The sequence below is a fragment of the Nicotiana sylvestris genome, chromosome 12 (assembly GCF_000393655.2).
Source record: "Nicotiana sylvestris chromosome 12, ASM39365v2, whole genome shotgun sequence".
Lineage (NCBI taxonomy): Eukaryota > Viridiplantae > Streptophyta > Magnoliopsida > Solanales > Solanaceae > Nicotiana > Nicotiana sylvestris.
In genome coordinates, this window is record NC_091068.1 from 162302349 (window position 1) to 162374437 (window position 72089).

Here is a 72089-nt window from a genome sequence, read left to right on the forward strand (position 1 = left end):
AATCTTGGAGGCAAAAGAGAAAGAAGTATTTAGTTCCTTACAAAAGAGAACTCGTGTATCATTTGGATGGACAGACAACTGAACCCTTGGGACAATCTTTAGGATGTGATGAGTTGACATCAAGGTCAAAGCAGAAGCGGACCCAGGATTTGAAGGTCGGATTGTACTTTTGCTTTCAACCAAAATGTATTTTGTATATAGGGTGTGACTACTAATACATCAATATTTTCTAAAAATATAAACATGTATTCATGAAAATTTTACCGAACTTTCCGAGTGCCGATGACCCCTCACTTGATAATATAGGTCCGTCTCTGGGTCAAAGCCTTATGTAGTTTTGCTGCAGATTACTGTAGGATCTGGTTACCATAAAATATATACCATTTTTTTCTCTCACATATTGTCATGTCACACTTTGTTTTCTTTTTTCACAAAGTGCTTTCTATGTGGAAAAGAAAGGAGTATTTAATTCTTTTACGGTCTTCCATTCCGCTATTCTGATCGAATTAATTGCTCTTCCAAACGACCAAGTCATAATGAGATTAAAATCCGATGCTTCCTTGGCCTTGCCTGACCGCTTCCGCTCTTACTGAGCTGACCGTCGCACCTGACTTCTATATCCCATTATCCATAGATCTCCTTCCTTAACGTTGCCGGTCTAAGCAGAAGGTTGCTAAGTTAGATGTCTGGTGAATACATTCGTAATAAGTATGAGTCTAGTAGGTGTACAGTGCACTAGTAAGGAAGCGAGGCACTCTAGTGGACTGATCCCGTTGATCATATAGCTGGGAGGGAACATGTCACATTAGAGGTGAACGATCAGAGGTGTCCTCTAATCACCACAACAAGGCTGGTCCTTGTTTTAGTAAGACTCAGCTATGAGCCTAGTTAGAGATATAAGTTTGATCAATCTTTGGGATGGGTAGTTGTAGAAACCTCTGCTTAATGATTTGTAAGGTAGCGTATTATAGCCGTTCTTGAAGTTTTTGTACTTGAAATCACTAGGAGCGCTGGTTTCTCAACATGGGCTAGTGAAAAGTATCTACTACTAAGTTTTCTGAGCTTGATGCTTTGCCCTGTATGGTTCACAAAATGATTTCCGGATTAATCATACAACTATTTTCATTTAACACTTATGTGCTACTGAAGCAAACCGAGATAAATTCCATGATCCCATTCTTATTTTCAATCTCACATTACATTACATATATATAAACTTTTGCATGTTTATAAAGATTGTAAAGATATTCAATATATTGGCAGAGCCGACGTTGTTGCCTCTCCATTGATGAACTTCTTCCTTCTATGTTGTTTAAGAAGGTCATTCATAGAACTATCACGTAGCTGTTGAGCTTGTTGAGATAGAACAGAAATCTGTCAATCTGCTTTGTAATGCAGTTGTAGTCTGTTGCAATGTTGAAAATCATATCAGTGAGATTAGTTTCCCATTTTAGTTTGGCGATTCTAATAAGTAATTCATCAATGATTCGCAATAGAGAATTTACCCGAGCTTCATTGCATTTAGTGATGTATCATTCCTCTGTCCTTGTGGCCGGCTTAGCTGGAGATTGATAAAATTATATCCAGGAGTCTCATTTGCTTCATTTCTGCCTCTCGTGCCATAAACCTGAAACCAATGTTTCTCCTTTAGTATTTTTGTATTATAGACAGAGGCAATGTTCTTGAAGTTTGTACCTTTTTCTGCAATCCTATATTCTCTTGATAAACGAGATTCGCCCTCTCAGTTAGTTCTATATTTTCTTGACGAATGATATTGCCCTGCAGTAGGAATGTTAAAAGTCATCTCTATATCGAAACTTAAAACACAAGACATAGGGACTTATGATAGTTTTCTGGTAAGACCTTCCGGTTCAGTTCTTTGATTTCATCAGTTAAAATTTGTTCCTGCCACAGAAGGATTATTACATTTAGGATCACTGTGAACTTGATAGAGCGAATACTCAGCAACCACCAAACTTTGAATGGTTTAGACTTTACCTTTTTCATTCGGATGCTTCTCAAACTCATGTCAAGCTGGTTTTCCAGATCTGTAAGACCTTTGATGCTGATTCCAGAGAGTTTTTCTCCCAAAAGCTGCCTGTGGTCATTATCAGATAAGGATAATTAACATTTGTATCCTTTTCATTCGCTCAACTTATAGCTACTTTTGTGGACTTTTCTTTTTTTTTTTGGGGGGGGGGGGAGGGGAAGTGCTTTTTGCTGTAAATATCTTTCAGCATCTTCTTGTGCAGGTAGGTGAAACAAGTTATCTTATTAAAAAAAGGTGAAATTATTTCATTAAATCCTTAATCACCTCGGTCTGAGGATAGAAAACATGACTACTCTTATGAATAGTTGAGTCGATCTTAGCAAACCAGAAGAGAAGGAAAGAGAAAATGCATTCTCTGCTGTGACACGCCATGTTGCATTAGAGCAATATTTCAGCATGTGTCTTGAGTATATACATGTTCATCCTTTGAATTGAATGATGTAGTAGATATGGAGGAAAAAGTGTCACATGTATTCTCATTAATTATTACATTGTACGGAGAGGCAAAGATCACAATTATAGTTCGATTAGGATGGTGCCAATCGATCAATTTGCTATATTCTTAGCGCCTTCAAAGATTTTAAGTTATGGTGGATGTTGAGCTTGACCGCTAAACAGGATTAAAAGGGCTTACTAAAGAAGGCATAAAATAGCCTCTTGCATAAATACAGGGTAAGACTACGTACAATAGACCCTTGTGGTCCGACCATTTCCCAGACCCCGCACATAACGGGAGCTTAGTGCATCGGACTGCCTACTTTAACACGTATGCTAATATATCCTGTACTTTGTTTCCCCACTTAAAAGTAGGTTTGAAGTTCTCAGAATCTCTAGTCGGTCTGCATTCATATGAAAAGGTTTTTCGCTGTAAAAGCAAGTATCAACAGTGGCTGCAATACTAAGGTACTCAATGGCTATAAATGAACTACCATATCTCATCGATTTACCTGTGGCTTTCTTGCAAGTAATTCAGCTGTTGCCTTAAGTTTGCTACTTCCCCTTGCCAAAACTAGCAACAAAGAAATGGAAGTTTAGTTTAACTTGACAACTACTATATTAGTTATATAATGACAAAATTTATAACAGAACTTGATTCTTGACAGTCTTAAGGTCTATCAACAAGCAGATACAAATTCCATTCATCTTTCCCGTAATATAACCCATAGCGAATTATCGCAAACCATAATTAATTCAAGGAAAAAATATGTGCATTGGTTATATCTTCACTATAAAGCAATGGCCTTTCTTGAGAACATTTTGAACCTTGTTAAATTACAGAAAGCGAATAAATGCACATGTTGGAAATTGTGGTTTCAACCATCAATCTCAGGTCCTCTACATATTTTCTTTTGAAGGTGCAGGATCTAATTTTCTTTTGAAAAGTCACAAGAAGAAGTTTTAGAAAGAAAAGATTTTTGGGAGTATCCTCTATTCTGAGAAGGGGTCATCGTTCAGGCCGAAGATCCTGACCGAGACGTTGACTTCCTGAAACTACTTCTGCCAAAGTAGGGAGTACACGAGTCAAGGGTCTCATTGCTGAGAATTTGCCTAGCCAGTAAGGTATGATATAGGAGCGCTTAGAATCATGAAGCGAGTGGCACCTCGTAGATTGGGCCTATTCGATCAGGTTGGGATCGAACCCGTACCGATCATACGGTGACTAAGATAGAAATAAGTTAGGATAGTTAGAACTCTCAAAGCATAAAGTGAAGTATTTTTTTTAGATAAGAAAGAAAAAGAAAAGAATTTCTTTTAGAATATTCATAAACTATTGTTATGCAATTATATTTTTAGAATTGTTCGCAGAAGCTTTATGTTTTTCATGTATTTAGAATCTTTGCTTGTAATGCAAATTTTATTAAAATTTCATCCCCTGTCGTTGAGACTCACTGAGTACAATGGATGGTACTAATGTTCTCTTTTGGGAACCTGCGTTGGTCTGCAGTACAACGTAGGAACCGGTTTTGCAGGCTAGCAGATTACCGGTTAGGACTTCCCTCACTTCAAGTGCTATTGGTGAGCTTCGTTTTGTTTGTGGAGTACTCCTTTGAGTCGTCATTATAGTTATTTTTTTTGTTTACTTAGAGAACTGGCCAAGAAATCTCATGTCCTGAATAATGCGTCAGTTTATCAATAGAGGCTTCATAAACATAGTCAGTGGGTTAAAATTCAGGTGTTTTTGATAATAACTTTGTAGTATTTTAGTAGTTACTACGAATAATGTTTTGGAGTTGGTTTATTTAAGATATTCAAATTAATTAAAAGTATTTGATTAAAGTATTGCCTTGTTGCATATAAAGTTTGAAGTTATAATAGTTTTGATAAGCGCAGATGGATCGTTCAGTCGGATTTAGCGATCGGGTGCCGGTCACGGTTTGTTTAGAAAATGGATCGTGACAAACTTGGTATCAGAGCATCAGGTTTATGGAGTCCTAGGGGTCTATGAAGTCGTGTCAGTAGAGTCTTATTTATGGGCATGAAGTGTGCCATACTTATAAATAGGAGGCTACCAGCATTTAGGAAAAGTCTTTTTTTTTCATACTTTAGATCGTGCAGTAGAGCCTACCTCTAAGAAATTATCTAATATATTCATTTCTCCAAAACTCGCAGAAATGGCTCTTACTCGTAACTCTGACACTAACAATCAGGATGCTACACAAGAAACTATTGCTATTATTGTGATTCAAGGTAGAACTAAGAAGGCTTCAACTCGGAAGGGTAAATCCACAAAGGGGGTTCAAGAACCCCAGGTTGAACATGAAGAAGGGGTGGATCATGATGAGCAAGTACCTCAGGATCTAGTGCCTCCCTCCCCAACAGTAGTTCCAGCTCAGACAGTTATATCTCCAGAGGTGGGTCAGATGTTTAATGCTGTCAACAATGCTATGGAGATGTTTAAAGCCTTCATGGCCAACTAGAACGCGAGAAGAGATGAGATTCTACCTCAACCAAATAGACAGAACAGTTATGAGTCCTCAAGAGTGAATGAATTTCTGAAGTTGAGTCCTCCATTGTTTCGTGGTAATATAGTTGATGAATATCCAATGTTATGGCTGGAGGGTGTCAAGAAAGCCCTCCGAGATATGAAGATATTTGATGATGAAGCTGTGGAGCTGGCTGCTTACCAGTTTAGAGATGTGTCTAGCGCTTGGTTTGAGATGTGGAAAAAGGAAAAGGATAAAGATGATGGTCCACCTATTGGGGAAGAATTTTAAGAGGCCTTCATGGCTAATGTCATACCATAAGAGGATAGGGAAGCTAAGGCTACAGAGTTTGAGCAACTCAAGCAAAGGAATAAAAGTGTGCAAGAGTACTACATGGAATTCATAAGTTTGGCTAAGCATGCTCCTCACATGGTTAAGATAGAAAAAATAAGGATCCGCAGGTTTGTTGGCGATTTGGCTTACCACATTAAGGATACGACATCAGCTGCAGTGGTAGGAATGACAACTTTCTCCTCTGTTGTGGGTTTTGCCAAGCACTTAGAAAAGACATACAACAAAGGAGAGAAGAAAAAAAGCATAACAAGAAAGCCCCAATAGCGGGCGGGTTTAGTGGTACATCCAGCGGAGGAGGAAGGGGTTCCTTCAATAAGGGGTCATTAGCACCAGCTTAGTACGATCATCAGTCAGGTGGTAGGTCTTCCTTTAGACGTACTCAGAGTTATGAAAATCAGTCTCGCCATAATTATAATTTTAAGACACCATTCCCATATAGCCAGAGTCATGTTGAGCAACATTCACAACAACAAGTTCTTTGTGGTACATGTAAGCAGCAACATTAAGGTCACTGCAAGCTCGGGTTCCACGGTGCTATCATTGTGGAGACAGTAGTCATATAAAGGCAAACTGCCCAAGTTGCAATGTAATTTCAGTGGGGGGATCAACTCGTCCTTCTAGTTCCTCAGCTACTGCAGCTGCATAGAGCAGACAGAGGTGTAGATCGAGTTACTCAGGGAGGAGGATAACCCCGTTTGTTTGCTACACTTGATCGTCAGAGTGCAAAGGCATCTGCATGAGTTATTACAGGTATTCCTCTAGGCTACTCACATAATGATCATTCCATAATTGATCAAGGTTCAACGTTTTCGTACGTGACTCCATACTTTGTAATTAACCTCGGGCTAGAACCTGAACAACTTATTGATTCTTTCCTAGTATCTACTCTAGTTGGCGAGTCAATGAAAGCCACAAGAGTCTATAGAGGTTGTATAGTTTCAGTCCAAGGTCGCAGCACTGAGTCCTAATCTCATAGAGTTAGAAATGGTGGATTTCGATGTGATCATGGGTATGGATTGGTTGTCTTCCTGCTGTGCCATGTTAAATTGTTGTGCCAAGATAGTCAAGTTCCAATTTTCAAATGAAGAAGTCTTAGAGTGGAATAGTAGTTCAGCATCGCTTGTAGGTAAGTATTTATTTCTTACTTTAAGGCACAACGAATGATCAATAAGGGGTGTATCGCCTATTTGGCTCACATCATTAATCCAGAATCAGAACCACCAGATCTTCAATCTGTGCCAGTTGTTAGAGAATTTCTAGAAGTTTTTCCAATATGACCTTCTTGGATTTCCTTCTGAAAGAATCATAGACTTTGGCATCAATTTCATGTCAGGCACTCAATCAATATCTATACTTCCTTATAAGATGGATCCAGTAGAACTTAATGAGTTGAGGGAATAGTTGAAAGACCTTCTTGACAAGGCCTTCATCAGGCCGAGTGTTTCACCGTGGGGTGCCCCCGTCCTGTTTGTCAGGAAGAAATATGGGTCTCTCAGAATGTGTGTCGACTATCGGCAGTTGAACAAAGTTACCATTAAGAACAAGTACTCACTGCCAAGAATTGATGATTTATTTGATCAATTTCAAGGTTCAAAGTACCTTTCAAAGATAGACTTGAGGTCGGGGTACCATCAGTTGAGAATCAGAGAAGAGGATATATCTAAAACAGCCTTTATAACTCGCTACGAGCACTATGAATTTCTAGTAATGTCCTTCGGGTTGACAACTACTCCAGCTGCATTCATGGACCTCATGAACAAAGTTTTGAAGCCATTCCTCGATACCTTTATTATCATGTTTATAGACGATATTCTGGATTTTTAAGCCATTCCTCGATACCTTTATTATCATGTTTATAGACGACATTCTGGTATACTCAAAAGGCAAGGAAGAGCATGTAGAACACCTCAAGATAGCCTTGCAGACCTTGAAGGAGAATGAGCTTTATGCCAGGTTTTCAAAATGTGAGTTCTGGTTGCAGTCAGTGGCATTTTTAGGCCACGTGATATTTAGCGAAGGCATAAAAGTAGACCCTCAGAAGATAGAAGCAGTGAAGAACTGGCCAAGGCCGACAATGGCAACCGAAATCAGGAGTTTCTTGAGGTTAACTGGCTACTATAGAAGGTTTGTAAAGGGATTTTCCTCACTTACAACTCCATTAACTAAGTTGACTTAGAAAGCAATTAAGTTCCAGTGGTCAGACGCTTGCGAGCAGAGTTTTCAAGAGTTAAAGAAGAGGTTGACCACTGCACCTGTGTTAACCTTGCCGACAGGTTCGGGTGGGTTCACCGTGTATTGCGATGCCTTCAGAGTTGGTCTTGGTTGTGTTCTTATGCAAGATCGAAAAGTTATTGCTTATGCTTCCAGGCAGTTAAAGAATCATGAGAAGAACTACCTCACACACGACTTGGTGCTTTCAGCAGTGGTGTTTGCATTAAAGATATGGCGGCACTACCTTTATGGCGAGTATTCTGAAGTGTTTGCAGATCACAAAAGCCTCCAGTACACTTTCAAGCAAAAAGAATTAAATTTGAGATAGAGAAGGTGGCTCGAGCTATTGAAGGATTATGACATCAATATCATTTATTACCCGGGCAAAGCTAATGTGGTAACAGATGCACTTAGTAGGAAGTCAACAAGGTGTCTCGGCCCATCTTGCAGTACAAAGGCGATCTTTGGGTTGAGAAATTCAAAAACTGGCAAATGATGGAGTTAGATTGGATGAGACCTAAGAAGGAGGTATAACTGCTTATGCCTTAGTGCAATCCTCTCTTATTGCGTATGTTAAAGCAAAGCAAGACGAAGATTCGTACTTAATGAAGTTAAAAGAAGGAGTCAGAAACAAAGAAATCACTGCTTTCACTCTAGGAAATAATGGAGTTTTAAAGTTGAATGATTGGTCATGTGTGCCTGATGTAGATGGTCTTAGGAAGGCCATAATAAAAGAAGCTCACAGCTCGAGGTACTCTATCCACCCAGGTGCTACCAAAATGTTTCTGGACTTGAAAGAGTTGTATTGGTGGAAAAACATGAAGAAGAAAGTAGCATATCATGTGGCTAAATGTTTGAATTGCCAATAAGTCAATGCCGAGCATTAGAGGCCTAGTAGCCTAGCTCAGGATATAGAGATACCACAGTGAAAATGGGAGATGATTAATATGGATTTCGTAGTAGGTCTGCCTCCACATACCGTAAGCATGATTCAATTTGGTTTATCGTAGACCGACTCACAAAGTCCGTTCATTTCCTACTAGTAAAGACAACAGATTCCGCAGAGCAGTATGTGCAGTTGTACATCAAAGAAATAGTTTGATTGCATGGTACTCCAGTTTCAATCATATCTGACAGAGGCCCTCAGTTCACGACGCATTTTTGGCAGTCATTTTAGAAAAGATTAGGTACCAAGGTCAATTTGAGCACCGCTTTCCATCCACGGACCGATGGTCAGGTAGAAAGGACTAGGGGTGTGCATTCGAATCGGTTTATTGATAAATCGAATCAATTATTTGTTATCGGTTTATCGATTTATCGATTTTGAAATTTTCCTTACCGAGTTATCGATTTCGATTTTGATTTTGTCCTTTTCGGTTATCGGTTTATCGATAAACCGATAAGATATACTAAAAAGATAATTTTTAACCGATAAGATATACTAAAAAGATAATTTTTTTACCCTTATTCTATAATACCATTTCCTTTACCCTAAGTCCCTAACCCTATTATTTTCTCTACCACATTTAAGGAATGATCATATTTAAAGCTCAAGGGAATGAAGTTCAAATTAATGGAAAACAAAATTAGCCATGATGATGTATTTTTTTATATCGTTGGAGTGTTGGTAGCATATATTTGATCCCTTACTTTAGTTTCGTTGCATGTGCTTGTTGACACAATTTTTATGTTATAAACGGTGTTCGTCTAATTTTAGCTTCTTTTTGTCCATATTAGTTAGGTGTGTTTATAGCGATATACTTTTCGTAGCCTGCAAATTTTCTTATTGGTGTGATCGATAACCAAATCGATAAGCCCCAAAAATCGATAAATCGAAATCGAAAAAATCGAATCCTTATTGAAACGATAACGATAAGCATATGTACAAATCGATAATCGATAAGTAATTATCGATAAGGATCAAAATCGAATCGATAAATCGAATGCACACCCCTAGAAATGACCATTCAGACTCTCAAAGATATGTTGCGAGCATGTGTTATGGATTTTGGAGGTAATTGGGATGATCACTTGCCACTTATAGAATTTGCTTACAATAACAGCTATCAAGCCAGCATTGATATGGCTCCTTATGAAGCATTGTATAGGCGAAGATGTAGGTATCCAGTGGGTTGTTTTGAACCAGTAGAGGTGCCATTGATTGGTCCAGAGTTTGTTTGTGAGGCCTTAGAGAAAATCCAGTTAATCAAAGAAAGATTAAATGCGGCTCAGAATTGTCAAAAGTCCTATTCTGATAAGAGGCATCATGACTTAGAGTTCATGGTTGGTGATAAGGTGTTTTTGAAAGTTTCACCAATGAAAGGAGTTATAAAGTTCGTTAAGAAAGGGAAACTTAGTCCTAGGTTTATCGGGCCTCATGAGATTAAAGAAAAGAAGGGAAACGTGGCTTATGAACTAGTGTTGCCCGTTGAATTGTCCTTTGTTCATCCTGTCTTTCATGTGTCTATGCTTAGAAAGTACATTCATGATGAGTCGCATATAATACCTGCCGATACCATAGAAATTAAAGAAGCTTTGACTTATGAAGAGACACCTATAGAAATTATCGATAGGCAAGTAAGAAAGTTGAGAGCAAAAGATATAGCATCGGTAAAATTTTTGTGGAGTAATCATGATTCAAAAGAGGCTACGTGGGAGGTCGAGGAAGATATGAGGAAGAAGTATCCATATTTATTTGAGAAACAAGGTATGTGAACCTATGTTTGGTTTGGCATTTATATTTCATTTGTTAAATACAAGTTAGCAAGCGTTTTATGTCCTAGCTAGATTATACTTAGTTATTGAAGTAATTTAGTTTCTGTCAGAGTATATTTAGTTATTAAATAATTCAGTACCCTGCCAGAGTACATTTAATTCATTAAAATGATTTACTGTGCTGAAGTGTTGTGCTTTAGATTTTGGTTGGTTATCATGGTACCTCCTTGCGGAGTGTGAGTAATTAATTTATGAGCTGTGTATGGTGCCTATGAATGGAATGTTATGGTATATTTGGTTGTTGTTGGTGTAGTTGTGGTATTGGTCACAAAGATTTTTTTTGGATAATCCAATTTACAGTGGAGACTCTGCCGAAATTTTTGAAAATTTAGGGAGTTAGCCAAAATTTTGAGTCCCTTGGGAAAGTGAGTAGTGCTAAGAAAACTTAAGAAGTTCAAGGATTTAAGGAATGATTGTTAGCTTAAGAATAAGGCCCTAGCAACATTCGAGGACGAATGTTTTTAAGGAGAGAAAATTGTAACACTCCTCAAATCTATAAAAGTTTCAAGACGCGCTAAATATAGAATTTAATAAATTTTTTTATCTTGCCTGAGTGAATAAAAATTATACTTCTATTACGGATTTAAACCCTTGTAATTGACTTTTGAGTTACTTCTCTATTTATAAATAATTGGATATACAATTAGGGGAATATTAATAATTTTAATATTATTAATGATTAAAAATAGGTATTATTAATTATTAGCTAAGTAAAAAAAAAAAAAAGAAAGGGGGGGGGGGGGGATGATGGGATAAGCCTAAAAGCCCATAAAGTGAATGTTGCAAGCAAAGGCTTAAAGCTTTGGAATGTCAAGAAACGTACTTTACATTTAAAAGGGCAAAAGGCTTATAAAGCCTTGTTCGAAAAAAAGCAAACAGAACGCTTCTTTACAAATAACTAGCCTTGTACGAAACAGAGGCAGGTTGCTGCTTACACATGCGGGCAACGAAAAATTCTACGCTTCTTTACAAATAACCAGTTCTTGAATGCAGGTATATAAAATTTTCTATTCTCAATTATCCTACAATATAAGAATTGAATAGTTAATTCTCTTCTTACTCAGTGAAACTTTGAAATTAATTAAAATGCACTGGTTGTTGTAGAATGGATTGTTTAACGGGTATAAATTGGACTGGAGCTTACATATTGGCTTGAGGAGTTTTGAGATGAGTGGATACAACCCTTTATTAAAGTGGTTCTACTCACAAAAGCATGCCTATAAAGTGTTTGATAAAATGCTTTAAAGAGTCAACATGTGCTTATTTGGAATGAGTGAGTATATGTTGACTAAGTATATTCTAGTTAAAGCATAAATATTTTACTCGAGAAGTATAAGCATCTATTTTTCATATTTTGATGCATTATTACACGATCTTACATGTTAAAATTTCAAGAGTTAGATATAACTTTTAAAAATACTTTGAGTGATTTTATTTCATGCTTATGCTATGTATACACTCCAGAATATTATTATGAATATTGGTAGATCACTTTCAAACAAGATTTAGACTTGAAAAGTCACAAGAAGAAGTTTTAGAAAGAAAAGATTTATCTTCTATTCTGATAAGGGGTCATCGTCCAGGCCGAGGGTCCTGACCGAGGCGTTGACTTCCTGAAACTACTTGTGCCAAAGTAGGGAGCACATGAGCCGAGGGTCTCGTTGCTGAGAATTTACCTAGCCAGGCTAAGGTATGATACAGGAGCGCTAAGAACCATGAAGTGAGTGGCACCTCGTAGATTGGTCCTATTCGATCAGGTTGGGATCTAATATGTGCCGATCACACGGTGACTAAGACAGAAATAAGTCAGGATAGTTAGAACTCCCAAAGCATAAAGTGAAGTATTTTTTTTAGATAAGAAAGAAAAAGAAAAGAATTTCTTTTAGAATATTCTTTTTTTTTTAAACTCCGTGCCGAGTGAAACTACCTCATTTAATATGAAACGGAGGGAGTATTATGCAATTATATTTTTAGAATTGTTCGTAGAAGCTTTATGTTTTCTATGCATTTAGAATCTTTGCTTGTAATGTATATTTTATTGAAGTTTCATCCCCTGTCGTTGAGACTCACTAAGTAAAATGGATGGTACAAACGTTCTATTTTGGGAACCTGCGTTGGTCTGCGGTACAACGTAGGAACCGGTTTTGCAGGCGAGCAGACTATTGGTGAGCTCCGCTTTTGTTCGTGGAGTACTCCTTTAAGTCGTCATTATTTAGTTATTTTTTTTGTTTACTTGGAGAACTGGCCGGGAAATCTGAGCAGTGCGTCAGTTTATCAATAGAGGCTTCATAGACACAGTTGGTGGGCTAAGATTTAGGTATTTTTGATAATAAATTTCCAGTATTTCAGTAGTTACTACGAATAAAGTTTTGGAGTTGACTTATTTTAGATATTCAAATTAATTAAAAGTATTTGATTAAAGTATTGCCTTGTTGCATATAAAGTTTGAAGTTATAATAGTTTTGATAAGCGCGGATGGTTCGCTCAATCGAATTTAGCGATCGGGTGCCGGTCATGGCTTGTTCAGAAAATGGGTCGTGACATACCTTGTGCAGGTAGAGAGGTTGTTTCCTAGAGACACTCGGCTCAGAAGGAGAGAAAAGTAAGAATAGCAAAAATGACAAGAGAAATACAGAATAGGTAAAATTGTTGCAAGAATCTGAGGGCGATTAACAATGTTAGAGTGAGGGAAGGAATTGGTGCTGCGGGAGGCCATGGTTAAGTTTGGCTTTTGTGAAGAAAATGCACCTTGGTCCTAACTCATTCTTAAAGCTAGCACACGAGGTGAGCATTGCCCAAGATCTCTACAAGGAGACAACATCCTAATCTCTCAACCAATCTATTACACTAAACCACCCCAGCATGACCAGACCTGAACAACTGGAATGTGGACTACATAGGGGCCCAACATTTGAAACACAATAATAGGTATAGGTCTGACCTGATACCATAGGAAGAAAATGGACCTTGAGCTTAACTTAACCCCAAAAGTTAGCTCATGACGTGAGGACTGTCCAAGAGCATATAAGGAGACAACTATTGAATCCCTCAATCATCAGTATAAGATAATATAATTGGGTTTTTGATGGATGGTAGAGACAATGTTGGGGTGGGACGGGTAGGGGGAGAACCATAACATGAGTAGTATAGTGGGAAGGAGAGGGAAGATGAAGATGGTTGGGACGAAGGGAAGGATGCGGAAATATATCTTGTTGCCACTTTTCTTTAGGACTGCAATCCTGGATAAATCTTCATATCCTGGACTAGTGATGCTATCAATGGAGAATTAGGGAAGATAAACTTTATCGGGTTTACAATCCATGTACCAAATGGCCTCTAATTGTTGAAAATGTTGGATGTCTGTGGAGTCATTAGAAATTAAATTTAGCATAAAAATATGTTATGAGGCGCCAACGGTTTCAGGGAGCAAGAAATAATCCTTTATAATGAATACAGAACCTGGTTTAAAAATTGACCTCTTACCTCATATGTGGATCTGCATCCTTGTACTTCAGAAACTCTGACTTTTGGGATATCTTGAGTTTCAACCAAGCATCTCTTCTAACCTGAATTCCTAGAACTCAAATTTCTATTAGGACACCCTTTAATTTGCACTTATGGTAGATTCACAAACTATCTAGAATGAAAGACATAGCAGCCATCTTGCTGATAAGAATATGAATCAAAGCCTTAGAAGCTGACATCTCAAGATACCCTGCTCGTTGGTAGAAGTGATTTTTCCTTGAAGCCATTAGGACGCAAATAGTATATCTTTCCTGTTGTGAATGTTTCTGATGGATCCGCTAAGTAAGATTAAGTTCTTGGAAGAACAAAGAGAAGTTTCTGCGACATGATTTATTATGATCTTGATATGCATGTTAAGTATTTTCTTTCGCTTGTTGTTCATGTGCTTCTGCTTTCATATTTTTCAGCTGAGATTTCAGCTTGAGCTTTTCCCAACCACATTGAATGTCCGGGCTTGTTAGCATGTGGCCAGGGATGTTTGTGAAGAATTTCCCTACTCCCATGCTCGTTACCAGCCTTGGACAAAGAAGCCAGGTCTCTGGGGCCGAGCAAGTGTTAGAAAGCTGAACCTTGGTTCTTGTTGACATATATGATGTATTTTGCAGTTTGCATGAATTTAAGAGGTTATACTATTAAGTAATTTTAAGAGGCGTTTCATGAACTAGCTCGCTGCTTTTTCTTTAGAAATCAGATGCCTTAAATGCTATCCTCATGGCTGATCAGTAGAAAGAAAAGAAATGTGACCTGACCGCCTCCATTGGTTCTGCTGATAGATAGGTTCATATAAAAGACCATGATAGATGCTCGCCTGAGCGCGGAAGATCAAGGCTATATCACATGAATTTGACCTCTATGCTTATGTGTGAACAATAGCTGCTAGATATGTAAAAGCTGGTTGTTGTTGGAATGTTTTAAGGCATCCGTGCCATGCAAAGTCAAAATAAATTTTCTCAAGATCATCAACTGTCAATCTTTAAGCTCTTGAGCATGTTTAATCCAACTTAGTTTTTTTTTTTTCTATCGTTTGGTGAATGGCTATGTTAGTGATATGGGGGACATATGGATATTGCTTCATGATGTTCCCTCTTTTTCTAAATTTAGATATATGTATATTACTTACCTTTGATGACAGTTCCTTTATTAATTCAGGTGGGGTAAGACGTCCTCCATCCGCTTGTGGATTTCCTTTTCTACTGGAATCTGCAATGTCAAAGCAATTCTCTGCGAGACAGACGATCTATATTTTAATGGGATTGTACTGAGTCTTGTCTCCTCAGGAACTTCAACCTGGTAAGCAGAGTGGCTCTTTGAGAGTTGACTTCAGTTGTCTGCAAATGCAAATAAAATAGGCATTAATGCAGGAAGAAACCAGATTTCACTATTTTGGCTTATCCATCTCAGCAGAAGCAGATTCCCTATTTACTTATGAACCGAATCATATCATCTTGCAGGGAGTTTCCACAAGGTCATGTTCCCTATTCAGTGTGTTTTCAGGAATACAACTGAAAATTAAGGTGCGCCTTGCTGTCGTTTCATACCATCTCATTCTGACAATAAACATCCAGATTTCAGTCACAAGAACTGTTGCAGGCCAAATTTTTTGTCTCAAGACAAGTTGTGAATTGGACTTGTAAAAGGGACTCTTGTACTTGGTTCTTTCAGTAATATGATCAGAAAATTTTAACTAGGGACAGGAGACTAATAGTCTTTAATCATGAAACGGCCTCTTGCAGAAATGCAAGGTAAGGCTGCGTATAATAGACTCTTGTGGTTCGACCATTCCCCGGACCCTGTGCATAGCAGGAGCTTAGTGCACCGGGCTGCCCTTAGTTGGAGACTCCAACTCATGCTCTATAAGTTTGCCTCAGCATTCTTTTCCTGGCTAAAGATTCCGACTATTTTCCAAAACTTATCTGTTTTTGGATGGTACTTCTGTGGTTTATCTCGTTCTAGAACACTGAACTAATTGAGACAATTTATGCTGCACCAACCCTGCATCTTTAACTGTCCTTTAGACAAGATGACCAGAAGCAAAAATAAGTGATAAGTTAAGCTGCTGAACCAGTGAGCACTTGGTTCTGAGACTTAAAAAGAATTTTTGTACTTACTAATTGCAGCGGTGAAGGGGAAGCCTTGGAGCAACGGTAAAGTTGTCTCCGTATGACCTATAGATCATGGGTTTGAGCCGTAAAAGCAGCCACTAATGTTTGTATTAGGTAGGATGTCTACATCACACTCCTTGGGGTGCAGCCTTCCTCGGACCCTGCGTGAATGCGGGATGCTTTGTGCACCGATGTCCTTATTTTATTACTAATTGCCATGGAGGTTTGGAAGAAGGATGTTGAAACCAGCTAACTGTATGCAGACGAAACAAGAATAAAACACCTAGAACGATCAAGTAAAAGTATGGAGAGTGAAGTGTTGTGGGAACTGGAAAGATCAAGGCTGTTTACAATAGAGTCCAAGGATTGCTGTAAGTCAATATTGGAACATGAGGGCCAATATTGGTCTATATTTTGGGAAGAGATCAACATAGTCATTGTGGGCTGTGGAAAATTATATAGAATATTATTGAATTTATTTAGAACCCGTGAAAGGTAGCTCTTTTACCTGTCACATAATAGCTCAGGTATTGCAGTTCTTAAGGTAATGTTTCCCCATTTCTACTTGAATGTTAGAATGGATCAAATAGTGAGAGAAGTCAGCGGAAGAAGCTCCCAATTTTCAGATTGACCCTGCCTCCCAAATCTTGATGAGGCAGTCTTCATTACCATTTCAAATAGCTTGGAGACTCTAGCCGGTTTTCATTTCATTCATGAGAACTTGTTTAGCAATTAGATTACAAGCGACAAATAGAATATTACTTCAGGCCAGACCACTCCAGAATATATCTGTTTTTCTTGCTCATAAAATTTATGGAAACAGTCTCTTGAAATACAGGGTAAGACTGCGTACAATAGATCACTTGTGGTCCGGCCCTTCCCCGGACCCTACGCATAACGGGAGCTTAGTGCACCGGGCTGCCCTATTGCTCCTAAAGTTTCCCACAAAGTCTGAAAACATGGCCAGTTAGCTGTTGGCTGCATAGGAGAGTAGCTAGAATAGACCCTAAGGATAGAGAAGTTTATAATTTGCCTTTACCAACTTGGTATCCTGTTTGGTGTCTTCTGTTTGCAGCTGTTCCTTATCCTGCTCAAAGAGAATGGCAACTTCTCTAGGTGATTCTTCACAATTATCCGAGGGTTCAATAGATCAATAGTTGAATGATGATCTGGCATTTGATCCTACGATGAGATGTAGGAACATAAACCATAGTAGCAGCTTATGTAGGAGAGGAGTGAAGAGAAGGTGAATGAGAGAAAAGTGGATACTAAGGCAAAGCAGATGGTGCCATTTCATATGTCAATGACAACGCTTAATTAGGCCATAAACAAGGCAGACCAACCATATACGTTACTAACATACTTGGTTGAGGAGCTAGGATCGTTCTAAATTCATGCGATAGTTCTCTCCCTTGGACATCATCTCAGAGGAGGGAACCTGATGGTCTTAGTGCTGGTTTTAGAAATGTTCCAAAAGCAGCATCTATTGCTTATTATGACATCCAGTTTCAGTTGAATGATTGTTGTTACTATCTTTCTTGCCTATTTGTTGATATTACTTGTTTCCATTGTTTCTTTTCCCTTTCTTGAGCCCAGCGTCTGTGTATACACTACCCTCAGACTCCACTTGTGTTGTTGTTGTTGTTGTAGTTTCAGTTGAATGATTGCGACTTGAAATGCATATTAGATATTCTTTGCAAAGTCAACTTCTGTATTTGGATTTGTGATAGGAATAGTTTTATTTTTCAGGTTTCTAATCTCATCTATTATGGACGAAAACTTGTAGTTGGAGTATTCTTAGGTGATCATTGCTTTTTTAGGATTTGTATATAGAAGTTAAACTCTTCCTAAAAGAATTTAGCTTATATACGTACAAATAATGGAAAGAAATTTTACACATTTAACCTGTTGTACTGAATTATAGTAGCTTTATTTTCTAGGCTACCAATCTAACTTATTATAGACAACTTCTAATTATCTTTTTTGGGCCCTTAATATAGTACAAATTCTTCTACCATTCAGTGTACTGAGCTTAAACTCTTCCTAAAATATACCTTGAAATACTAACTAAATCAATTTTTTTCCTGAATTAACCTGATTATTCTTTGAGGGATTTGCACAAAATTAAAGCCCAACACACTACATTGTGCCTACGTAGCTATGCTTTTAAGTTTACAGCCACATATCCCATTATTTGCAACAATTTTATATACAACATTTAAAAAAAATTGGATTGTCTCCTACGAACTTCAACTCATGAAAAAAATTACCAAGTAACTCTAATCTTCACCAAATACCTTCAAATTTTACCCGACAACTTCAAAATGACATCCTCCAATGAACCCGATCATCAATTTGTCAACTAAAATTTCAAAAATCACATACACCAACAAAAATATTCACTTTAAATTCACCCGCCAATTGTTTAAATCAGTGGCGATTAACATGAATATCACTCTCAAATCATTTTCTTACATACATCTTAATACCATAATGCTAATAGGTGCAAAGAAGTTTCAAATAATTATATAAAATAGGTTAAATTAGGTAAGAAAAAAGAATATAGGCTAAAATTGGTTGGTAAAGTACCCCACCTATACTTCCCTGTATTATTTCTTATTCTTTTCGTGTTCCCTAATTAAACTGATTCAATAACAACCCAATAAAATCTCATTAGTGGGGTCTGGGGATGGTAATGTGTACGCTGACCTTATCTCCCCCCCCCCCCCTCCATCAAGGAGTAGAGAGGATGTTTCGAAAGGAGACAATATTAGTATCACCACAAAAATCATAGGAAAAATAAGAACGTGAAATCGAGAAGAAAGATGCAAAGCAAAAGTGATAGCTAGTAAATAGGCCCTGCACTGAAAAGCGAAATAGTAAGACACAACATTGTCACTAATTATTTTAAACAAAAATCCTACCAGACTAGTTTCACAAAGGTACGAAGTAAGGGAAGAATCAACTACCTCTTAAGCTACGACCCCAATACTCCTAATTAAACTGACTCGTTGATTAGAATTTAATACGTCTTTTGCGTTAAAAGATTGGTTTAAGTTTAGGACTCAGGAGGTCCATGGCTTTGCTCATTGCAAGTCTAACCATGGTTGATTTGGACAAATAGCCGCTTTTGTGGCGTTTAACAAATAATAAACTTAAGTAAAAATACCACGATCTAGCTAGTTTTCGGACTGGTCAATCAAAAATAGCCAGCGTTTATCTAGTCAATGAAAAATAGCCACTAATTTGCTGCAACAGAGACCGGTCCAACATAATATACTGGAGTTCGGTGCACCTGTGTATGAACTTCCGGCATATTATGTTGGACCGATATACTTTGCTGGCTCTAGTATAATATACTGGAGACTGGAGCACCGGTGCTCCAAACTCCAGTATATTATGCTGGACCGGTATATTATACTGGAACTCCAGTATATTATGCTGGAGTATTTTTTCCGGATTTTGAACAGTGTTTTCGTTCAGATTTATCTTTACATAAAAAGTGACTAAATTTCGATTACTTTTAAAACTGGGCTATTTTTGAACGACCACTTGTAAATCTGGCTATTTTTTAATTTCTCCCTAAACTTAAAGGAAAATTAATATGAAAAGAAATACATATACCTTAACCTCTGACATAGGGTTCATGAGCTTATGATCTTCCTCCTTCACTTTGTTGTATCTCTCTATTACAGATCTCATGCTGATAAATAGGAAAATTACAGCACTGTCACATATGTATTTGGAAATGCAATTATATTAAACTTCACGATAATATGATCATGGGTAGGGTTTTGGGTCAGGGCAATTTATTTGGGTTATACACCATTTTTTTTTTTGGTAAGTAAAATTTATATTACCAGGGAAAAAATATTTACATGATGTTCAAAAACCCCTAAAGTTTACAACCCCAACTTTAGTAAAGCAAACTCTACACCTTACTATCAAGTTCTACCAAACTACTACCAGTTACTAACAGAGATCTACAATCTATATTAGTTAGCACCGTACACCTACTTTTACTTTGAGTGACTTTTTGTGTAATTAACCCTAATATATAATACAAAAGTCCAAATTCTCTCTTATATTAGCGTAATATTTGTCTCCCAATATTCTTTAAAGGGGCTTGTGTGTCGGAGGCGGATCTAGGATTTTTAGTACATGGGTGCACTACTAAAAAAAGAGAAAAAAAAAATATATCAAGTGAGAATTGATCCCTCTTCCTCTTGGTAAATAACTCAACTTTCAACCAAGTGCACCATTCAACTTTCTTGGCGCATGGGTGCCAACAGTTAATAATTTTAGAAAATATATACATAAAATATTTAATTTTGTGAAGAGATCATGGGTTCACGTGCCCCGCATTTTACCCTATGAATCCGTCCCTGTTAAGTTTTACGTGCATTTTTTTATAATCCCGGCTAGAAAAGAGAGTAATAATATTAAAAATTTGCATGGATCAGAATACATGTGTCATGCATGCAGACACATAAACTTTACTAACAATTTCATATGCGAACTGATCATAGGATTACTACGTTTCTCTTCCACTTGTTTGCTATCAATCAAATCTTCTAAGACTACTTTTGATATTTTTTTCACCTTCACTCCTAGACTTAGCTTGACTCATATTTGTTCTAACTATCTTCTTTCTAATTTGTAGGCTTGTGTTGGCTGACCTGAAGTTTTTAATTCTAAAAAAGATATAAACAACTCAGTCATGATAGCCTAATGGTTCAACATTTTACACAAATTGGATACTTTGAGTGACGGTGTTTAAATTTTTAAAAATTTGGCAAATATATATATAAGGCATAACTTGTTTAAAATTCCCTCATAAGTAAGCTGTAACCGTCCGACCTGCTAGTGATATTGTCCGCTTTGGGTCTAGAACTTTACGGGTTTAAAATGCGTTATTATGGTCTAAGGCTTATTAACTTATATACCCAGCATTCCACTTGTGTTTTGACGATGTGGGACTCTGTCTAAAGTCTGGATGTTACATACACCCCCTCTTATGGACTTAAGTGTCCTCGCTGAGGTTTGTCCCACCACATGGGATTCGCCTAGACTCAGCACTGAGGTTTGCCCGCCTAACCGAGATTTGCCTAAACTCAGTTGAACTCTGACCCACCACCAGCAAGACTAACATAAGAGTGGCTCTGATACCATTTGTAACAGCCCGGCCTGCTAGTGATATTGTCCGCTCTGGGCCTAGCCCCTCACGGTCTTAAAATGCGTCACGAAGATATAAGGCTTGTTAACTTATATACCCAACACTCCTTTTGTGTTTTGCCGATGTGTGAGTCTGTCTAAAATATGGAATGTTATATAAGCATTGCGACATATTCTTGCAAAACTTACTTAAATGAAAATAAAAATTAAACAGCTGCCTGAAATGATCCTATTTGTGCAAATCTCCTCTCTTAGTTTTTTGCTTTGAATGAATCTTTAAGAGAAGTTTCGACTTAAGTAACCATTTTTTCCCACAGACTCGACTCAATAACCAATTTTTCCTTCTTTTTCTTTTTGGCCTTTCTTCTTTTTGGGTGATTCACCCTAGGCTTGCTTCAGATCACCTGAAGATTTAATTCTAAACCAGATAATACATCTACCAATGATTAGGCAGGACATGGTGCTGCTTCAGCTCACCGAGGACATGATACTTGATAGGAGGGTGTGGAGGTCGAGAATTAAAGTAGAAGTTTAGTAGGTAGTTTATAGTGTTCACCGATAGGCTTAGTAGCATGCATTTCCCTTCATATTCTTTAATTTTTATTACGGTATGTGGTTTTGTTCGCCTCAGGTATAGTATTTCGTGTTGCTATTATTGGATACTATTTTCCTTGCTTGTTTCCCTTCTTCTTCTTGCCCTTCTTGAGCCGAGGGTCTATTGGAAACAGCCTCTCTATCTGTATTAGGTAGGGGTAAGGTCTGCGTACAGACTACCCTCCCCAGACCCCATATGTTGGGATCAAACTGGGTTAGTTGTTGTTGTTGTTGTTATAATACATCTACCAATGATAACCAAATCATTTATTGCTTTCAATCAAAATCTCCTAGATAACTCTTGACTTAATTATCTAGCCACACTACACTACACCTAGGCTTGTTTTAGGTGATCTAAATGTTTTAATCCAAATTAAAACCGTAAATCATCTCATGAATGATGTTATGATTACCAAACAGATGAAAGCTAGGAAAACTTCGAAAATCTATCAGTTTTACTTGAACCCTAAAACGAAAAATTTTTTTTTAAAAAAAAAAGGAGAAGAGAAAAACACATGAAACAAAAAAAGAAAAATAGAGGAAGGTTCTCATTAATTGCTGTTAATCTTTGAGTCTTTGAAGAATTAACCTAACCATTTCCCTAGACTGCTTCTCGTTTAATTTTCCTTTTCTGTTTTTAACAAACATAACTGGTATATATTATGCAAAAGATAAGGATTAATACTCTTTTCAAAAATATAATACAACAACAACAACTACATACTCAGTGTAATCTTACAAGTGCGATCTAGGGAGGCTAGTGCGTAAGCAAACCTTACCGCTATCTTGTGTGAGATAGATGGACCGTTTCAGATAGAACCTCGGCTCAAAGAAAAAAATAAAGCAAGTTTGAGAAAAAAAACAGTAGTGACTTTTTTCAGAAAATGACCTAGAAAATTAGAAGGAATTCAAGTCATAAACTTTCTAACCTTGTGCTTGCAAAATCATAGAGCTTGGCTGTACTGGAGAAAATAATAAGTCCAACTTCAGCATCACAAAGTATTGAAAGTTCCTTAGCTTTTTTGAGCAGTCCATTTCTTCTCTTTGAGAAAGTGACTTGCCTGCTTGTTATGTTGTCGATCTTTCGAATCGCAATCCTTCCTCTCCCCATTGATCTCTTTGTTATCAATATATCTAGGGTTTCTCCTCTTCTCTGTTAAATCAAAGAATTAACATATATTAGCCCAAAGCTTTAATTTGAAACAACAAATCAGAAAGCTTTATTTTAAAGATCCAAAAATTAGTATAACAACAACAACAAATTAAACCCATTATATATAACCCCGCAAGTAGGATCTGGGAAGAGTAATATGTACTCAGGTAGAGAGACTGATTTCGATAGGCATGAGAAGAAAAATCATTGATAGAAATTAAATTAGAAGCTTTCTTAGCGACATATATAGAGATACAACAAATGAAAATAAATCAGCATCTACAAGAACTGGCAAAGGAAAAAGGATAGAAAAAGAAATAAAAGATCTAATTAAGACTCAACAAGGAGCTTACTAATTTGTCAGAAACTAAGGGAGAAATATGGTGTAAGGAGAGACTAGGAGTTCTTTGTGTTAAATATAATACAGGTTTTGACAATACTTCATTAGATATGAGTATTAAACGTTAATTATTTACTATACCTTATTACATTACTAATTAATCTAGATCTCCCAAATGCTAATTAAAGTAGTTGCAAGTGGGCGTTAAATGATACCTAGGAGATTCAGAACAATTTTTGATTGGAGTGTAATTTAGAAATTTTAGGTCATTGTCTAATCGTATAGATGACTGACAAATGTCAAGTAATTGGTGGTGATTTGGCCTAGGTTTTTGCTACTTTAGGGTTCTTCTGTCTTTTTGTGACTTAACCTTTTACTTGTTGGAGTAAAAGGTACCTTAATCTTTCCTTAAATTGACACTCTTAGGTATCTTTTCCCATTTCTCACTTTTCAATTCTTTCTATTCGTTGTCTAGCATGCTCAAATTGGTTGTACTTTTGTCCCTATTCCATCTCCCTTCAAAAGTAAAATAAAAAAATAAAAAAATTATATACAAGACTTAAAGAAAAGCCTTGTCTTTCTCTCTCTCTCCTCGAGGAATGTTGTAACAACAACAAGAAATTTAGTGAAATCTCACCAGAGGAGTTTGGGAGGATAGTATGTACGTAGACTTTACTCTTATCTTTGGCTCAAAAAAAAAAAAACAATGACAACAAGCAATAATAACAACAAGATACTAAAAAAATGGAAGCGAATGATAACAAGAAAAATATCAGACTAGCACTAATACTATCGGTATGGGAAAGAAAAAAAAAACCCTTGAGTACCTACTAACCTTCTACCAAATTCTCGACATACACACCCTCCTATCAAGGGTCATGTTCTCGTTAAGTTGAAGCAGCGCCCAATGGCGGAGCGACAATCAACCCCTTTGACGGAAAACTACATTGTATTGCTAGATAATTTTATTTTATTTTATGTATATTTACTATACTTTGAGTCCCCTTGACTTTTCAGTGTATTTAATTTTTTATCTTTTGATACCCCTAAGTAAAAATCCTGACTTCACCACTAGCAGCGTCGAGTCCTGTCTAATTACATCCCCTAATACTTCTTTAACCTAACTCTATACCTTTCCTTATACTCAATAAGGCCAATCTCTCACATCTCCTAATTAGGATATTTGTGCTTCTCCTTATGCCCGAACCATCTTAGCCTCTAGAAATGCCGTGACACTTAAAAAAAGGCGAGAAAAGGATGGACAAAAAAGAGAAAGGATATCAGCAGCTACTTTTCAACAATAGAATGGTAATTTTAAGTACTCTTGTTTAACATCTTAAATGAAAATTCCTGTATTTATCTATATACTCATTCTTTGATCATTAATTGTCAAGTTGACTATGTTTCTAATTAGAAGTTGATTTGATCAATATCCCACGATAGTTACGTTGTGGATCTGTCACTTTATTTCATTCTCTTCAAGAGAGGTTTCTTGAAAGGTTGAAATGCATATAACCAATGAAGAAGCGGGCACGTTTTCATCATTTATTTCAGCATCTAATTTCTTTTTAGTTTTAAATTGTATACACCGTCATTGTAAATAATTTTTTAACTCTATTAGGTTACTCAAATGATATCTACATGTAACTTGTAAGCCTTCATAAAATGTGAGATTCATAAACTTGATACTAAGACATATTACCCACTACAACAAGTAAAGATAATTTAATGATGCAAAAATTTCTTACATGAATAGTGTATAAAACTTAAACTTATTAAGATCTGTATTAGCTCCTGTTTCGCCATAAATTTTAGCTTCATTTTTTCAAAAAAGAATTGAAAACATCGTTTGTTTATGGAATATGATCATGTCTTTGGAAAAAAAATTCAAACTGTTTTAGGGCAGTTTTTGGGTGAAAATTTTTCACTCACAAAACTTCAACTTTTCTTCAAATAAAATACATGTCCAAACACACAACTTCAACTTTCAAAATTTATTTTTCAACACAACTTCAAAAACTCTTTTTTTATTATGAAACAATAAATGAAGAAGAAGAATATTACGGAGAAAGGTAGAGAGAGGGAGAATTCTTATTGATTTGGGATGAATTACAATGGAATAGAACCCTTTATTTATAGGGAGAGGGTGACTTAGCCACCAAGTAATGAACCCTAGAATCTCTCCAAAAATAGACATTCACCATAAATAAAATTCTATTTATAACACTCCCCCTTGAATGTCTATTCAACAGATAATGTGCCTAGTTAAAACCCTAACTAAAATAAAACCCAGTGGAAAAAAAATTCTAGTAAAGGAAAAGAGTACACATATCTAACAATACGCCTTTTGGTTGTCTCGTTAAAAACCTTGTAAGGAAAACCCACTGGGACAAAACCTTGTAAGGAAAAAAGAATGCAACGCGCATTAACTCTCAATGATGAGAGCATCAATTCACATCCTTGAGCCTTCATATTCCAATCTTGTGCACCATCTTCAAGAGATCGTTGGTAGAGATTTGATAAATAAATCAGCCATATTAACTTGAAAGAATATTTTGCACCTTGAAATCATCATTCATGATACAAATATAATGTCTTCATAAATATTGTGGAATGGCTCTTCAATATCTCCATAGAGCTATTCTCGTTATCACATTATCATGCTTATAGCTATAGCAAGATACATTTGTGCATAAATTGCATTGAGGATGTGGTACTTCAAGATCAAGAATTGTATATGCTTTAAGCAATTTAAATCCTTCAGGGATTATCATATAAGTATAGTCAAATAAGACATGTAAATAGACTTTAGATGCATATCAAGTTTTTGTGTTATGCCTAGACATATAAGATAGATAAAGGTGATTGTACACACTTTGACTTTATACTTTCAAGTTTTTGAGCGATATGTCCAAAACTACATGTATTTCATATGAAACCAATTCTATTCGAATTGTTTATTCAGACTTAGGATCCTCATATATATTTAGTGCTATCATAAATGTCGTCGGCGAACATTTTATATCGGTTTCAACCTGCTTATTTTTCATAAAGACATAACATAGAGATCTCTTCATTCATATTTTCAGGTACCTGAATCTCTCCTGAGATTTTATGAAGTGTTATGTCATCTGATCTTCAAGATCATTTGCCTCCTTTATTATGATCATTTTGATCATTTGCTCATCTTCTTTATGAAGAAGTTTATTTGAAACCGATTTGTCTATACGCTTTAAGCGTATCATAGACTTTGTCCTTCTAGGACTTAATATGAGCATTTCCAACGAGAATATAGTTACTTTCTTTGGGTCAACAAATGCGTATGGCATGATTTGCAATATGTTACAAATAAATTATCTTTTTATGAACTTCAAGTTCATATTATCTTATTCGAGGATCTAGATGTACACATGATAATTCATTTCGTGTAACTTTTTTTTCAATTGTTGTATCTTGTCTCCCCCTCATGTTAGAAAACTAACTTGTTTTCTCAACTTTGGGAACCCATCTTTGTGCATTATGGTGTTAATAAAAATATACACCGCACATCAATAATAATAATATGAAATTATTTGATTCCTGACCCTGAACCACTTGTGAGGGGAGAATATAAGATACTTTCGTATATAACGTATATCAAACTGATATAGATAACTTTGTTCTCATAAGCAATAGTTTAACTATTAAGTGGAGGCACTCAATAATTATTTTGCTAAACTAACTGTGATGTAAACCAACTTATCAAGATAAAATGTCTTGAATAGGAAATATGGAAATTATGCTCGAAATTAAATTATTGAGCAAGTTACCTCGCAAACACCGGCTAGGTTGCGGGTTAATAATAATCGCACATGTAACCATCTCATAGATGCATCTTATGTGGTATACATGGCAGGTGAATGGGCCCATATTCACCTTTGATATTTAGGAGAAATTCAAAAATAGCCAGATTTACAACTGGTCGTTCAAAAATAGCCCAGTTTCAAAAGTAATCGAAATTTAGCCACTTTTCATGTAAAGATAAATCTGAGCGAAAACACTGTTCAAAATCCGGAAAATATGCCAGTATATTATGCTCCAACATAAGTATACTTGAACTCCAGCATATTATACGGGAGTTCCAGGATAAGTATGCTGGAACTTTAGCATAATATGATGTGGAGTTCCAACATAAGTACACTAGAACTCCAGCATAATATACTGGAGTTCTAGCAAATATATCGGTCCAGCATAATATACTAGAGTTTTGAGCACCGGTGCTCCAGTCTCCAGTATATTATACGGGAGTCAGCAAAGTATACCAGTCTAACATAATATGTTGGAGTTCATACACAGGTGCATCAAACTCTAGTATATTATGTTGCACCGGTCTCTGTTGCAGCAAAATAGTGGCTATTTTTCATTGACTTGGTAAACGTTGGCTATTTTTGAATGACCAGTCCGAAAACTGGCTATACCGTGCTATTTTTACTTGATATTTCTAGCATTCATGGGACTCAATCCCAATTTTAGTTGGTCTACTAATTAATGAGAACAAGCAACATAAGAGAATCCTTAAAGAACTTTATAGTTCTTTAATATTTACCCATGTGAATTCTCTTTTATTTTTTCCACATCATACTTAAATTAACATGGCTAAACCAATTATGCCAACTGAATAAATATCAATATTAATAAAGTTCAAGTTTACACCATGACGTATGCAAACAATAAACTCTAAGTTTATTCTGATATGGGTTTTTATATCAATAAACTTCTATTTTATTGTGGCATTCTTTTGTTTGTGTAGTACAAACTGGAGAATAAAGCGGGTAATTTTTCACATACATATTACCCCGCTACAACTTGTAGTAATAGAATTATTAAATCTTTCCATTATTTATAGTCTCAATATAATCAACCACTTTCGCGAATACTTTGGAAACTGAATAAGTTTCTTTGAGACTTACTACAACACAATACCTTATTCGTAATCAATTGTGTTTCTCTAAAATAGTATAATTGGCTCTTGCAGAGTTCTCAATTAATTTTGTAGTACCACATATTCAGCAACATCCATATGGTGAATATATCTTTTAAAGAGAAAGTTATACCATTATGGTTATGGTCAAAATTATATGTAAGATCTGTTTCTTGCAATACTGTTGTACTTTAATAATCACATTGCAAAAATATTTTGGCCTACAACAGGTATGTGGGTAGCGATCATTCATGCCATAATAATGATATTATTTTCTTATTTCATCCCAAACCTCCCTCTAGAGGTGAGTGTGGTATATTCACTACCACTAGCATGTTCATATTCTTCCAATAATGAATATGTATCATAAATCAAATGTTGTCACATTCACATCATGAATGGATCATAATCATCTATATGTGCTTTACAAAATCTCATGTCAAATCGATGACAAATATTACTTTCACAGAGTGAACGATTATTTTGAGAATCCTTATCATTCTCATTACCACAATGAGACGATTATAATTTCGTCTATTGTCACGTCCACATCCATTGATACCTTTATGGTAATAATTTTGTCTTCTTTCAGACGTATCATATATTGCTATCACATTCTTTTAAGGGAATGAGAATGAAGCAAATTCAATGGGACGAGTTTTTACTTCTTTGCCCACAATCATACATGAATTTGATCATGGCAAGATAGAGAAATTTTACCACTTCGAGTGGTTATAATTTCTTACAAACTCTATTCGAGTTATAATCAAAGTTTATTGTCTTTGCTAGTATTTAAAATTAAATTATAGAATTCAAGAATTTAAAAGAGAGAAATAAAATAAAATAAAATACTTACGTTAAATCCAGAATTTAATCATGAAGGAAGTTCATGGAATAATTGACAATCATTATGCTCAATCCCAAAGCTTCTACTCAATAGGTTAGAGTCTCATGCTGATAACGTTAAATAAAAAAATTAAATAAGAAGAACAATATTGCAAAGAAAGAGAGAGTAATTCTTATTGAATTTTGGGATAAATTACAATAGAATAGAACCCTTTATTTATAGGGAGAGGGTGACTTAGCCACCAAGTAATGAACCCTAGAATATCTCTAAATATAGACATTCCCCATAAATAAAATTCTATTTATAACATTTTTTAAATTTCAATCAAATTTATGTGCAAACTCTAGCTTAGTATCTGATCCCGATTTGGTCTCCGATGCAATCAAAATCTGCAAGTATTTGGCACCATTAGGGCCGTACACTTTAATAGTGCTTTCTGAAAAGACCATTTTCGGTGCAGAAAATTATGGAGATGACGAGGATCCAAATATAAAAAAAAAGGTGTTTTTTTCCCTCTTGCCTAACGAATATAGCAGGATTTATAGTGCTTGTGGAAAGCATTCGGAATAACTTTTTTTTAAAAAACAAACATTAAGAAAACTTATTTATTAGAGGACATAAATCCTAACTTAGGGGTTGTTTGCTTACGTATGGGATAACTATTTCGAAATAAAATATGAAATTATTTTATCTCGCATTTGACAAAAAGTGAGATTATCTACCCCATATAAAAATAGAGATAATCGCTTTTATGTATTCTTTTCTATCACATGCTGATAACCAAACAATCCCTTAAAGCTTAGATGAGGGGCGAACAGTTTCACTCCTTTTTTTCGCTAATAAAGATACGAATATATTAAAATTTAAATAATAATATTATTACAAAGTGAAACCATTCGTGCTACAGTAGTGTTTGAATGGTCCTTATTGGAAGCAATTAAAACAAAGGGTGGGGAGACATAAATGTATTGGACTCCACTACAATTGGCCTTCAGAAGGAGTTAAGGTCATGCTATGTTTAGCCAGTGCGTCTGCTATACCATTTGCCTTATGATCAATTGTGATTGTTTGCAATTGGCGTAGTAGTAGCCTGCAATCAAACATAAGATGTGAGTAAGCATCATTCCCATTATGGATCATGGAGATGAGTACATGGGAGTCTGTTTCAATCTATAAGGGAAGAAAGATTAAGTCTTTAGCAATCTGGAGACCTAAGAGTAGGGGCGCGTAGTTCAGCTTCTAAAACAGTAGAGCAGTTAATTGGCATCACTACAAGAAAACAAGGTTATGACGACAAATGTCGCTGTTGATCGCATAAATGTCACAAAATCGTTAAATGACATTTATTTTACATATAAAATAACTGTCGGAAATTTTCCGACATTTAAATTAGTGTCGGCGAATAATTAGTGAATATTTATGAAACCACATCTTCCATAATAATCGAACTTCGCATCATATTTACCGGAAAACGTAACATCAAAAGGGGCAATTGATCGGCTAGAAGAGGCCTTCATTGAAACAGATCGTCACCCAGGTTCCACAACCTATGTCACTGATCTATAAATCAAAACTTGTTGAACTTGTAACTGGTTAAAACATAGACGAATGAAAAGATAAATAATATAATACTCCTCTCTTGAGAAAAAAAAGGACAGCTTAGAAGTTGACAATAACCCTAAAATTCATAATACCTTGTTGATGTCCTTTCCCAATTCCATATTTTCTTGACTTTGCAGATGGAAATCTGGACTTTCCCTTGGAATCCAAGAATCATCATGAGAAAGGGTTGAGGAAAGGTAAGAGGCGGTTAGGGTTTTGAGAGAAAAGAGTTAAAGTGAGGTCTTAGTTAAGAGTTCCTGATTTATTTTTCAGTAATAGTCTTAAAATATCCTTAATATCTGTCTATCAAGCTTAAGTTACATGCAGTAAAATTTTCTTTTTAGTTCTAAATGTCACTAAATTCTTCTTTATTGTGATTTATAATCAAAAGTCTGTCATTATTGTTTTTTACACTATTCTGTCATCATCGTTAAATGACAATACTTTAAATCACTTTTTCGTCGACATTTACTATCACTAATTAAATATATAGAATGACTTATTTTCTTCTATAAAGAAAGATTTAGCAATTAAAAAAAATAATAAATTTTCCAACATTATATGTAATATTGGTAGTTATCTACTAATAATATGATATTTAAATAATAGTCATAATTTTTTGATATTTTGCATCAAATGTCTTTGTTTTTACGAAATTTCTATATCAAATGTCATTATTATTACGACATTTTTGTATCAAATATCATTGTTTTTACGATATTTTTGTATTAAATGTCGTTGTTTTTATGACATTATTTCATAAATGTCATTAAGTAATTTTTTCCCTGACATTTGTCTTAAATGTCACTAAATAAATGTCGCCATATCCTAACTTTCTTGTAGTGCATAGTGAATCCTCTCATCCATTGTCCACGATGGTTACTGATGATTCCTCTAGCAGAAGCGCGTCGCGTTCAAGGATTGAAGGAACTGTCAGTGTTAAGTTTGAAGAAGGGAGTGGCCAGGGGGGTGCCATTTGATGTGTTGGACATGGGGTAGGAGGAGCTGTTGGTGGGATGGGAGATAGGAAAAATTTGATAACGTGGAATAAGATAGTTGGGGGTGCAATGGGTGGTGTAGGTTGTTAAAAAGGTTCTCATTTCTGATTTTTCAAATATGCGAAAGGATAAAAGGAACCAGGAGCGATGCAGGAACATTAATACCTTGATAGGTAAAAGATTCCCATGGGGTGGCGCAATGAAGTTTTAGCCGGGCTGGGAAATGAAGAGTCGGTGTGGGGATATTGAAGAATGACCAAATGTGGTGCACATTTGGGCAATGGAAGAATATGTGTGACATTATTTCTGGGAGTGGACAGGAAAAGCAGTTTGGTGTTGGAATAATGTTAATGTTGGCTAGATAGGATGCTGTGGGGAGACGTTGTAGTAGAAGAAGCCAAAGGAAAGTTTTGAGTTTTGGGAAAATGTTTAACTTCCAAATTCGGTGTAAGTCCGGTGTGGCCGGTTGGTCAGGGAAGGCGTTGAGGAGATAGAGGTTATATGCCGATGTAGTGGAGAAGCCTTTGTGGGAGAAAAAACCCAGGATAGGGTATCATTGCAGTGATTGGATTGGGGAAAGTATGTATTACGGATTAGGTGTACCCCAAAAGAAGTTTCACTCATTTACAATTGAAGAGTTGATTCTTACAAGATCATATACTGATAACTATCCAGAAATATATTAAACTAAATCTAATAGCATAATTAAATGAGGGTATTCCTCTTTTACAATGTGAGCTTTCAGAAAAGGATCTAACAATAAGCTACTGTTTGGAAAAAGATTTGGTTGAAACTTGAAAAAATAATTTTTGAAGTTGTGTTAAAAAATAATTTTTGAAAGTTGAAGTTGTGTTTGAACATGCATTTTATTTGAAAAAAAGTTTAAGTTTTGTGAGTGGAAGAAAAAATTCACCTAAAAAATATCTTAAATCAATTTTTCAAAACTCTGAAAAAAAAATTGGCTAAATATAGGGGACAATTATAATGATTCCGGATTGTCATCCCGGTCCCAAACACATTATTTTGACCATGCGTGTTGCTCAATCACGCAGAGATTGATATCCACATCAGACAAAATATGGCACGTAATTTATTATTACAAAAAAATTTATTTTTTCGACAGAAACTATTTTTTTTTTTTTTTTTAAAAAAAACCCTGAAATTCACTCCATTTTCTCTTTCCTCCTCCCTCTTCATCTTTTTCATTTCTTTCTCTTCCACCCAACCCCCATCGCCGCTACCCTCCAGCCTCCACCAATTGTTTCTCTTTCAAGAAACTGTGTGTTTAGCTTGAGGATTACTAAAACTCAATAAGCAATTTATGATTTAGACACAAGAGACTCGTTTGGGTAAAATTATAAAAGAAGCATTGCAAGCGACACTTGTCTTTCAAATTTTGAAGAAAAAAATGATGTTTAAGACTCAAAGCAATTGATATTTTGTCCACCTTGGCTATCAAGTTGACACGTATAAATGGTACATTTTGATAACTATAAGTGTCTGGATGAAATTCTATAGAGTATAGGGACCGAAATGACAAACCAAAACAAGTATAAAAGTCTACGAGGCTATTCAGCCAAAAAAAATTCAAAAACTGATCATACTCCATAAACAAATAATGTTTTCAATTTTTTTTAAAAAAGGTAGCCAAAATCTATGGTCAAACGGGAGCTTAAGACCAATGTATTTGTACAAAATGGAAGTCTTTATGCCAACGGTCAACTAATTACACTTTTTGACTGTCTTCAGCGCGGACAATTTCAATCTCTTTTGTCTAGATTAGTTACAAACCATTTTTTTTAGTAATTTAAATTTAAGAACTTTCTCTAAGAAGCAAGTGGAGTCAAATATAAGGACATTTCAACTATCCCGTGTACAAAAATTTAATACTCCCAGCTTTCATATGAGCTGTTGGGCATGAAAATATTTTAATTATATGTTCGTAAGACTTGACCAAGTCATTTCTCTGCGCTTAGAAAAGATAAGAAAATGTCAGCAATTTGCAGTAGGCATATAGATATGATCATTTTCAGTTGTCTAACATTAATCTGATAAACATATCATCCAACTATGGTTGTTTTTGCCTCTTTATCTGCTCTCAAATACTACCTTGTTTTTCTTCTTATCATAATCCCTTTTGTCACTTCATTATCCTTCAATTTTGACAGTTTTAATCCCAATGGTCAGAATGTAACATATGAGGAAGATGCTTTTTCAGCAAATGGAGTAATTCAACTCACCAAAAACCAGCTTGATCGTGGTTCAGGCGTCAGCATAGGTCGAGCCACATATTTCAAGACACTGCATCTTTGGGACAAGGCCTCTGGAAATCTTACAGATTTCACGACTCACTTCTCCTTTAGCATCAATTCACAGGGCAGAACAGCTTATGGTGATGGTCTTGCCTTCTTCCTCGCGCCTGCAGGTTCAAGAATTCCTGAAAACACAACCATAGGTGGCAGCCTTGGCCTTACAATTGATACTCAGCAACTTAATACATCGAATAATCATTTTGTTGCTGTGGAGTTTGACACCTTTAAGAACTGGTATGATCCACAGGGTGATCATGTAGGTATCGATATCAACTCTATGCAATCTGTTGTTAATTCGACCTGGCTTAGTAGCATTCCAAATGGTAATAGAACTGATGCCTGGATTAGCTATAACTCAACCTCGAAAAATCTTACTGTTGTCTTCACTGGTTTCAGAGCTAATTCCACTGTCACTGTCCAGCAAAGCCTTTCTCACAATCTTGATCTGAGGGAATATTTGCCAGAACGGGTCACTTTTGGCTTCACAGGTGCAACAGGAGGCCTCTTTGCATTACAAAGCATCTCCTCTTGGAATTTTACTTCTTCTTTAGAAATTAATGACAATATAACAGATCCAGGGGTAGCCTTACCAATCCCAAAGCCAGAGGAGACTCCAAGCAAAAGTAAGTTAGGACTTGTGATTGGATTGGTTTCTGGTGGTTGTGTTTTGGTTGCAGTATCTGTTTTGGTGTTGTTTGTATTTTGGAGAAAGAGGAAGTTGAGAGAAGATGAAGATGCAGATGATGATGATAGCTTTGATAGTTCCATGGCTGATGAATTTGAAAGAAGTACAGGACCGAAGAAGTTCCTCTACGGTGAGTTGGCTAGATGTACAAATAACTTTGCGCAGGAAGAGAAGCTTGGGGAAGGTGGATTCGGGGGTGTTTATAAAGGATATCTCAAGGAACCCAATTCCTATGTTGCTGTTAAAAGGGTTTCAAGGGGGTCAAGGCAAGGAATAAAAGAGTTCGCATCAGAAGTGAGGATCATTAGCCGGTTAAGACATAGACATTTGGTGCAACTCATTGGCTGGTGCCAGGAGAAAAGAGAACTTCTACTTGTTTATGAGTTTATGCCTAATGGAAGTCTTGATTTCCATCTTTTCAAGGGAAAAAGCCATTTGACATGGCCAATAAGATACAAGATTGCTCAAGGCTTGGCCTCGGCCTTGCTATATCTACACGAAGAATGGGAGCAATGTGTGGTGCACAGGGACATAAAGTCAAGCAATATTATGTTGGATTCTAATTTCAATGCCAAACTTGGGGATTTTGGTTTAGCTAGACTAGTTGACCATGAAAAGGGATCCCAAACAACAGTTTTGGCAGGTACAATGGGCTACATGGCCCCCGAATGTGCCACCACTGGGAAAGCTAGCAAGGAAACAGATGTCTATAGCTTTGGTATCGTCGCCTTAGAAATAGCTTGTGGAAGAAGACCTATTGACCGTAAAGCTGAATCAGAACGTCAAGTAAACATTGTTGAGTGGGTTTGGAGCCTTTATAGGATGGGAAATCTTAACGAAGCAGCTGATCCTAAACTCTCATTAGAGTTCAATGAAATGGAGATGAAGCACTTGTTAATTGTTGGTTTATGGTGTGCTCATCCAGATAGCAATTGTAGGCCTTCTATTAGGCAAGCAATTCATGTTCTTAATTTTGAAGCTCCATTGCCCACCCTCCCTCCAAACATGCCTGTTCCAACATATTGCAGTCCATCACAACATTTATCAAGTGCTTCATTTTCATCACCATATGACACCAACGGATCTCGGATTACTGAAATACAGTATTCAGTGAACAGAGACTACACTGATTCTTCAAATAACACAGCAGCTTCCGCAACATCTTCACCTTCAGCATCACTTCTATTCTCACGTTGATATTGTCTTATAAGGATATTTGTCTATAAAACCTTGCATTCAATCTTTCACTAGCTGTCTCCAACTTTTGCTCTTCTTACTCTTTATTGTTTCTCTTTTTATGAATGTAAAATTGAATGAATCAACAATTCTTGTTCAAAGTTTCCATTAAAAAGTGAAAATACTATGTTCTTAAAGAAATGTCTCACTTGCGATCAATGGATGTATTCTAACTTTGATTAGAAGTTGAATTGGAGGGAGGAAAGAATCTTTCATTAATTTTTCCTTCATTTTAAACTGATCCACTTTAGAAGAATTTTGAACTGAGCTTGTACTAAGTATATTATTCACCAAAATGTTGATAGACATGGACTGTAGCTTAATTGCAGTCTGGACAGGCCAAGATATTTGATTTCTCTACTTGTGTACTCTATCATTTATTTCCTCGCTCGCCGATAGAATAGATTTAATGAGTAATAACATTAAGTATTTGAAAAAAGTGGAATCCTTTAACACCAGGAGAGAATTGAAAGACACAGTGACAAAGTTCAGCAAAATGGGAAAGATGACTTGAATGAAGAGACAAAATCTCTAGCTGGGAAAGGCTCCTAATGCTCTCAGGCAATTGAACTGATTTCGACCGAGATATATCTCTCAGATGTGGAAAATTTGCAAAATCAGAGAATATATGGCCCAGAAATCTGGTTCATTGAAAGGCCTAAATAAACGGGGCTAGAATGCTGACTGCAACATTCTACACTGAAGCCACTCAGTTAATTACTTTCAGTGTCAATTCAGTCGGAGCTAAAAATCATGAAATATCAGGAAACAGACCACTTATCTTATTTCCAACCTAAAACAAGATATACCAAAATGATGTCACGTCTCCAAAAGCATCGGGTATGTCACTTTGCAGATTGTAATTATGCTGAAGCTCTACATGAGTAAGTCTGCTACTGAATTAAACACCCAAGTATATACTGAAGAAGGCGACAGATAATGAAGGACATATCAAGGCTAGAAAAGGGATGCCAAAGAATTGGCTGAGGAAAATGGAGAAGCAAGAGAACAAATTGGTTGCTTTTTTTGAGATCAACATTATAAGTCAGGTCAAGGCATCTCAATGAAGGAAGATAGATCCAATCAAGCTAGAGAAATTGCAACTGTGAAAGGTTCCGAATCTGATGAGTAATCAGACCAGAGAAATTAGCATAAGAAAGATTAAGATACTTTTAACTTGACGTGATGAAGAGAGTCTGCCATAATCGTCAAGTATGTCTTTCAGATGAAGTAGAGCTTGTCTTTCTTTATCCATGCACTTGAAACTTGAAATTTTTTAATAATATAAATATAAAAACTGTAAGTTTTGGGACCTATAACATTATTAGTCTAAACCAACAACAACAACAAACGTAGTGAGACTCTACTTGGAGAGGGTAAGATGTACGCAGACCTTACTCCTACCTTGTGAAGGTAGATAGGTTATTTAAGATAAGACACTCGGCACAATAGAATATGAGAAAGAAGCAATAACAGCAAGCAGTACTTTTTTAGTCTAAACCAAATGCTTTAATTAATGGTCTTATCATTTAGCCGGCCATGAGTTAAAACAATGTAAAAAGCATACAAAATAGAAGTCTTTAATATGTCAATGGTCAACTACTTTTGCTTTTTGACTGTTGTCGGGACTGAAACAAGTCAAGTGAACAATTTCCATCTCTTCTATCTAAAGACTAGAATAGGTTAAACATTTCTTAGGTCTACATATTTTTCAACCTGGTCTTTGCTAGTCTATTTTTTTCTTTTCAGGACAGTGAATAGTAGTACTTTAATTTACATTAATTTGTTGTACCGAAACAAAATTTAAGAACTGCAAATTCTGAACATTTCTAGCATTTCAAGAGTGGTGGTATTCTCCACCTTAACGATTTGTTTAGCTTCCATTTTCTTGTTGTATTTTTTAGACAGAGACAACATCTAATTGCTGCATTGCATAGTTCAGAGTGGAATTAGATTGGGGGGAATGTCTTAATTTTTATCTTTATAAGCTTCTTAAAAGGGAACAAAACAGAACCTTCTCAAATAAAAGGGAACGGAATGTGAGATTCCGACTGCCACAACAGTATAAGTTCAACATACAAACTGTACTAGCAATTATCACTAAATGTAGGTTCTGCTAAAACATGTAATCTTACTGTATTCCTCCCACTGAAGTTCAAAATTTCTCATTTCCTTTGGAGTAAATTAGGAAAGGTGTGGGGGTAGTGGGGTAAGTCAATTATAATTCACCTGTGAAAAGAAAGGGAATAAATAATGCTTCTTGCTTCCTGTAAGAGGGAAAGAAAGTCAGTGTTAGGACCTTTTCAACTACCCTGTGTTTAAAAATTTACTAGCTTTGATATGATCTGTTTGAAATGAATACATCTCAATAAATTTATGGATGCAAAACTTGACGAAATCATTAGTTTTGCACTTGAAAAGATGAGAAAATGAGAAGGATCTACCATAGGCATATAGATAGATGATTATCTTCAGTTGTCTAAAAAACTGTAATAAATATTATGTCCAACTATGGGTGCTTTTGCATATCTATTTGCTCTCAAATTCCTTATCTTTCCCCTTATGGTAATCCCTTTTGCCACTTCACAGTCCTTCAGTTTTAATCACTTTACTTCCAATATTGATCAAAATATTACAACAAACCCAGTGTAATCATACAAGTGGGGTCTGGGGAGGGTAGTGTGTACGCAGACCTTACTCCTATCTTTAAGAAGGCAGAGACTGTTTCTGGAAGACCCTCGGCTTAGGAAAAATAAAAGGAAAGGAAACAACAAGCACACCAATTAGAAAATTGAAACAAAAATACAAAACTAAATACACTAGGTACTGTAATCAGAAAGCCGATACGAAAGCAACAACAAGTAATCACAGAAGTCAAGAGACACAAAAATACATAAATAACACTAAATCATGTAACTAAAGCTACTGTTACAAACAAGGACAACGCTCGGCTACCTTTCCTAACCATTCACCTTTTATTTTTAACCTCCACACCTTCCTATCCATGTTCATGTCCTCAGTAAGCTAGAGCAACACCATATCTTGCCTAATCACCTCTCCCCACTACTTCTTCGGCCTACCTCTACCTCTCCTTAGGCCTTCTAGGGCCAACCTCTCATACCTCCTCACCGGAGCATATGTGTCTCTCTTCTTCATATGCCCGAACCATCTAAGTCTCGCCTCCCGCATCTTGTTCTCCACAGAGGTCATGTCCACCTTGTCCCGAATAACTTCATTTCTAATTCTATCCAACCTGGTATGCCCGCACATCCATCTCAACATCCTCATTTCAGCCACCTTCATCTTTTGGACAAGGGAGTTCTTGATTGGCCAACACTCCACCCCATACAACATAGTCGGTCTAACCACGGCTCTGTAGAACTTACCTTTAAGTTATGATGGCACATAATGCTTATCCGGAAAATGGTGCAATTCAACTTACCACGTACTTGCTCAATCGTGATATAAATTCTAGCATAGGTCGAGCCACATATTCGAAACCACTGCATTTTTGGGACAAGGCCTCTGGAAATGTCACAGATTTCACTAATCACTTCTCCTGTAGCATCAATTCATAGGGAAGAACAAGTTATAGTGATGGTCTTGCCTTCTTCCTTGCACCTGCAGGTTCAAGAATTCTTTATGACAGTGCAGGTGACAACCTTGGCCTTTCTACGATAAGTCAGCAACTGAATACATCGAATAATCATTTTGTTGCGTGGAGTTTGACACCTTTCAGAATGTCGAGTACGACCCTATGGATGATCACGTAGGTATTAATATCAAGTCTATGCAATCTGTTGTTAATGTAACCTGGTTTAGTAGCATTCCAGCTGGTAAGAAAACTGATGTCTGGATTAACTATAATTCAACATCAGAAAATCTTACTGTTGTCTTCACTGGTTTCAAAGATAATTCTACTGTCACTGTCATGCAGAGCCTATCTTACAATCTTGATCTGAGGGAATATTTGCCAGAATGGGTCACTTTTGGCTTCACAGGTGCAACAAGAGACTTCTTTGCAGTAAGAAGTATCTGTTCTTGGAATTTTTCTGCTTCTTTAGAAGATAATGACAGCTACAGATCCATGGGTAGACCTACCAAACCCCAAGCCAAAGCATGCACAAAGAAAAAACAAGTTAAGACTTGTGGTTGGATTAGTTTCTGGCGGTTGTCTTTTAGTTGCAGTATGTATCTTGATGTGATTTGTATTTTGGAGAAAGAAAAAGGTGATAGAAGGTGAAGGTAATGATATCTTTAATGGTTAAATGACTGTTGAATTTGAAAGAAGCACAGGACCAAAAAATTTCCGTTATATTGAGTTGGCTAGATGTACGAATAACTTTGTGCAGGAAAAAAGTTCGGGGAGGGTGGATTAGGGGATGTTTATAAAGGACAGCTCAGGGAATTGAATTCCTATATTGCTGTTAAGAGGGTTTCAAGGGAGTCAAAGCAAGGAATAAAAGAATATGCATCAGAAGTGAGGATCATCAGCCGGTAAAGACAGACATCTGGTGCAACTCATTGGCTGGTGCCATGAGAAAAGAGAACTTCTACTTGTCTATGAATTTATGCCTAATGGGAGCTTAGATTCCTTTCTTTTCAAAGGAAAACGCCATTTGACATGACCACTATACAAGATTGCTCAAGGCTTGGCCTCTGGATTGCTATATCCACACGAAGGATGAAAATAATATGTGCTGCATAGGGGCATAAAGTCAAGTAATGTTGTGTTGGATTCCAACTTCAATGCCAAACTTGGGGATTTTGGGTTAGCTAGACTGGTTGACCATGAAAAGGGATCCCAAACAACAGTTTTGGCTGGTACTATGGGCTACATGGCCCCCGAATGTCACATCACTGGCAAAGCTAGCAAGGAAGCATATGTCTATAGTTTTGGTGTTGTAGCATTAGAAAAAGCTAGTGGAAGAAAACCTATTGAGACATTGTTAATTGGGTTTGGAGACTTTATGGGATGGGAAATTTTCATGAAGCAGTTGACCCTAAACTATCATCAGAGTTCAATGAGCAGGAGATGGAGCACTTGCTAATTTTGGCTTATGGTGTGCTCATCCGGAAAGCAATTGCAGGCCTTCTTTTAGGCAAGCAATTCATGTCCTTAATTTTGAAGCTCCATTGCCCGTGCTCCCTCCAAACATGCTTGTGCCAACATATTGCTATCCTTCACAACTTCTATATTATCAAAATGTTGTACTAATTAAACTATTATATTATGTTATTTATCAAAATGTTGATAGACATGATCAGTATTTTAATTGCAGTCTGGACAGGAGATGAAATTTGATGACATAGATATATACAAACACTGGAATCCTCTAAAACTAACTATATTTGAAAACCAATCAAATAAAAACCTGCTTAATCAATTGGCTAGTACACATTGTAGAGTATCTACTCCGAAGTCTTAACATGGATATATCTGTCTCTTCCTATCTTTTGCAGCTATGTCTTGAGAATGGATAGGAACAACATCCAAGTCTGGAGCAAGTCTGAGGATCCAAAATAAACACTTGTAATCTTGGCCTCTCAGTTCCTGCAGTTTATTTTATTAGCTACCAAGCAAAGAGAAGAAAATCTGCCCCATTAACAGGATAGCGAGGAAAGAATAACACGTATAGATACCAAATAGACACAATTGATTCGGTAGACAAGTGAGACAAATCAAGTACTCTATTGATATATTGTGACACTCTCTCCCTTTTAGTCCATCCCGTAAAGATTGACATACTTTTATATTTGGAAACTATTTAACATTGATCCTTATTTTACTCTTACTGGTATCGCTTGTTCGCACCCCACATGATATAAAAACTGATTGATTTATTTCAAAGCGAAAGTAATTTTGGCACAAGTCACTTGTTCATTTATTGCTTTAGTCTCTCACCTATGCACGTACACCGAATTTCATCAGAAGCGCGCCAAGGAGAGAAAAATCAGGAGTAATAAATACCAAAAAGTTATAAAGGAACTGAAATCATGTTACCATTTCACACCATGTTGGTAAGCAGGCTTTTCCCAATGTTACAGTAACCTGGCCACAGTCTTGACGAGTTTACTACCACTTCAAGCAAGAAAACTGAGGACAGAGATTTCTAAAAGGTGGTGGTCTCTACTTCTTTTGGCATTTCGGGGGGGGGGGGGAGGGGAATGTACTCTTTCTCCCAAACCAACAGAGACAAACACACTTCAGCATGCCAAATAAAATAAAAGGAACAATTAAACAAGACGAAAGAAGAACTTTAGAAAAGTGAGCAAATCAGAGTCATCATTCTCACCTTTACATGAATTGCCAACAATTCCTACACAATGGTTTGGCAATGAAGGGACTAACCTCTTTCCTATATTTACGCTATGCACCAACTGGAACGATCTTCTCCCATTCCCTGAAGCAGCCATGGCACATTTCCAGATCACAGCTGATATCACTTCAACAAAATTAGGCACTTGTACAAAATTACTGCCATTCTTAGCCTTGAGCGATGCTATAGTAAAATCATCGAAGGCAAACTTTTTATTGACATTTTGTTCATCATATTCGATTTTGATTATTTCTGACATCATAGACTGCACAATGTGGCACAATCAGCAACTTTGTGAGTGATATAATATAAGGCCGAATCAGGCAGTAACGACGACACCTCTTCATCAGTACTTGGGAAGAACTTTTTACTGACATCTGCAAGCTTTCTAAGAACATCTTCCAACCGATAGTTATGAGCAACAGCCTCGTAAAAGACAACTGAGTTGTCCTAAAGCTTTTTGTAGTAGAAAAAGAGAACCCATTTGGGGAAAATAATGGTGAACCAATGTACAGTCTGTGAGTACGAGTGTTGGAGATCTTGGTTTTGGCTTTCTCTTTTATGATTCTTGAAATAACTGAGGAACAAATCAATATGAAGATCTGGAAGACATTCATTTTGGTCCTTGAAGTGTTTAAATGTTTCATATTTGAAGTCTTCGCATACATCGCATAAAATATATGCGACTTATATTTATTATGATTCCCCCTCCCCCCAACCCCCCCACCTTTTAAAATTTTCCCTTTTCTCCATTTCTGTTTTTGGACTTTTCTGAACCTATAATTTTTCTTCTCAAACTTCATTTATAATTCTATAACTGAGAATGACTTATTAAAAAGAGTTTCTCCTCTAATGGTGTAACTCCTTATATAACAAATGATATATCAATTTCTTTAATGAATATAAATATTTATTAATGTTTTTTGATGTATATATATATGCAATAATGCTTTATCCATCGAAATTTTTAGGCCTTTATAGTGAATATCGTGACTGTGATATCCTAAGGCCATTTGTCGCCCCTCTGTTTGGTCACCTCCACCTGCACCACTAATCCTGAAAAGTATAGACAATGAATTAGGTACATAGAGATTAATGTTATAAAATAAAATCAATTTAGTAAAACATGAACAAGAAATAAAAGCAATTTAATAAAACATGAACAAAAATAAAGATAGAGAAAAGGAAGAGATTTTCTTCTTCAATTGTGTGTATTTTCCTATCTATTACAAGGCCTTTATATAGGCATAAAAAGTGAAGAAAATATGTCATGGAATATGTCATTGAACATACAAAATATGTCATTAAGCATTTGAGATGAAAATCATGGAAGAAGAGTAGACATCCACCATAATGTGATATTTATCATAACACTCCCTCTTGGATGTCCATAGATAATGTGTCTCGTTAAAACCTTACTAAGAAAAAACCCTGTAAGGAAAAAATCTTAGTGAAGGAAAAAGAGTACACATATCTGTAATACGCTTTATTTGTTGCCTCGTTAAAAACCTTACCAGTAAAACTCAGTGGGACAAAACCTAGGCTAAGGGAAAAAGAGTACAGCGCGTATCTTACTCCCCCTCATGAAAATATCACTTTATTTCCTGAAGACGACACATTCCAATCTTCTGTCTCAACTTCTCAAATATTGAGGTTGGTAATGCCTTAGTGAACAGATCAGCCAAATTTTCACATGAACGAATCTGTTGAACATTAATTTCACCATTTTGTTGAAGATCATGCGTAAAAAAGAACTTTGGTGAAATGTGCTTTGTTCTGTCTCCTTTGATGTATCCTCCTTTCAGTTGAGCAATGCATGCAGCATTGTCTTCATATAGTGTAGTTGGATTATCTATTTTCATAAGAAAACCACACATTTCCTGAATATGCTGAGTCATTGATCTCAACCAAACACATTCTCGACTAGCCTCATGAATGGCTATTATCTCAGCATGATTTGAAGATGTGGCAACTATTGTTTGTTTCATTGAATGCCATGATATAGCAGTACCTCCATATGTAAACAAATAGCCTCTTTGAGATCGGGCTTTATGTGGATCACACAAATAACCTGCATCGGCATAGCCAATCATTTCTGACTTGAATTCATTAGAATAAAACAATCTCATATCTATGGTTCCCCGAAAATATCTAAATATATGCTTAACACCATTCCAATGTCTTCTTGTTGGAGAGGAGCTGAATCTTGCTAATAAACTCACTGCAAAAGCAATATCTGATCGAGTATTGTTGGCAAGATACATCAGTGCCCCAAATGCACTAAGATATGGAGTTTCATCACCAACGAGCTCTTCATCATTTTCTTGAGGTCGAAATGGATCTTTATTTATGTCAAGCGATCTCACAACCATTGCGGTACTCAATGGATGTGCATTATCCATGTAAAATCGCTTTAAAACCTTTTCGGTGTATGTTGATTGATGGACAAAAATTCTATTTGGTACATGCTCAATTTGGAGGCGAAGACAAAATTTTGTCTTACCAAGATCTTTCATTTCAAATTCTTTCTTCAAACACTCTACAGCCTTTGGAAGCTTTTTCGAAGTGACAATGATATTCAAGTCATCAACATACACAACTATGATGACAAATTCAGATCCAGACTTCTTAATAAAGACACAAGGGCAAATAGGGTCATTTTTGTACCCTTCATTTAGCAAATACTCGCTAAGGCGATTGTACCACATCCTCCCTGATTGCTTCAATCAGTATAAGGATTTCTGAAGCTTTATTGAACAAGTTTCTCTTGAACTTTTATGTGCTTCAGGAACTTTAAATCCTTCAGGGATTTTCATAAAAATTTTATTGTCCAGTGAGCCATATAAGTAGGTTGTGACAACATCCATCAACCGCATATCAAGTTTTTCATGGACTGCCAGATTTATTAGATACCTGAAGGTAATTGCATCTACCACAGGAGAATATGTCTCCATATAATCAATGTCAGGCCTTTGCGAAAATCCTTGTGCCACAAGTCGTGCTTTATATCTTACGACTTCACCTTTCTCATTTCGTTTTCGCACAAAAACCCATTTGCAACCCACTGGCTTGACACCTTCATGCGTTCGGACTATTGGTCCGAAAACTTCACGTTTTTCGAGTAAAGCCAATTCCGTTTGAATTGCGTTTTTCCATTTTGGCCAATCATTTCTCTGTCTACATTCATCGACAGATTTTGGCTCAAGATCCTCATCTTGTTGCATTATTTCAACTGCAACATTATATGCAAAATTGTTGTTAACAACAACGTTATTTCGGTTCCACCTTTTTCCCGTAGAGACATAACTTATTGATATCTCTTCATTTTTATCATTTTCAGGCACTAGAACCTCATGTGAGGTTTTATCAATTGCTATGTTATGATCAACTTGATCATTTGCTCCTTTCCTTTTTCGAAGATTCTTATCCTTGGAACCAATTGGTCTACCACGTTTAAGGCGTGGCCTAGACTCGTGTGCATCATCATACTATCCAGTTGGAAGATCAACTCGAATTGGAGCATTTACAGCTGGAATATGCGATTTAGTAACCCGTGGAAGGTTAGTAAATGCATCTGGCAATTGATTTGCAATGTTTTGCATATAAATGATCTTTTGAACTTCTCGTTCACGTTGATTTGTGCGAGGATCTAAATGAGATAGAGATAATACGTTTCAATCTATCTCTTTTTCTAGTTGTTTATTTTCTCCCCCTAATGTTGGAAAAACTGATTCATCAAAATGACAATCAACAAATCTGGTTGTAAATAAATCTCCTGTCATAGGCTCCAAATATTTAATAATAGAAGGAGATTCATAACCAACATATACTCCCAACCTTCTTTGGGGACCCATCTTTGTGCGTTTTGGTGGAGCAATTGGAACGTATACTGCATATCCAAAAATTCTTAGATGGGAAATATTTGGTTCCTGACCAAAAGCCAATTGTAATGGGGAGACTTTATGATAACTGGTTGGCCTTATGCGCACAAGTGCTACTGTATGCAAAACAGCATGTCCCCACACTGAAAGAGGAAGTTTTGTCCTCATTAGCAATGGTCTAGCTATTAGTTGGAGGCGCTTAATCAATGATTCTGCTAGACCATTTTGAGTATGAACATGAGCAACCGAATGCTCAACTTTTATTCCAGTGGCCATACAATAGTCAATAAAGGCCTGAGATGTAAATTCACCAGCATTATCAAGACGAATTGTCTTAATTGTATAATCTGGAAATTGTACTCTTAACCTTATTATTTGGGCCAACAATCTCGCAAATGCCATATTACGAGTTGACAATAAGCACACATGTGACCATCTTGTAGATGCGTCTATCAAGACCATAAAATACTTGAATAGTCCACATGGAGGGTGTATAGGCCCACATATATCACCTTGTATACGTTCCAGAAATGCAGGGGATTCAATCCCAACTTTAGCTGATGTTGGTTTAATAACCAATTTTCCTTGAGAACAAGCAACACATGAGAATTCCTTAAATTGAAGAATCTTCTTGTTCTTCAATGTGTGCCCATTTGAATTCTCTATTATTCTGCGCATCATGTTAGAACCGGGATGGCCCAACCGGTCATGCCAAATGATAAAATCATTAGAAGTAGTAAACTTTTTATTTACTATGACATGTGATTCAACCACACCAATGTTTGTGTGGTACAATCTAGAAGAAAATGCGGGGAATTTTTCGTACACATATCTTTTATCCGCTTTTATTGTAGTAACATAAAGGTATTCAACCTTTCCTTCGTTTGATGTCTCAACATGGTAGCCATTTTGGCGAATAACTTTGAAACTCAACAAGTTTCTTTGAGACTTACTACAATACAATGCATTATCAATAGTTAATATCGTTCCTCCGGGTAATAATAAGGCCGCTCTTCCAAAGCCTTCAATCAACTTTGTACTACCGGATATTGTATTAACATAAGCCCTTTTCATAAACAAATAAGAAAAAAATTTCTTTTCTCTTAATATTGTGTGAGTTGTAGCACTATCCAAAAGACATAAATCTTCATTACTCATCTTGGATCCAGTTGAAGACTGGGGAATTTTAATTTCTTCATAAAAAAAAAATACATCATGAGAAATACGGAAACAACTAACATCACTAACGACAACATAAGCCAACTTAAGTACTACTTGAAAATAAAAACAACTTCAGACGAGACAAAAACACCGAAAATAAAAATAACAACATAATTGCATTTCCCAATAAAATGATCAAACATTAGTTTTGATCTCCAAAGAAGTCTTCAACTTCCAAATGAGTAATATCATCGAGGCCTTGAAAATCATCATCATTCAAAGCAAGATTTGCCTCGGTATTGTCATCATTTTTGTTTGAAAGCCTGCCTCAAAATTATTTTTAAAGGTCAAATGTGACTCCACTGGAGCATTAACAGAAGATGCTCCAACATTATTTGCATTTCTTTTAAAGGAGTTTTGATAAAGCCTGACAAATTGCTCAGGTGCACGACATTCAATTTTCCAATGACCTTTCATGCCACATCGGTGGCAGTTACCGCTTTTGCCTCGTGAAGGATTTTTTTGAGAACTCATATTATTTTCTCGTTTGCCATGACCATCACGATGACGACTATTATATCGTCTCTTACCATTGCCATGCCCACGTACATTCATATGGCCATGATTATTATTCTGTCTTTTTCCAGACTTATCACGTCTAACTGTCATATTCGCTTCAGGAAGCGGAGATGACCCTGTGGGACGGGCTTTATGATTTTTCAGCAAAAAGGTATTATGCTGCTCAGCCACCAGAAGGCATGATATCAATTCAGAATACTTTTTAAAACCCCTTTCACGGTATTGCTGCTGTAATACCATATTTGAGGCATGAAAAGTCGTAAGAGTCTTTTCCAGTAAATCCTCATCATTCATAACTTCCCCACATAATTTCAATTGGGAAGTTATTCGAGATACAACAGAGTTATACTCACTTACGGTCTTAAAATCTTGCAACCGTAAGTGCATCCACTCATATCGAGCCCTTGGCAATACCGTAGCCTTAAGGTGATCATACCTTTCCTTTAGGCCAGTCTACAATTCAAATGGATCTTTCACTGTTAAATATTCAACCTTCAAACCTTCATCCAAATAATGGCGAAGGAAAATCATGGCCTTCGCTTTGCCCTGGTTTGATGCCTCATTACCATGAGTAATGGTGTTACCAAGGCCTTTAGCAGCTAAGTGAATCTCAGCATCGAGAACCCATGATAGATAGTTCTTTCCAGAAATATCAAGTGCCACAAACTCAAGCTTTGACAAGTTCGATATAGTGAAGACTATCAAAGAAGATAAATAATTAGAAATTATTAGGATAGTAGCGTAAAGAAACGATTACACTAAACTCTTCTGATTCTGTATGATATTTAGGTGAAAAATACCAATCCAAAATGAATGATAATGGTATATTCGTCTATACGTCTATTGTTCCCAATGTACTGGATAATGAAATTTTATTAGCTCCTCTTAGCTATGAGATTATTACTAGGAATATTTACTATAACGTCATGAGATTCATGATTATTTCTGTTTTCCATTGTGTTAGAAGGATTATTTCTATTTTCCAAAAGATTTACACTTTTGTTCATCGATCTTTGTCAGTACTATATTCATGAATAAAAAAAAAATGACGTCCAAGTTTATATTATGATGAAACATCACAAGAAAAATAAATAAATAAATAAAGGAACCAATATTCATTTGGCGGAATATACTCATATATATATCTGAAAAAAAAAGAATTATTAGGCTTGATAATTTTGACAGTAAATCATAGAGATATACCTCGTAAGAAGTGGAGTTCAACCTTGAGGTTAGAGACTTCGTGCTGATAACGTGTTATAAAATAAAAGCAATTTAGTAAAACATGAACAAGAAATAAAAGCAATTTAGTAAAACATGAACAAAAATAAAGATAGAGAAAAGGAAGCGATTTTCTTCTTTAATTGTGTGTATTTTCCTATATATTACAAGGCATTTATATATGCATAGAAAGTGAAGAAAATATGTTATGGAATATGTCATTGAACATACAAAATATGTCATTGAATATGTCATTAAGCATTTGAAATGAAAATCATGGAAGAAAAGTAGACATCCACCATAATGTGATATTTATCATAACAATTAATTAGTAGACTCATGTAATTAGTTTTATTGCTATATAAAGTTGGTTGATAAAAAGAATACTTAGTACTTAAAATGTTTAGGTATCACGTTAACAATTGATCGAAGTTCTTGTTCTAAGCAAGTTCCTTTTTTTTTTTTTTTTTGAATTTTAGTCCCTCTTTTTCTTCTTTTATTAATATTTGATTAATGAGTTACCATTTCAAAACTATAAAGAAATGGTAAAGGTGAGAAAGGCTACTCTTTCGGTAAAGGTGATAAAGGCTAAAGCTATGAAGTACAATACCATAAAAGCAAGTAAACACTGAAATTTCGTAAAAATCCTTTTAAGCTTACAGGTGAAGCATACATGTTGACCCCAAGCACCTACCGCTTATCGTAAAAAAGGAGAATATAGAATATTTTTTGTTAAAATATTTTAAGTTATATACACTAAGTTTTACTTAGTACTATAATTTAACTGGATACAATATATGATTATTCTATTTTTGGTGTAAAAACAATTAGTGTTGGGGCACATATCTGATTTAACGGGATAAAAGAAAGGTCAATTTTATTAATTTTCGAAAGTTACCATTATTAGGGTATTTCTGTTATTACTGCATAAGAAAAGACCTATTTCGAAAACTGTTTACTGCTTTTCCTCTTCACACTGATCATAGAAACTCAACGACTTCAGACAACTCCAGCTGAGAAGAAAATTTTCCAGAATGGGTTTTCTCGGATTTGTACTTCTAATAATCGATTTCTTAGCTTGGTAAGTTCGTTTACTTTCTCCATTATAGTGCTATTTGGTAAAAATGGAAACTTGGGTATAAAAAATCTTGTGAAAGTAGTAAAGAAGGCGGCAAAAACGAAGATTTTAGCTTTGCAGCTTGCAGATTAGTGCTGATTATTGTTTTTCCCTATTATACATAGTTAGATGATTCTGAGTATTCAAGTACTTATTTTGCATGTATGTGATTGTATATTTATACTCTTGTTTTCATGCTGTACCAAATTTGCAGGCCTCTACTTGCTCTGGGATATCCTCTGTAAGTATGGGGAACTTCCCATTATTCCTTACTCACTTTACTTTATTCTTTGTAATGCCATTTAATGGCACAGTATGCTATCCTTTTCTCCCCTTATGACGATGGTGGTTTTTCAGAGGCGGATCGAGGATTTGGATCATGTGGGTTCAACTTTTAAGGTTTTTAGCATTGAACCCATTGTATTTTTAAAGTTATGGGTTCAGACCTACCCTTTGTTGCAATTTTAATGATTTTTTACGCATAAATTTATGCTCCGCGGCTACAATACTGGGTTCAGATTAACCCAACACTCGACACTGTGGTTTTCGAGCTAGCTTGGTGCATCTCGACTAATCAACTAGGTATCCAGCACGAGTATCGAGTAATTATGGTCTATGGCCACCAAGGCTTAGGCAGATAGAATGAAATCACTTTAGTGTTCTTTGTTTCCTTTTTGAGATTTGAACCTAAAATTTCATAGTTCCCCTCCCACCCCATTGACCACCGGGCTATGCACACCCTAGGGTGTTGACATATAGTATGTGATCTTACAATTCCATATATGGATGGAAGCCTTTTTTCTTTAAAAATATCCCAACTGCCGACTTACACCATTACCATGTGTCACCAGAGACGAATATAGGATTCGAACTTTGTGGGTTCGAGTTTGAAATTCTACCAACAGCCCATTTGGTATACTGGTTTCAAAATTAATTATTTGTACTTATTTATTAGAATTTGTTACATATAAGGGTCTGAGCCAAAGCTATTGGGTTCAGACCCGTAACTTGCATGCTAAATCCCCTCAGCATGTCACCCACTTCTACACCCAACCAATTAAATAATCTAGTAAATGATTTTTCGGAGAAAGAATTTTTTACAGGAAGCATTTTCCTTACAATACATTTTTATGGAAACATTTGCCATGTTTTTCTCCATGCCAAATGCACCCGAAGCCATTTCAAAATTTCAAGTATTGAATGCTTCGATTGTCCAAATTTAGTTACTTGGTGTATTATTTATCTCTTCTGTTGCTGGTAATATTCACCAATTTTTTTGCGGAATTGCAGATGTGCTTCAATCCGAGCGATTGAGACTGGCTCCGAGTATCACATGAGGAAGCTAGTTACATATTGGACCATCTTTTCCTTTATTTCTCTGTTCGAGCACATATTTGAGAAACTTATTGAATGGTAATGTGGTGTACTTTGTAGCGTTTATTGTACAAGTGTTCCTTTTCTCACCCTCTTTAAATTGTATGGAAATAGGTACTCTTGCCAATATTGACACTTCATTGTTAGATTATTGGCAAATATTTCCTGTGTCTTTGAAGAAAAATAAGAGCAAAGTCTATGCCATTAATGGTTAATTAATTTATGATATTCTCAATTAGTGGTCTCACTTCATAGGCATTTATCTACTTGATGCTAAAAACAAAAAGATAAGTATATGTTTCACATGCAAATTCTCGTGCTTGTACCCCACTCTGGTAATTACGTTTTGTTTAGGTAACCATACCCTCATATTGACTCATTGAACCAAATTGTGAACGGAATCTATTACTTTCAGGTGAACCTCAAATTTTATAATACACTTATTTCGGTTTCTCTTTTTTATTTTGGTAGTGATATGTCTTCTTGTTTCTGTTTCTTAAATTCCCTTGGTGAGTTGAGGGTTTCAAGAGCTGGAGAGTTTCTTGAAGCATTTCGAAAAATTCGTGCTATATACATGGGTTGAACACGAGTAACAACTCATGTTGCATATACTAATGTCTTTCCACTTACTTTGGCAGGGTTCCTCTGTGGCCATATATAAAATTAATTACCTTATGTTGGTTGGTAATACCTCAGTTTAATGGCGCGTGTTGTTTTTATCAAAATCTTATTCATCCATGTTTGCTGGTGAAACTGGACGCTGTTATCACTCAGTTTTATGGTTCTTGTTATGTTTACCAACGCCTTCTATATTCGTGCTTGTCTGTCAACCTTCAAATTGTCACTGACTGGCTTAACAAGCCAATGGAGGATCCATCTCTCGATTATAAATTGTTTCTGGCTATGGCAGAGAGGTATCTTGAGGAAAATGGATCTGATGCTCTGGTGAAACTTATTGCAAACAAGGTATGTCAAATGGTACTTCAGCACGGAGTAGCCAGTTCAATACAAAAATTGGACGCACACTTGTTTTGATGTACATCAGCTAGTTATATGAGAATTAGGACTGTTAATCCATTTCAGTCACCAAAAGTTAGATTACCACCGTTACAGAAGCAAAAGTACTAGTCCACTGAATTATATAGCAACTTTGACTTGACTACTGAATTGTTTTAACAAGCATTGTTAGTGTACTTATCATGATCTCCTATTTGCAGTCCAAGGATTATAGTTTGAATCATTATGTTGAAGAGATAAAGGCTACTGATGCTAGTGATGAAGCAGGAATGCCTATACCCAGCCAGGTGCTTACATATTGTTCCAAGCTCCCAGTACTGTATGAAACAATTTTTAACTTCTTGTCATGCTGCTTTATTGGCGTTTTCACTCCATATTGAGTTATAAAGCTGCATTAGCAGTTGAGTACGGATTTAATGGTGTGCATGTTTATGATATCATGCACTAATTTTTTAAGCTTATTTCCATCAAGCTCATGAATTCTGCTTCGATTGCATAGATGCAGTGTCCCTTCGAAGTCATAAACTATTGAATGAACATGAGGAATAGGTTGCGTGTTACATTATGCAGCTATCCGTGTTCTCAAAAATTGCATCAAAGAGTGAATTTTCCTTTGTTGACAACAGATTTAGTAGTGAAAATCATTTTGTCTGTTCACAATTCACATGCTGTCATTCCTTAAAATCTCGTAAATAACAATCATAGTGGCACAAACTAGATGGTTGTGAGGAATAGATGTTTATTAAAATTATACTGTTGGTGTAAGGTTTATATGGTAGAGGGCATGACACAAATTTGGTATTTTTGGATAGCATGGAACGTAGTGGAGAATTGAAATTTTCCTTGTTTTATAATTCTTACTAGTTACTACCTTCTTGGCATGATTTCTGATGAAATTTTCTTTACGTTATCCAAAAAAACAGATAGTGTGTGAAGGGGCTGGTTCCTTTTGGAAAGATATCAAAACGATGGAACACATGGCAAAACATGAAGCAGCTGAGCCCAAACAGGTTGTAGTTTTTAATCCTAGAATTTCGTTGGTTACTTTTTTGGATATTATCAGTTCACACATATTATTCTGCGCTCAATTATCTGGAAAACGATAGATTAAAACATTAAGCAAGCTGTTTAGTGATGATCAATTACAATAGGAGAGCTTGATTTCCCATGAGATTTCTCTAATTAGCTGCTCAATACTCTTGGTGGCCAAGTATGGAAGAGGGCAAGGTGAAAACTAACTGTATATGGAGGAAACATTAGGCTCATCAAACAAGCTAAATGTGCAAGATGGAAATTGATAATGCACGTTGAGATCAAGCGCATTATCACTTAAATCTAGAAGAAACTTTGTATATGCTAAAACAATCACTGAGCATCCTGAAACTAAAACTAGTGTACTTAGTAAAATCAATCTGTTTTAAAGTTTGCATTACATTCATTTATCTTAGTATGCTCTCGAGTCTCTGTGTTTTCTGTTAACATTTGAAGCCACTAGAAAGGGGGGAGAGTTGAAGCTCATAATTTTTTTGTAAACATCAGTACCACATTTATTCTGACAGTAGTTGTTTTTCTATAATCAATCAAAAGTAAATGGTATTGCCAGTGATTAGAATGTCCCTTGTGTGACTGCAGGTTAAAAGTGTGAGGGGAAATCTAATTTGGATTGAGAAGAAAATGACAGGAACACAGGTCAAGGAAACAGCAGTTCCAACAAAGCAGGCAAATCAGCTTAAGCAGGAGGAAGTTAAGCATGCCGCTGCAGTACGATCAGAGCACAGTACTAATGAAGAATTGAAAGAAAAAGTCCACCTATCAGGTACTTATCAGCAAAAAAAGCCGAAGAAACTGAAGAATATGCTGATGTTTCTGTTCATAATTCTAAGCTGTGGTGTGGTACTTGTAACATGTGGTGCCCTGGCGAAATTTGTACGGCTGCAGATCTTAAAGGGAGGGAGCACTTGGTCAAACTCCAAAAAACAATGAGTTCTACGGCTGTGGCAGAGGAGATTGAATGTAGTGCACTAGAGGAACTTATTGCAAACAAGGTATGTCAGATGTTACTTTATCAAAGAGTAGCCAGTTCATTATCAAATTGATTCTTTCCAATACTCATTCTCCGTGTAAATATGATGATCTCCAATTTGCAGTCCAAGGATCATAGTTTGAATCATCACGGGGAAGGGATCAAGGCTACAGACATTTGTGATAAAGCAGGAATGCTCACCCCCAGCCAGGTGTCTCAGCTGTTGTTCCTTACTCCATAATAATCCATATAAACATTCATTAACTTCTTATGCTGCTGCTTTTTTTGCGTTTACATTTCATAGTAAATCTGAAAATTATATTAGCAGTTGAGTACTGATTGAATGTTTTGCATAATATAGTGATACCATGCACTAGTTGATGAGATTTGCTTATTTCCAGCAAATTTATGATTGCTTCTCTGAGCAGACGTAGTGTGCCTTCCAACCCATAAACTATTGTATGTATGTGAATATTGGTTACGTTCTGCAGCTATTAGTTGTCTTGTATTAAATAAAGTATCAAAAATTATGTATTTTCCTTAGTTAACTACTAAACCCTTATTTTCCCTTAATTCTTCTGTACTGAAAATTATTTCACCTGTTCACATGCTTTCATTCCTCAAAAATCTTATATAACATTCTTAGTGCCCCTAAACAGGCAGAGTGTGAAGAGGGTGGTCCTGTTTGCGAAGATATTTCTTACAAGAATAAATTAGACTTGTTATGAACGTACATAGCCATATATAGCTAGCAGATTTGTAGGATGTTCTTCTTTGATTCATTCCTTATTTAGATACACTGTAATTGTATTTGTATCTTGAACCTCTTGAAATGATACATACAACATTCCTCTAATACCTTGTTTGGTAACATGGTATCAGAGCTAGACCCGTCCGATCATTGTTGTTATGTTTCTCAATGTTGGGCGCCCATATTATGTTATCCACGCTCTTGTTTCCCGTCCTAGGCATGTGGGGGAGTGTCAAGTCCCACATTGGTTGAGGGGATGGGTTGTGGTCATCTTATATGGTCTTGATAATCCTCCCTTCATGAGGTAGCTTTTTTGAGTTAGGCTCAAGGTCCATTTCTTTAAATTATCATGCACTACATGACTACAAATATGACCACTTCAGTACGAGCTGGTGTTGCTTTACGACATTCATTTAATGTTTATGAAATTGTCAATAGGCTTTCAGATCTGTAACCATTTATGAGGTGCTTAAGTTTATGAGAATTGTTTCTTTTGGCATTGGTGCAGGCTAAGCCTGACACAATTTTCCCTGGACCAAAATGGGAAGTTGTAACACCAACAACAGAGGTTGCTAACAAGCCTTCAGTAAGCAGTTCTCTAAAGGAAAATGTTAAGCAGTGGAGTTGTGCACATTGTCAGGTAAGTACTACAAGCGAAGGTGGCCTGAATGAGCATCTCCAAGGAAAGAAACACAAAAAGAAGGAGGCTGCGTTAAGAGCAGAGAAGAATGAGAAAACCTACAACATTGATCTTTCCCAAAAGAAATCTGAATTCATCCAGTTTGTGGTATCTTGCAATGATCTGAGACTAGGGCAGAAATCAGAAGAATGCTCGTTAAGGCCAAACGACGATGATGCACCATCCTTGTTGATGGATGACAATGCAGGTGACTTGAGAAAGAATTCATATAATACAAGTCATGAAAAGCAAAACAGTAAGGAGCATGAGAATAGAGAGTTCAAGTTTTGGTGTGAGACATGCAAGGTAGGGACCTTGTCCGAAAAGGTGATGGAGGACCATAAGATGGGAAAGAAGCATGCTCGGCATCTTCGACAACTTGGACAAGCAGTGTAAATAACAAATTCATGAATATCAAATTGTGTTAAAGCTGCAGAAGAATGACTTTATTCAGCAATCTAAAATGTGGGAACTTCGGTCAGCCAACTAGTATGTTTTTTTTTTTATTATTATTTGTTTATTTAAGGAAATTGGATGTTATCAACATTACCTTTTGACCCATGTGATTTTTTTTTTCTATGATTCTCAAATTTTGGTTTGTGAAAACCATCCATTATGATCTGTATCTATAATTGTAAATATTTAAAGCTACTCATTATTAAATCAAATTTAGTGCATTAGAATTTTTAACCCTAGAATCTCCTTGGCTAAATTTTTTGAAATATTATGTGTTCACAAGTATTGCTTTGGATGCAATTATTCAAAAGAATAGATGAAAACATTAAGCAAGCTGATTAATGATGATCGGTTACAAGAGGAGAGCTTGATTTTCCTATGAGAAAAACTTCTTACCTGCTAGTGAAGCTAATAGCTATTGTGGCCAAGTAAGAAAGAGTGCAAGATGAAAATTAACTGTATATGAAGGCAAGCATATCTTAGGCTCATCAAAACAAGTATGTCAGATAGAAATTCTTAATGCAAGCTAAGATCAACATGCATTATCAGTTAGACAGGAAGAAACTTTTTACGCGCTAAAAGAATCACCGAGCAACCTGAAACTTAAACTGGTGCACTTTTATTCTAGCAGTACTTGTTTTCCCATAATCAATCAAAAGTAAGCCGTATGCCAGTGATTAAAATATCTTAGCAAGGCAATATCAACGTGGGTACAAGATTGATGCTGAAGATGAAGATGCTGCAGAAGCTGTTGTGTTATTCGAAGAATCAGTGTTGTCTCTGTTTGAATACTGGATTTGGGCGTCAATGATCTCAGGACGATTGGTATCATATGATGATGACAATGAAGCAGTTGGCAGAAATTGCGATGGACTGCAACATGTTGGCACGGGCATGTTTGGAGGGAGGGTGGGCAATGGAGCTTCAAAATTAAGGACATGAATTGCTTGCCTAATAGAAGGCCTGCATTTGCTATCTGGATGAACACACCATAAGCCAACAATTAACAAGTGCTTCATCTCCATTCCATTGAACTCTGATGAGAGTTTAGGATCAGCTGCTTCATAAAGATTTCCCATCCGGTAAAGGCTCCAAACCCATTCAACAAGGTATTCTTGATCTTCTCCAGCTTTAGGATCAATAGCTTTCCTTCCACAAACTATTTCTAACGCGACAACACCAAAGCTATATACATCTGTTTCCTTGCTAGCTTTGCCAGAGATGTAACATTCGGGGGCCATGTAGCCCCTTGTACCTGCCAAAACTGTTGTTTGGGATCCCTTTTCATGGTCAACTAGTCTAGCTAAACCAAAATCCCCAAGTTTGGCAGTGAAATTGGAATCCAACATAATATTGCTTGACTTTATGTCCCTATGCACCACAACATTGTTCCCATTCTTCATGTAGATACAGCAGCGCAGAGGCCAAGCCTTGAGCAATCTTGTATCTTATTGGCCATGTAAAATGGCTTTTTCCCTTGAAAAGATGGGAATCTAAGCTTCCATTAGGCATAAACTCATAGACAAGTAGAAGTTCTCTTTTCTCATGGCACCAGCCAATGAGTTGCACCAGATGTCTATGTCTTGGCCGGCTGATGATCCTCATTTCTGAGACATACTCTTTTATTCCTTGCTTTGACTCCCTTGAAATCCTCTTAACAGCAATATGGGAATTCAATTCCCTGAGATGTCCTTTAAAAACACCCCCAAATCCACCCTCCCCGAGCTTTTTTTCCTGCGCAAAGTTATTCGTACATCTAGCCAACTCACTGTAACGGAACTTCTTTGGTCCTGTGCTTCTTTCAAATTCATGAGTCATAGATCCATCAAAGATGTCATTGTCTTCATCTTCTCTCAACTTCCTCTTTCTCCAAAATGCAAACAACATCAAAACACATACAAAAACCAAAACATAACCACCAGAAACCAATCCAACCACAAGTCCTAACTTGTTTTTACTCTGTGCATGCTCTGGCTTGGGGCTTGGCAAGACTACTCCTGGATTTGTTATCATGGACATATTGTAGAGTATCTACTCTGAAGTCTTAACATGGATATATTTGTCTCTTCCTATCTTTTGCAGCTCTGTCTTGAAAATGGATAGGAACAACGGCCAAGTCTGGAGCAAGTCTGAGGATCCAAAATAAACACTTGTAATCTTGGCCTCTCAGTTCTTGCCGTTTATTTTATTAGCTACCAAGCAAAGAGAAGTAAATCTGCCCTATTAACAGGATAGCGAGGAAAGAATAACACGTATAGATACCAAATAGACACAATAGATTCGGTAGACAAGTGAGACAAATCAAGTACTCAATTGTTATATTGTGACACTCTCTCCCTTTTAGTCCATCCCGTAATGATTGACATATTTTTATATTTAGAAACTATTTAACATTAATCCTTATTTTACTCTTACTGGTATTCGCACCCCACATGATATAAAAAACTGATTGATTTATTTCAAAGGGAAAGTAATGTTGGCACAAGTCGCTTGTTCATTTATTGCTTTAGTCTCTCACCTATGCATGTACACAGAATTTCATCGGAAGCACGCCAAGGAGAGAAAAATCTGGAGTAATAAATACCAAAATTTACGAAGGAACTGAAATCATGTTACTATTTCACGACATGTTGGTAAGCAGGATTTTCCCAATGTTATAGTTACTTGACCACGGTCTTGACGAGTTTACTACCATTTCAAGCAAGAAAACTGAGGACAGATTTCTAAAAGGTGGTGGTCTCTACTTCTTTTGGCATTTCGGGGGGGGGGGGGGGGGGATGTACTCTTTCTCCCAAACCAACAGAGACAAACACACTTCAGCATGCCAAATAAAATAAAAGGAACAATTAAACAAGACGAAAGAAGAACTTTAGAAAAGTGAGCAAATCAGAGTCATCATTCTCACCTTTACATGAATTGCCAACATTTCCTACACAATGGTTTGGCAATGAAGGGACTAACCTCTTTCGTATATTTACGTTATGCACCAACTGGAACGATCTTCTCCCATTCCCTGAAGCAGCCAACTGTGATGGCCTTCTCTCGTTCCCTGAAGCAGCCATGGCACATTTCCATATCACATCTGATACTACTTTTGTTCAAGATCTGGAAGACATTCACTTTGGTCTCTGAAGTCTTTAAATGTTTCAATTTAGTACTCATATTACTTTGAATATACAACGCCTGAAAATATGCGACTTATATTTATGATGATTTTTCCCTTTTTTAAAATTTTTTCCCCATTCTCCATTTCCGTTTTGGACTTTTTTATTAGTTACCTATACATTTTCTTTTCAAAATTTTAACTCTTCATTGATAATTCTATAGCTGAGAATGACTTATTAAAAAAAGTTTCTCCTCTAATGGTGTAACCCTTTATATAATAAATGATTTATCAATTTCTTTAATAAATATAAAAAATTATTAATGCTCTTTGATATATATATAGGGTTTTACTAACCTACTACATAATTGTAGTAGGTTAGCATTGTATGCATCTTTTGATTCTCTAAATTACCCTTACTATTTTCTATCATCTCATTAAATGTAAGGACTCTTTTGTCTTTTCACCAAAATTCTAAAACTCTCACTCGATGCATAACTATTCCAAAAGTCAAAGTCCCTCTCAACCTGCACACTCTCATTCCATTGCCATTAAAGAACACTTTATGAAACAGAAACAGACATTAAGCAATCTCAAGCTTTTGTTTATCCTCATCATTCCACTGCATATTTCCCAAACCCATCTCTATTTTCATTTCTAATAAATACCCAAACGCTAAGGATTGCAACTTTCACTTAAATTACGAGGTAAACCGAGAAAGAAAAAATAGATTTCAAATGGAAATAAACGAATCTAAACACTATCTTAGATTTTTTTTTTTATAAAGAACATTGATCTTCTTCTTGAATACCCAAAGTTTTATAGATCCAAATTCAAATCTCAAAAATCTTGAATCCAAATTATCAGTGACTGTAAGAAAATAACCGAAAGAATGTGCACTTAAATATAATAATTAATATATGGATTTAAAATTTATGTTTAGCAAATTTCAAAGTGGAGTCCTAATCTTCATTGTTTGGCGTCGACAATGGAAGCTGCAAGGGATCTGAAGAGTTTGTATCAAAGGGGAATAGTACAGAAGAAGAGGGAATTGGGAGAACTTTTGGTGAAAAGACAAAAGAGTCCAGATGATAGAAAATAGTAAGGGTAATTTAGAGAATCAAAAGATGCATAATTACGTAGTAGGTTAGCAAAATCCATATATATATATATATATATATATATATATATATATATTCAATAGTGCTTTTTATCAATCGAAATTTTTAGGCCCTTATAGTAAAATGTCGTGATTGTGATATACTAGGGCCATTTGTCGCGCCTAAGGGTGGCAAGTTGGCCGGTTAGGCCCGGGCCCGCGAGTCCATATGGATAGTGGACCTAAACGGGCCTACCCGTTTAAGCTCGGGACCAAGGGGTTTGAGGCCCAAGTGGGTCGGTTCAAATAATATGCCCGTTAGGACCGGGACCATTTGGGCCCGGGATCAGCTCCTAAGTGGGTCGGTTCAACTAAGGCTGGGCATATATCGGGTATAACCGATAGCCCGAACGGAAAAAAGCTTATTGGGTATCGATATCGGGTTATTGGGTTAATGATTCGGTAACAGTATAATATGTTTTCACTATTGGGTTATCGGTTCGGGCCTCGATTTGCCAAATTTCTTAACGGGTAAACCGATAATCCAATAAGAATTAGTACTATTTCCGTTGTATTTGGACAACTGTTGAATTACTAGTACTCTTGTTGCTCTTGCTACAATTAGACTTTGAGAAAAGACATTGATCTTTGATTATGGTTTGGCAGGAAACCAAAAAATTGTTATTTATGTTCCTATTAACTTCTATTTCCAGCTAATTAGAGATGAAGTGCTTGTGGAGTTGAAATATCAAGTTTTGAGATTGCACAAGTCTTGAATTTGTCAAAATGAAGCATGCTTCAACTATTAGTTGTGGTCAGAACACAAAAATGGGTAACATACTATATGTGAATTCTTCTCTTTTTTGCTTAATTCCAGTGAATTGTCTTCTTTTTTTGTTTAACTCTAGATTGAGTTATCTTATCGGGTAAACCGATAACCGAACCGATAATAGTCAATAACCGATTAACCGATAACCGATAACCAATATCTTATCGGTTTGGTTATCAGTTTATCATATTTGTAAACCGATAACTAATATGCAAAACCGATAATATTCACAACCGAACCGAACTGACCGATGCCTACCCCTAGGTTCAACCGGTCCTAAACGGGCCCAACGGCTAATTTTAAAAAAAATCTCAAGTCAAAATCTGACCATTGCACCTTTAAAATGCAGCCGTTATGGCTGCCAAAATAGTCGTTGGCTATTTATAAAATAGCCATTTAACCCTCCCAACTTTGTTTTAACCCCAAACTTTTTATAATTACACTTTTTCCCTATTTTTAACTATAAATACCCCCTCATTCTTTCTTCACCAAATCATCAATCTCTCTCTAATTTTCTTCTAAAATTGGTTACTTTGTTGTTGCAACTTGTGTGAAAAATTGTGAAGTTAGTGAATTGAAGTATTCAAGTCTTCAACGATAATTAATTTCAACAAGTTGTTCGTCAATTCGATAAACTCGTTCCACTCTTTAGTTTTAATACTATAGTTTTGTTTGTTTTATTTAATTACTTTGTATAATTATAAATAAGGTGGATTTTTTGTTAAAAAATGTTTAGTAAAAATAAGGGAAAATCCAAGAGTGGTGAATCTAGTGGCCAATCTATTCCTCCTCTAATTCCCTGGCTCCCCTACCCAAACCCCATACTGCCCTCCATCTGCTCCTATTTTTTATAGTGATTGATGGGTTTTCAATGTCTTTGCCTTATGCCTCTTATGTTTTGATGATCTAACAAACTTATTGTGAAGAACCAGATAAAGAACCTGACCCATATGGTATACATTTCAAATGAATAAAGTCTAGTTTGATCTCCAGCAAATGAATGAACAACCACAAGGAGGAACACAACAGGGACCTGGTGCCCTGGTCCCTTAGGGTTCTCCGGCAGAAGTACAAGTCAGTGACTGTTCGCAACTATTACAAAGAAGAATACAACAGGGACCTGGTCCCTTAGGGTTCTCTGGCAGAAGTACAAGTCAACTGTACAGCTGGAACGCAACTGCAGAAAGTGATTGTCTCGCAACTGTTACAAAAAAGGAACACAACAGGGACCTGGTCCCTTAAGGTTCTCTGACAGAAGTACAAGTCAACTATACAGCTGGAACGCAATTGCACAAAAGTGACAGTGCAGCAAACAGTGCAACAGTCACTTCTCATTGGGAAGAAGCGTGTACCAAGAATTGACATCACTATCAATTATGATGTCTTTTGTAGGATAAAAACCTGGTGCAAGGCACAACTCTTCACTTGTACATTCAGTGATATTCTCTCAAGCATAGTAGTGTTCATCTGGTATTGAAGTCATGGTGTGTCAAGAACAAGAAGACAACTCCACTAAGGATCAATTTCATAATGAGTTTATGTATATCCGTAGTTGAGTTGTAATCTTATTATTTGTTCTTTATTGTATCTCCTATCTTGCTTTCTTAGAAGCTTTGTCTTAGGAAAACCAAAAATCCGTAAACTTCCGAGTTTATGTTGTGACTAGGATTAGGCATAAGTTTAAAGTCTTTGTAACTAGAAGAGTCACAAAGTGGCTTGTGATGAGAGCATTACAAGTTAGTTGAAGTCTTTGTAATAGGGTTATTACAAAGTGGCTTGTAATAGTGAGATTGCAAGTTAGTAAAGTTAAAAGCCTACAAGTGTAGGTCATGGTTTTTTGATCCGCTTGTGTAGGATTTTTCCACGTAAAAATCCCTTGTCTTCTTTACTTACAGTTTTATTAGCATTCTCAGCTTAACCTCATAGAGGACCAGGTACTCTACTTGTCACGACATAAAATCTAACTATGATCGTGATGATGCCTATCGTGTTATAAGGCAAGCCTATTCCCAAAATATTACTACTAATTTGATTATAAGAATTTAATAAAATATTTGCAATAATTTAATTCCTGATAATCTAAACCAACTCTAAATATAAATAATATAAAATACGAAAACGAGTCCCAAACATTGGGGTGTCACTAAGTCATGAGCGTCTAAAACTATGAACTAATGTATATAACTGTCTAACTATCAATACAGTCCAAAGAAGAAATAACAAAAGGAGTAACAAGGTCCTACGGACGCTAGCAGCTACCTTGCAGTCTCCAAAGATAGCCGGCCTGAACTCAAACAATCGCCGCACTCTATGCACACTGCAGGGTGTAGTATGAGTACAACCGACTCAGTAGTAATAGAAATAACTAAGGAACTGAGCAGTAGTGACGAGCTAAGTAAAACATCTAATTATTTATTTTCACAATTTAAAAATAAACAGATAAATTCCATAACTCAGTAAATACCACAAAGAAATTTTACAGATAAATGCAGCAACAACAAAAGTAAATGGAACCTCACAACAGTGTCACTCCATAACTCAGTACTTAACACTCAACACTCAATATACTCAACACTTTGCGCTCACTGGGGGTATGTACAGACTCCGGAGGGGCTCTCAAAGCCCAAGCGCTAAGCACGGACAACTCACGTGCCATCATATCAATACCTGGATCCGCACGATCAACTCACATGCTATGCGGACAACTCACGCGCTATGGTATCAATACCTGGACCCGCATGGTCAACTCACGTCCTATGCGGACAACTTACGCGCTATGATATTAATATTCTCACAACCAGGCCCTCGTCCTCACTCAATCATGTACCTCACTAGCCTCACCATCATCAACAGATAAGGGGACACAACCCACAACAAGCATCACATCATATTAGCAAATAATAAAGACTGAGGTAAACATGTACAATAATTTCTATGACTGAATACAAATAAAGTGAGCATGAATAAAGCATGATCTCTAGCATAAAGTCAAACAAGTTCAACAAGTAATTACGTAAACACAGATGATGGCCATGAGGCCTCACAGGACGGACCAAGTCTCAATCCCTCGGGGTATACACCCACATGCTCGTCACCTAGCATGGGTATCACCTCCAAACAATCACATGACATTAAATTCTACGAATTTATACCCTCAAAGCCAGAGTTAAAACTCTTACTTACCTTATCAGCGTAAAATCCTACCTCGGAATGCCCTCGTCTTTGGACTCGGTCTCCAAAAGCTTCGAATATAACCATAATCAGATTAATACCATCAACATGTGCTAAAGAATCGAATTCCACAATAAAAACTTTAAAATATGCCAAAAAATTCGAAATCGGCAAAACCCGGCTCCCGGGACCACGTCTCGAAACCAGTCAAAAATGGCAGAATAATAAACCTTGTCCTCTGCCGAGTCTAACAATATAAAATATATCAAAATCGGACTCCGTTTGGTCCCTCAAATCCTCCCTTAAAACTCTCCAAAACTCAAGCCCTAACTCCCTCAATTTTACTTTGAAATCATCAATCAAATCCCAAAAATGATGATGGATTCATGAAATTTAACCAAAAACGAGTAGGGAATACTTACCCCAATCCATATGGTGAAAATCGCCTCCAAAATCGCCCAAATCCGAGCTTCCCAACTCAAAATATGACAGAATGAACAAACCTTTATTTTATATATTTTTCTGCCAGCTATTCTACCTCATTTCTCATACCAAACGATCCCGAAACTCGTATTTTATGCTTCCAATGGCTTCTTTGTGAGTAGTTAAGTTAGGCTTTTGAATCACTCAATTTGACCTTATAATGAATGAGATATGTAGGTTTTAATATTTGCAAATAGTGCAGATTTTTAAATACATCGTCAGTTGCAATTTCGTAATTAATCTGAAAAAAAAATCTGGCAACCTAATTCATAGTAAAATGACCATAAAATCCTCATACGATGTCCAAATTCGACGATTCTTTTTGCTACGGGTCCTTAATTACGATACATACCTAATTCTTCAATCAAAAAAGAAATCGGAGTTCATTCGTTCAATATGATATTCTTTATGTTTGAAGAAATGACGTCGAAACATAAGAAAAACGAGCATAACGCAACCCAAACCTCTCCGAAACTCACCTGAGGCTCTCGGGACCTCAACCAATAATTCCAACAAGTCATATATCACTACCCGAACTTAGTCGAACCTCCGAAACACCCAAAACAATACCAAAACACCAAATCAATCTTGAATTCAGGCCTAAGAACTTTTAAACTTCCAACTTTCGCCAATTCAAACCTAATTCTATCACGGACCTCCAAATTATATTTCGGACACACTCCTAAGTCTAAAATCACCCAACAAAGCAAATCGAATCATAAATATCCAAATCCGAATTCGTTTACTCATAAGTCAACTTTCGATTGACTTTTTTAACTTAGCTTTCTAACTAAGAGACTAAGTGTTCATTTCACTCCAAAACTACTCCGAACCCAAACCTACCAACTCGATACTACTCAACATAGCTGAACAACATATAAATAAGCATAGATGGGGGAAATAGGGCTATAACTCTCAGAACGACAGGCTGGGTCATTACATTACTGTTTGGTGGACTCATACAAAATAACAATTGGTATTAGTGCGGGGTTTTTCTAAAAGGCTAACACCTAGAAAGGATCTCAATGGTTTCTCCACCCAACTTTGAGAAAGGATAATCAACCTACAGACCTTCTAGATTCAATGGTCAATACTACGACTGGCGGAAGACTCACATGCATGATTTCATAATGGCCGAAGATTCAGAACTGTGGGACATCATTTATGATGGTCCACATGTTCCTATGAAGAAGCTTGAAAAAACTGGACCAATTGTAACGACCCGACCTGTCGTTTTGAGCTCTAGCACGTCGTTTAATAGTTTGAGGCCATGGGCAACTTCACTTCAGGTATTATGACTTGTACGCATGGTCAGAACTGAATTTTGGGAAGTTTGGAGTTGATTTGGAAAGAGAATCTAATTTTGGATGCTTTAAGTTGGAAGAATTGACTAAGACTCAATTTTTGAGTAAACGACCTCGGATTTGAGATTCGAAGGTTTCAGCAGGTTCGTATGATGATTTTGGATTTAGGCGTATGCCCGGACCGGGTATTGGAAGACCCGAGAATGTTTCTGCACTTATTGTGGAAGTTAGCATTTTTGAAGGAATTTCATAAGTTTGGGTTAAAGTGAATTTCAGTGTTATCGATGTCCGTTTGAGATTACAACTCTGGGAATAGCTCCGTATGGTGATTTTGGTACTGGGAATGCGATCGGAAGTGAATTCGGAGGTCCGTGGGTCATTTTGGAGTCATTTGGCTAAAGATAGAAATTTGAAGGTTTTTGAGGAGTTTGACCGGAAGTGGACTTTTTGATATCAGGGTCGGATTCCAATTCTTGAAGTTGGAGTAGGTCTATAATGTCGAATATGACTTGTGTGCAAAATTTGAGGTCAATCGGACGTGATTTGATAGGTTTCGACATCGAATGTAGAAGTTTGACATTCTAAAGATCATTATGCTTGAATTGGAGGGTGATTTAGGATTTTGATGTTGTTTGATGTGATTTGAGGCCTTGAGCAGGTACATGTTATGTTATAAGATTGGTTGGTGTGATTAGACGGGGTGGTCCCAAGGGCCTCGGGTGTGTTCGGGGTGGTTTCGGAGCATTTCGGGCTGTTTTGGAACTGCTGGTTGCTGGTGTCTAGTTTCCTTCTTCGCGAACATAAAGGGAGTGACGCGTTCGCAAAGAGGAGTATATGGGGCTGCTGAGTTTAACCTTCATGAACGCGTCCAAGGTTACGCGAACGCAAAGAAGGTAAGGGAGAGCTGGGCCCAAGGCCATTTAGCCTACGCGAACTCGTAGACAGTAACACGAACGCGATGGGTCGGGGCAGCTGGCTTTCGCGAACGCGTTCAATGCGTCGCGAATGCGAAGAAGGATTTTCTGGGCGTGAATTTTCTGAGCTTCGCGAACGCGAGGGATGTTCCGCGTTCGCGATGAAGGGTCGCCTGGGTAGTGTTCTTTTAAAATCGGAGTTTTGGCTCATTTTCACTTCATTTTCCATGGGAGCCGATTTTGGAGCAACTTTGGAGTGTCATTTTCATCACCAAGCATGAGGTAAGTGATTTCTACTAGTTTTGAGTAAATACAAGGTTTATATATGGATTTAGACAAGGAAATTTGTAGGAATTTGGGGTTTTGAGGAAGACCTAGAAATTTGATATTCTTGAATTTTGACCACGATTTTGGGTATAAAATTAAGAGAAAATCATATATTTGAGTTCATGAGTTCATGGGTAAACTTTATTTTCGAGAAACTTCGGAATCCGGGCACGTGGGCCCGAGGGCAATTTTGTCAACTTTTCGATCGGGGTTAGGAATTATTATAAATTGGATTGTAATGAGTAATTGAATATGTATTAATGGATTTGCATAATTATTGGCTAGTTTTGGAGCATTGTGCATCGATTCGAGTCTTCGAAAGAGCGTGGAATGCCGGTTATGGATCTTCGGAGCGAGGTGAGTCTCCTTTCTAACCTTGTACGAAGGAATTGTCCCCATAAGTGAAATAATTGGTTACGTGCTCCTATTTGTGGGGGCTAAGTACGCACGAGGTGATGAGAGTCCGTGCGTAGCTACTATTATGTGTAAGTCCGGGTAAACTAGGACCCAAAAACATGCTATACCTGGAATATCTGTAATCTTGTTGGTAGTTGAATTGCTTAAATATTATAGAATTGGTAAATGAATTTCTAAAAGGGATTAAACTTCATTTTCTTAAATCGCTAAAAGAGAATTGGCTTTTATTTGGATAGACATTCCCGATAAATTCTTAATTTGTTGTTTAAGCATGTATTTCTATGTGTACCTGTGTCGCTGTATGATTCGCGAACAAGGTTTTTATTTATTTATGTTGACCGCGTCGCATGTATAATTCGCGAGCGGGGTAATAGATGCATTTATGGTTCGCGCCGTATGACCTCAGCATGATATGCGCATGCTTGTATTGCTTGCTTGAGAATTTTAAATGTTGATAATTTCCCTTCCTGGCCAGAGATAAATTGATAAAGATAATGAAAAGTAAATCTTTGGAATCCTTTATTATTTGAGAAGTTGTTTACCTGCTTTTCGGCTTTATGAGTTAAATTTTGGCTTTATGAAATCCATGAATTTCTCACACTTTTACTATATTATCATTGGACCATTAGTAAGTGTCGAAGTCGACCTCTCGTCTCTACTTCTTCGAGATTATACGGGATACTCATTGGGTACGCATTGTTTTCGTACTCATACTACACTTGTTGTGCATTTTTGTTTCACACGTTCATATATGGCTAGTGGCTTAGTAGCGTAGCGGCACGGTTGATACGGAGACTTAGGTGAGCTGCATTTATCGAGATGACCCGTAGCCAGCAGAGTCCCCTTCAGAGTATTTTACTGTGCTTTTCATTTCTGTCCACTTTGTATTTCAGACAGTTACTGCATTTTATTTCATTCCCTAGTAAATGCTCTTGTGACACCAGGTTCTGGGATGATTATGGGGTATCTTGTATTAACTTCTTAACATTTATATTTGATTTGAAACGATTATCTTTTACTGGTAAAATTGAAGGAAAATCATAGTTTTCAAAATTAATAAAACGAGAATTTAATTAAGTATTTTGATTGAATTGCCTGATAGTAGTGTCTGGCGCCATCATGATCCTTAGTGGATTTTGGGTTGTGACAACATGGTATCAGAGCACTAGGTTCCCTTAGGTCTCACGAGTCATGAGCAAGTCTAGTAGAGTCTCGTGGATCGGTACAGAGACGTCTATACTTATCTTCGAGAGGCTACAGGACTGTTAGGAGCACCTCCCTTCTTGATTCCTCATCGTGTGATTTTATTTCTTGAGGCTTATGCCATTGTTTCCTTTCTACTTAACATTTGCGACGCGAATCACTTGTTAGAAATCAAGAATTGAGAAATTGTAATGGTACTACGGATGTGGTGCAGGATGTTTCTCCTGGTATAGTTGATTGGGCTATTGTCATCGCCTTGAGGAAGGATTTTCTATCGTTTTGGCTCGGTAGTTGTGCTTCTAAGAGCTTAGAGGCTATGCACAGGTTGCTCTGATGCTCACGATTGGTTATCGCACAGTAATGACTTGATAGCAGGATACTTGCCTATGTGATGGGGCAGTGAATGACTTGAAAGGAAGCCTACTCAGTGCACGATTCAGAGATCGGATATCTCATTTCCGGCGGAGGAAAAACAATTGGCATATGAATGTCTAGATTTAGGGTGATGGAGTAACGAGACATGGTATTTTCGAGCGTGGTGGAATTTTCATATGTGATGTAGTGTTGTCGTCCTCAATTGTATGTGTTAAGTTTGTCGGTGTTATGGTCTTCTGCAATTCGCCCTTGGGGTAGGATATTGTGAAATAATATTGGAGAAACGACGGTTGGATATCACGGGGTGCGGTGGTTCAGGATTGAATCGGTGTTTCTAATGTCGACGACTCGAGAAAGATGATCTCCGGAAATGTTTAAAGTTAGTAGCGATTTGTGGGTTCAAGTACTACGAAGATAGATTTTATTAAGGCAACAACTGAGCAACAAAGGATAAGGAAGGACATGTGGGAAGTGGCAGGCGGTGATTAAAATTTCTAGAAGGCCAGGTATAAGAAGCAAAGGTCGAGTGGTCGATTAGAGGGGTGAGTTACGCCAAAGTGGGAGAGTGGCGGAGTTGCATATGGGCTTTGTGTTAGGATGACTACGCACCTTAAGGAGAGTTTGGAACGATTGGGAATTTTAGTGATTGATGATTGGGGTCTACAGATCTAATTTGAAGTGTGAGCTATTATGCGGCAAGAGATTTGATATAACGGAAAAGAGCTACTTGAAATGAAGAAGGATACAATGTAACTTTGAATTGGAAGGATCTTGCCGCTCATTTAATTGATGTCCACGTGAATGGACTTGTGCAGCTAGAGAGTGAACTCAGACTCAGGATGGGTTATTGATGTCGTAGTGATTACACCCCATGCAGCAGCGTTGGAAGACGTCGGCACGTAAATTCCATATATGGGTTATCTCCAGTGAGCAACTCGGCGGTCGCATGGATTGGCGAAGCTTCTGCGAAGAATTCTATTGGTTATACAGCAAAGAGGTCGGTCGTGCAAATGTGTTAATGATTCAGAGTATGAAAAGGGGGTTTTACAGAAAGATTTCGAGAATTTTTGCAGTTGATTGTCCAAGGTTATGCCAATAAGAGATAAAAAATCCTGATGAATTCCAAAGTTGTGTAATAGTAGATTCAATCTAAGTGGGAGAGTCCCACCGCTTAGGATTGGGTTGCATGGCTAACTACTTGTGAGGTTTATGGTTATTAGCATATTGATGGGGTATTTCAGTTGCGGGAAAAGAACATAAGTGGTAATTTGAGCAAAGGAATTGTTAAAGGTGTGCTATGGTTGACCTTATTGGCTCATGTTCAGACTCGGGGAAGGATTCAAGATTTATGCCTTGTATGGATGCGGGTTTCAAGGGAAGTGATTCTACCTGGTGCTTCACCATGAGGGTATTCATGTGCTAGAAGGTTCATAGAGTTGATTATATTCAGGGCCAAGTCAGAGCGGGTGGCTCTCAACAACGGTCCTAGTGAATTCAAAAGTTAAAGTGTGGTGCCTAATGATTTTGAGCCTACAAGTACGGTTAAGAATCAAGCTTTTGTAGCAACTTATGAGAAGAGGCCCAGAATGTTCTATGATGTTTTGACTCGCAGTGTAGCATTTGAGAGGAAAATGAGAAAAGACTTCGGATTCGTAGAGGGATTATTAGAATGAGCATACTGGTTGAGGATGCGAATGTGCTCATAAGGGAGGTATGAAACGGTTCGTGGGATTGGAGATAGCGCGGTCTCGTGATTCAAGGTCACTTGGGATGAGTGTGGATGGGGTGTGTTATGTGTTGAATGGAGTTAGTATTATTTATAAGGCAATCAAAGATAAATTGGAAGAAGATAGATTGATTAGCCATAGTTGAATTGGCATATTGGTGGTAGTGATCAGTTCATGCAGTAGGACCAAGTTATGCAAGTGATTTGTGACGGTACGTATGAAGCCGGTCGGCCACCGTAATTGATGTTATTTAGAAGTATTCTACTGTTATGGCCTGTTATGTGTAGGGGGATCCCGGAAGGGCTATGGTGGCTTAGACTGCTACTTAGAGATTTGTATATTTCACGGTTATGAGAATTTACCTGTGTGTTGCTATGGTTCTCCTGAAGTGAGTTAAGTGAAAAGTTTTTATATGATGAAATGTTAATCTATTACTGGTTCCGCAGTTATGATGAAAAAATGTGTTCTATCATATATTGGCATGTTAGATGCAGTGAGTGGTATGGAATTTGAAGTGAGGACCAAGGTTGCAGTTCAGTGTTGATAAGGATTTCACGAGCTCGGATGAGCAGGAAAAGAGTTTCGATGTTTAAGGTAAGTTGGTATTGTTTTCAGCGTCACCTGAGATCGGTGTTTTGTGAAAAAGGCTTTGCATCCTGGTTAAGGATTCTTGATCGCTTTTCAGCGTTAGTGCGGCTGGTGGTTTGGATGTACA

At 36.7% G+C, this 72089-nt stretch overlaps 3 protein-coding genes, 2 long non-coding RNA genes and 2 pseudogenes across 9 annotated transcripts; 4 read left to right on the plus strand and 3 right to left on the minus strand.

Moving 5' to 3' along the window:
* Positions 1-1157: 1157 nt before the first annotated feature.
* LOC104241050 (MADS-box transcription factor 23-like) lies at positions 1158-22821 on the minus strand. Its single transcript, XM_070165196.1, has 8 exons — positions 22640-22821; positions 19566-19644; positions 2998-3059; positions 1999-2098; positions 1864-1905; positions 1696-1779; positions 1506-1627; positions 1158-1405 (listed from the first exon to the last, which is right to left on the minus strand). The coding sequence occupies exons 1-8, from the start codon at positions 22819-22821 to the stop codon at positions 1378-1380; spliced, it is 699 nt and encodes a 232-aa protein (XP_070021297.1). The 3' UTR covers positions 1158-1377.
* On the plus strand, positions 11132-15526 carry LOC104241051 (uncharacterized). Its single transcript, XR_714613.1, has 3 exons — positions 11132-11307; positions 14989-15129; positions 15291-15526. It is a non-coding gene; the product is annotated as an uncharacterized lncRNA (long non-coding RNA).
* A 7018-nt stretch (positions 22822-29839) lies between the features above and the next one.
* On the minus strand, positions 29840-30814 carry LOC104241053 (uncharacterized). The gene is made up of 3 exons (XR_714615.2): positions 30705-30814; positions 30476-30565; positions 29840-30100 (listed from the first exon to the last, which is right to left on the minus strand). It is a non-coding gene; the product is annotated as an uncharacterized lncRNA (long non-coding RNA).
* Positions 30815-33569: 2755 nt separating this feature from the next.
* On the plus strand, positions 33570-35854 carry LOC104241054 (L-type lectin-domain containing receptor kinase IX.1-like). Its single transcript, XM_009795958.2, has one exon. It carries the CDS (start codon positions 33681-33683, stop codon positions 35802-35804), a length of 2124 nt encoding a protein of 707 aa, XP_009794260.1. The 5' UTR covers positions 33570-33680; the 3' UTR covers positions 35805-35854.
* Positions 35855-38354: 2500 nt separating this feature from the next.
* On the plus strand, positions 38355-41141 carry LOC104241056 (L-type lectin-domain containing receptor kinase IX.1-like; annotated as a pseudogene).
* An 8803-nt stretch (positions 41142-49944) lies between these two features.
* LOC104241059 (uncharacterized) lies at positions 49945-56664 on the plus strand. 5 transcript variants are annotated; one of them, XM_070165433.1, is made up of 11 exons: positions 49953-50086; positions 50337-50363; positions 50480-50521; positions 51413-51535; positions 52135-52462; positions 52714-52800; positions 53437-53526; positions 54146-54329; positions 54452-54558; positions 54661-54747; positions 55796-56664. In XM_070165433.1, exons 1-11 carry the CDS (start codon positions 50040-50042, stop codon positions 56360-56362), a joined length of 1689 nt encoding a protein of 562 aa, XP_070021534.1. In that variant the 5' UTR covers positions 49953-50039; the 3' UTR covers positions 56363-56664. The 5 variants fall into 5 exon arrangements, with proteins under 5 accessions (XP_009794263.1, XP_070021534.1, XP_070021535.1 ...); XM_070165434.1 differs by having other exon boundaries at positions 53437-53523; XM_070165435.1 differs by having other exon boundaries at positions 50480-50503.
* A 278-nt stretch (positions 56665-56942) lies between these two features.
* LOC104241060 (L-type lectin-domain containing receptor kinase IX.1-like) lies at positions 56943-59461 on the minus strand (annotated as a pseudogene).
* Between the last annotated feature and the right edge of the window lie 12628 nt (positions 59462-72089).

Coding starts and splice junctions, on each gene's coding strand:
- LOC104241059 (XM_070165433.1), top strand. CDS start 50,040: ATGGGTTTTCTCGGATTTGTACTTCTAATAATCGATTTCTTAGCTTG. Junction 50,522..51,412: donor ATGTGGGTTCAACTTTTAAG/GTTTTTAGCATT, acceptor GCGGAATTGCAG/ATGTGCTTCAATCCGAGCGA. Junction 52,801..53,436: donor GAATGCCTATACCCAGCCAG/GTGCTTACATAT, acceptor CCAAAAAAACAG/ATAGTGTGTGAAGGGGCTGG.
- LOC104241050 (XM_070165196.1), bottom strand. CDS start 22,821: ATGGGGAGAGGAAGGATTGCGATTCGAAAGATCGACAACATAACAAGC. Junction 3,060..19,565: donor ACCCTATGTCAGAGGTTAAG/GTATATGTATTT, acceptor CTTTGTTGCTAG/TTTTGGCAAGGGGAAGTAGC. Junction 2,099..2,997: donor TACTTGCAAGAAAGCCACAG/GTAAATCGATGA, acceptor TAATGACCACAG/GCAGCTTTTGGGAGAAAAAC.
- LOC104241054 (XM_009795958.2), top strand. CDS start 33,681: ATGGTTGTTTTTGCCTCTTTATCTGCTCTCAAATACTACCTTGTTTTT.